The sequence below is a fragment of the Alnus glutinosa genome, chromosome 14, assembly GCF_958979055.1.
Source record: "Alnus glutinosa chromosome 14, dhAlnGlut1.1, whole genome shotgun sequence".
In the NCBI taxonomy this organism is placed as follows: Eukaryota; Viridiplantae; Streptophyta; class Magnoliopsida; order Fagales; family Betulaceae; genus Alnus; species Alnus glutinosa.
This window is the reverse complement of record NC_084899.1, coordinates 12501-73339: the sequence shown is the minus strand read 5'-3', so window position 1 is coordinate 73339 and position 60839 is coordinate 12501. Positions and strand designations below refer to the sequence as shown.

General features: G+C 38.2%; 4 protein-coding genes across 5 annotated transcripts; 2 read left to right on the top strand and 2 right to left on the bottom strand.

The window, feature by feature from the left end:
* Nucleotides 1–501: 501 nt before the first annotated feature.
* LOC133858052 (pectinesterase/pectinesterase inhibitor PPE8B-like) lies at nucleotides 502–3171 on the bottom strand. Its single transcript, XM_062293476.1, has 3 exons — nucleotides 2637–3171; nucleotides 1588–2121; nucleotides 502–1306 (listed from the first exon to the last, which is right to left on the bottom strand). Exons 1-3 carry the CDS (start codon nucleotides 2947–2949, stop codon nucleotides 609–611), a joined length of 1545 nt encoding a protein of 514 aa, XP_062149460.1. The 5' UTR covers nucleotides 2950–3171; the 3' UTR covers nucleotides 502–608.
* An 11557-nt stretch (nucleotides 3172–14728) lies between these two features.
* On the top strand, nucleotides 14729–47620 carry LOC133857423 (alpha-aminoadipic semialdehyde synthase). Its single transcript, XM_062292690.1, has 25 exons — nucleotides 14729–14913; nucleotides 15187–15453; nucleotides 15535–15621; nucleotides 15714–15843; nucleotides 16028–16201; nucleotides 16535–16617; nucleotides 18511–18627; nucleotides 19084–19159; nucleotides 19298–19469; nucleotides 21653–21749; nucleotides 21872–22038; nucleotides 27685–27742; nucleotides 27940–28080; nucleotides 39938–40285; nucleotides 40543–40623; nucleotides 41625–41690; nucleotides 42134–42251; nucleotides 42537–42666; nucleotides 43653–43732; nucleotides 44032–44190; nucleotides 44471–44708; nucleotides 44818–44926; nucleotides 45050–45211; nucleotides 45295–45364; nucleotides 47262–47620. The coding sequence occupies exons 2-25, from the start codon at nucleotides 15205–15207 to the stop codon at nucleotides 47312–47314; spliced, it is 3165 nt and encodes a 1054-aa protein (XP_062148674.1). The 5' UTR covers nucleotides 14729–14913; nucleotides 15187–15204; the 3' UTR covers nucleotides 47315–47620.
* A 320-nt stretch (nucleotides 47621–47940) lies between these two features.
* Nucleotides 47941–51810, bottom strand: LOC133857955 (uncharacterized). 2 transcript variants are annotated; one of them, XM_062293346.1, is made up of 6 exons: nucleotides 50841–51810; nucleotides 50580–50677; nucleotides 49770–49794; nucleotides 49087–49207; nucleotides 48856–48990; nucleotides 47941–48533 (listed from the first exon to the last, which is right to left on the bottom strand). In XM_062293346.1, the coding sequence occupies exons 1-6, from the start codon at nucleotides 51385–51387 to the stop codon at nucleotides 48326–48328; spliced, it is 1134 nt and encodes a 377-aa protein (XP_062149330.1). In that variant the 5' UTR covers nucleotides 51388–51810; the 3' UTR covers nucleotides 47941–48325. The 2 variants fall into 2 exon arrangements, with proteins under 2 accessions (XP_062149330.1, XP_062149331.1); XM_062293347.1 differs by having other exon boundaries at nucleotides 47941–48530; nucleotides 50841–51803.
* A 2186-nt stretch (nucleotides 51811–53996) lies between these two features.
* LOC133857720 (glucan endo-1,3-beta-glucosidase 5) lies at nucleotides 53997–56275 on the top strand. Its single transcript, XM_062293045.1, has 2 exons — nucleotides 53997–54379; nucleotides 55062–56275. Exons 1-2 carry the CDS (start codon nucleotides 54033–54035, stop codon nucleotides 56200–56202), a joined length of 1488 nt encoding a protein of 495 aa, XP_062149029.1. The 5' UTR covers nucleotides 53997–54032; the 3' UTR covers nucleotides 56203–56275.
* The last annotated feature ends 4564 nt before the right edge of the window (nucleotides 56276–60839 follow it).

Genomic DNA, 60839 nt, shown 5'->3' with positions numbered 1-60839 from the left:
TATTCAAACAATAAAATTAATTTTGTCTTAGGGAGCTAGGTTAGATCCTTCAAAGAAATCTATAGCTAATCACCTTTTCTTTTCTAGTCTCTCTATTTTGTTCCTTTTCAATTTCTAAAAATTCTAATGGCTTAGGGGCTTATTTATTATTCAAACATAAAATAAAAATTTTGTTTTAGGAGGTTAGATCCTTAAAAGAAATATAGATAATCACTCTAGGATCTTATCACGACCAAAATTAGTAAAATATAAACAAGGACGACATACGTCTAATTTGAATAAGATGGTTAATTAGGCCAGTTTAAGATCATGCCGTAGCTTCTTTTATGATAATATGGAATTCGACAGACTTTGTTAATTAATTACATACTTGTAGATAGACATCAATCCTTTGCAGTGATTCACAAATTAAATTTCCTCTAAATCAACCTAAATCTTCATGGCCAGAAAATAAAAATAAAAAACTCACAAATTTCAGCCAAAAAAAAAAAAATCAAGATCTGAACGCAAAACCTTCAATTCGATCTCACCGCTTGAAACTTTATATTTAAGTTTAATATAAGAAGAAGATAAACAGGTATATATATAGAATTAAGTTAACCGCTAGCTTAAACTTCCAATCCAGCCGTGAATCTGACACCCGTAGACGGCAACCACAAGTTCCCTTCAATGAATTGGGCCACCGTAAAGTTATTAGCCTGACTGGATGCGTTGAATATATGATAGCCTGGCCAGTTAACGCGGCGACCTACCGAGCCTGCGGGCCCATAATTCATGTATTCGCCGTAGAACAATGTATCCAAATGCAAAGTGCCGTTCCACTCGAGCCACCCTTCAGGCCTTACGGCATTGCTCATGTACGACTGCATGATAATGGTTCGTGAATATTGTTTCCAGGGTCTACCAAGGTACGTGGCTGAGGAGTTGACGGAGGCTACCAAATCTGAATCGGCAGAGATGTTACAGAATTGGAAAGAGAAGCCCGTGGGTTGGTTTGGGTCTTTGCGACCCTGAGCGGTTATAGTGTTCTTTTGATTCGGTAGACCCATTTTGGCTAGAATTTGACAGTTTTGGAACACAACTGTGCCATCACCGAATATGAAGTCAATGGTGCCACTGATGCGGCATTCTCGGTAAAATTGGCGCATGGTGTGTGTATATAGCGAGTCTTGGTATCCCTTAATGCCACAGCGGAAGAAGACCGATAGGTCAGAGTCGGATCTTAGTGCCACCGCCTGATGCTTCTGTGGCCCTGCAGTGTTCTCAAATGTGATGTCTCGCGCTATGAACCCTCTGCCACTAACAGCTGCAGTGGTTCCATGAATGACAATAATATGGTATTAGTACACCATGTTTAGATGCTTGTAAAAAGAAAACAGTAGTTGCTACATAGTGTGTTCCAATTTCCAAACATTAACTATGGTTGAATGATCTCAGATTTTGGCTCAAGTGCAGTAAAAAAAACTACAATTTAGCAACTAGTGTGTTCCAATTTCCAATGACATCCCAACTCCAGCATTTATCTACCTTTTAATAAATAAGTTGATAAAACAGGGAAAGCTAACAAACAAGAAATAAGATACTGACCAAAGGTTGCTGAGCGAAATGTGGTCCAACCGTCAATACAATTCCGATCACCGGATATGATAGTAGCGTCCATTCCATCTCCAATGAACATAAGGTTCCATTTCTTCTTCTTAATCTCCACATTCTCCTTATAGACACCCCTCTTAATGTATACGACATAACGGCTCATGCTATAATCAGGAGCTGCTAAGACCGCGTCCATCACCTTTGTGAAATTCCCACTCCCATCTGCAGCTACGATCGCATCAACCACAACCCCGTCTGCTTGAAGCAGTTTCCGGTCCTCGGACATCACCCATGAAGGAAATTGGTCCTTACTTATGAGCCTGCGCCCAGGGTTTTTGGAAACAGGGTGCACCATGCTTAGAAGTTGTTGGACCAAAGAAGTCACTTGGTTAAGGCCACCGGTCACCAAGTCTTTGACAATGCTATTGGTACCGTCAAATCCGTCAATGCATGTGTCCTGATTAACGAATGCAGCGCTTAACCATGTCCTCAAATCAGAACCCTCGTCTCCAGTACTGTTATCTTTACCTGTAAATAATAGAAGAGGAAAAAAAAATGAAAGGGTAAAGACAGATTAATCTGACAAATTGTAAATTTAGGCTTAGACGACAGTTGCACTAGTTAGCTAATGCTTCAAGTAATTGAAAGAGAACTAATCATGACTTGATACAGGAATAATAGGACACTGGATACTCAACACTGCTGAGTGCTGAGTGCTGAGTGCTGAGGGCCCCTGTATCCAAATACGAAAAGCACGAAGCAGGCAGAACAGGTACGTAGCTTCACGGGAGCACACTGTGCTCTAGAAGTACAATTTTAAACCTATCCAATTTCAAGACCCAACTAAGTACATATATATTCCCCTTAAGACAAAGTATTCAACGTAATTAAAGTTTGCTATCACCATTCACCACCATAGCATTTTTTTTTCCACCTTGGGAAAAGCAGAATTCTTTCATAATATATAGATGCATATAATTAAATATATATATACCCAAAAACAAAAAAAGAGTCAAGAGCAAATAAAAAATAGGTACTGGTACCTTTTGGATTCTGGGTAGCAGAGAGAGACCAAGTTAACTCGTCAGACGATAGGTCAAGCAAATCAAGGCAGTCGGAAATGGCGCTGGAAAGCCGAAGATCGCCAAAAACATTAACAAACGGAGAGATAATGGAGGCCACCTGTTTTACAGTGTCGATGGTGTCCTTCACAGAGTTGACGAATTCGGATGAGGGCACCTTTAAGCACTCCAACGGTAAGAAATCTGTGGGAGAGCTAATAGCAAATGAGGGGCACACGCATAGGATAAGCATCAACAAGAGCTTTAACAGCTTTGTGGTAAATGATGGAGCCATTTTGGAACAGTTAAATTGTTTTCTCGATCAGTAAAGAAACAAGGCGAAAGAAAGATATAAGACTCTTTTTACTTGTGCTGTTAGTAGCAGCTAGTGTTTGTGGGTTTATAGCAAATCAAGAACCAGGAGAAGGGTGTATATATTTAAGGCCGATAGGGATGACGAAGTTGGGGAATCGTCTGGTAGGTGAGAGAATTTAAGAGGGGTGGTCGTGCTGTGACATGAGTCATTGTGTTAAATGTGTCATATGGGCCGGGGGAGGCGGGTCTATTATCCAACGTGTCGGCGCGCACAAAAATTAGGTGCGGTTTGGCTTCTCTCTTACTCCATCTCCATATGCAAATGTGCCTTGGTTTTCCTTTCCAGCCTATGAGTTATGAGTTCTGACTAGTACGTACTACTTTTTCCATATGGATCGAAGCCCCTTTTTTGAACCTCCTTCACTGATGAACCTACTTAAGCCATGATTAAAATAAGGGTGATAGTAGCTTTTACTGTCCGAAAAATCATGTCATGTTCTGTGACCATAGACAGAAGAGTATGGGAGGCCCACGCAAATGTCTCCCGCTGGCCTCCTTCAATTCCCACTCCTTTTCCAAAGCCAATATCGTGGTAATTAACGCATTTGCATGAAAATAGACTCTCTTCTAGATTTCTCCTTCCTCGATTTCAGTACTTCTGTAAAATCATGTGTTATAGTACTATTTCAAGCTCTTTCCACTACTGTAGTAGTAATCCAAACACACATCAATTACCTTTTGCTAAGAGCATTCACGACCCTTCCCTATAGCCTTTTCATTTTCTTATATATAAGAAAAATGTCAAAAAAAACAAAAAAAAAACTGTTCACATCAAATATTATATCGATTTCTTAAGCATTGAGAATGCTATAGTTCTACTCAATGTGTAGGATACCAAATAAACTTTTCTATCTATTATTTTAATATAAATTTTTTTTTTTTCTCTCCTCTCTTATCTTTTTGCATTTTATTAAAAATTGTATTGAAATTTTATAAAAAACGTGAGGGTATGTACAAACATATATTTGTAAAGAAAAAATATTTAATTGATTTAAGAAAATATAAATAAAGCTATTGTAGAACATATTTAAATAGAGGTAAAAAATAATTTTGTTCTTTAAATTTTTTTTTAAAAAAAGATGCTTCAAATATTCTAATGTATATGAAATTTTTCTTTTTCTTTTTCTTTTTCTTTTTCTTTTATTTTTTTGTTGTTTTGGGCTTATTTGTTGTATCCCTCCCCCCCGGTTTACCTCTGTAATTGTGTTTGGGTCATTGTGACTCAATACACTTGTGATATCATCTTTACTGGTGACCCCGGCTTTGTGGCATCAGTGCCTCAAGCCAATGGGCCCGCATCTTCCGAAGCATTGTCCCCGCGTACTTTCATTCTTAGTTTTCAATTTGGGTTGCCCAAGCCCTCTTGTTTTTGTTGTTTTAAGTTTTAATTGTAATAGTTTATGATGTACTTAAATAAATAAATAAAAAAAAAAAAACCTTCCGCATTTGCTCATCCATTGTCGGTGAGTTTTTTTTTTTTTGGAGGGGGGGGGGGGGGGGGGCGGGGGGGTGGTGTGTGTGGGGGGCAAGTGAGACAACACAAGGGGAGAGAGAATATACATATAAATGGAACTGCTTCTAGCTAGTAATGGCGGTCCATTTATCTGAGTTGTGTGCAAATAAATTGGTACTCCAAATAATATTGATTATTGAAGTTAGAACTGCTTTTGCTCCTCCTACTGAAGGGTCTTCAAGAAGGGGTCTTTTGTGCCCAACCGTGTTTACAAACAACGACAATAATTGAGATCGAAGGAATCACCAACAACCATATCAAAATTGATCTTCGGAGAGTTCGGAGGTGGAGTCCATGTTTCTAGCTTAATGGGCATCTATGAATTACCCATATAGCGGTGAGTTCATATATATGAAGAAATTTCTCGACTTTTTATTTTTATTTTTAATTTTTCGTTTGTTAGATTTATTTCAGACATGAAAGCTAGAGCAATGAGTGGTTTACTTAAAGGTTCAACTCTCTCTTATTGAGAATCATAACTCCACTTCGATATAAATATATATATATATATATATACACTTTTTTTTTAAAATATATTTTTACATATGAAAACGACGCTGTTTTCATCCTAAAACTAAGGCCAAAAGATTACAAATGAACGACGCCGTTTTCAACCTAACCCTAAAGAATACAAAATGAACCTTCTGACTCATCTCATTCCATTTTCTCAATCTCCATTCTTCACGCCGCCACTCACCTTCAACCTCTCGACTCTCTCTGTCTCTCATCTCTGAAATTCTCCATGGATCACGTTTTATTCTTAATTCTTCAAGGTCTGCGATGCCGATTGGGACGACAGAAACCTGGAGTTCCGTTGCTACATAGATGATTCGAGGTCGCCATGAACCCAATCAACACTGTCGGACTTAAGTGAGATCTAAATTTTTTTTTTTTTTTTTTTTTTGATAAGTTTTTAGATCTGAATATTTTGTGCCATGATTTGTTATTCTAGACCTTGATTTGTTATTCTAAGTCTTAGATCTGAATGTTTGTGGTTGATGATGTGAAATCTGCTATTTTTTGTGTATGATCGGCGATCGGCCAACAGCAAAAAGGTCGGAAAAAAAATTAAAATAATAAAATAAAATAAAACCGGTTGGCAGAGGCGGTTTTCATATTTATGATAATCGCTAGGTGGTTACGGTTAACGATTTTAACCAATAACCAATAACCAATAACCGTAACCACTTTTCGCCCCTAGTAATGTCAAAAGAGATCGAGTTGGGTATCATTCAAAATCTTTTGCACTAATAACGCAAGACAAGCCACGAATGATGTTGCGATAGATAATAATACTCAAGGAATAAAACCAAGTGGGAAGTGTTCTTTTCCCAAAGTAATAAAGGCCAAAGCGATGGTATTTAAAGAGGACGCGAAAACGCGTTGCACAGCTTGCCGTGCCACTTGTCTGCTTTATCCTTTATTAGCCGTGTTTTTGGCCGGCTACATACATTACATTGATTGGACAATAGTTACATTACAATACAAGTATCTTCTATTAATATTATTCAATCGATGACTCTTCTTCCCATGTCATTGTAGATTACAATCTAAGCATAAATGCTTCCTTTGGGGTACGTACATCAACATCCGCGTCCAATTAATGTGCATAAATACATCATCTCATCTTGAATTTGAACGGCTCATGATCTCCTTCTTTTTCTTTTTCTTTTTTCTTTTTGGTCGCCTTCTTCTTCTTCTTCTTCTTCTTTTTTTTTTTTTTTTTTAATCAAATCTTTGCTTTATTTCTCTTTTACTATTGTCTATTGACTTTATGCAATTTGTATAGAGTCTTTTAGGTGGACGTTCATGCCTGACGTTTTTTTACAAATTGATTTGTAGATGATTTTTATAAATAAGTTTTAAAAAGTGACATATATTTTTTAAATTATTAAAAAGCATGTGAAGAATACATATTATTAAAAATATATATATATATATATATATATATATATATATATATATATATATATATATATATATATATATATATATATATATAATTTTCTACATTCGTAAGGAATTTCTTACAAACTATCCCCATCAAATGAGAACCCTTCAAATTTCTTACAAACACCTTTCTAAATGTCTATTATGGAGGCACCGCCTTCTTGTTTTTCTACTTGTGCGTATCTTTACAAATTCAATCATTACAATAGATATATCTAGATAGTAGAATGATGAGGTCTCGAACGTGGCCAAATCTGAACTGGGCCAAAGTAGCCGCCTTTAAACTGAGATTTCTCTGATGGACTTCGTAACTTTAATTTGTGCTTGGGTTTGTTAGGGCCAACCAAACCTTGCATAACAATAAATAACAAATTCTTGGGCTTTTGGGTTTGTTGGTCTTGGGGCATATGCCTCATATGCATTGTTTGACTTTCTTAATTTGTTAAAAATAAGGTACTTATTTTCTATCTTTATTACATTCCTTTTTATCTTATCATTTTCTTTAATTGCTTCTTATTTTCTACTTTTTTATTACATTATTTCCCATTAAATTAGTAATTCAAGCCGATCTCCTATTTGTGTGGCGACACAAAATAAAATAAAATAAAGAGCATGGGAGGATATTTTTGACTCGTGATTTTGTGATGTCCCAACCACTTAATGTAATGGTGATGTGCTATGTCCATTCCCATTATGACTATGGACCATCATTTTCTTTTCCTTTAAGTGTATATTGTAACATTACTTCAAAAAAAATAAAAGCAATTTTTGGCCTATGTGATTTAGAGTTTTGACAAAAAGCTCATTAAATTTTAAAAAGTGATTAATTACTCCTAGATGTAAGCAAAAAAGAACAAATTAGTCAATGTCATTATAAAAGTTTATAAAATTTGTTAATGTGTTAAATGGAGGGGTGGTTCGGCCACCCTCAAATGAAAAAAATAAAATGAAAAATAAAAAAATTGAGGGGTGGCCGAACCACTCCTTTTGGTCGGCCTTGGGGTGGTTTGGTCACCCCTTTTGGTTGGCCTAGTTCTTATTGATGTAGTATATTAATAGATTCTGCCAATTTTTCTAAGGATAGAGACTAATTTGTTCTTTTTTACTCACCGCATGAAGTAATTAATAACTTTTTAAAACTCATGAACATATTTGTCGAAACTCCAAAAAATTAATAACCAAAAATGTATTTATCCCTTTATAAAACAACCTGGCCCAATACTAATTGGTAAATATACATATTTAAAAAATATTTTGAGCTCATTTAAGACCCAAATGAGTTGCTCAGGCCCAAACCAATCTACTGAATCTGACCTAAACTGACCAACCAATAGATTGGGCTTATTGGTTTGTATGGTCCAGAACAATTCTGTTGAGACTTTATCCAACCTGAATAGATCGGTTCATTTTGGCGGAAAAAATAACTTGTATATTACGTGTACCACCTAATTCAATTTCAAATTAAAAGATTTGAAGTCATAATTCTACTCTCAAAACTCAAACGAAGAGAAAACTCTCTCCTTATAGTATATGATAACATTAACGACGAAAATTTTCAGAGCGGTGTTTGAAGTGTTGAAATTTGAGTATGGATATAAAGAGACCGAGAATAGCGGAAAAAAGATAGAGATTTTATGTGGTTCAGTCTATGACCTACGTCTACAGGGTAAAGCCCAAAGAGCTACATTGTGCTCTTATTAACTTTATTATAAAAAATACAAAAGTTTCTATTTATAGGGTTTAGAGTAAACACTAATATAGTAATCAAATCATGGTGATTTGATTACAATTCACTATAAATAGATAATATTACAATATCAACCAAATATGAAATATACGGAAAGTGACGGTTGGAGAACGGATACTAGCTATTAATCCCGTGAAAGGCCAAGCCGTAACTAACAATGATGGTCGGAAATAGAAATTAGCCGTTAATCCTGTGAAGGGCCAAACCATATTGTGCCAAGTTTTGCCAATGAATTGAGCCGCAAATCACAAAAAAAAAAAAAAAAAAAAATCCCAAAAGAGGAGTTTTGAGTTCGCCGAAAAAGTGGTCGGAGAGTGGCAGCAGCTAGTGGAGGACGACGGCCGGCAGCGGATGGTGGTGGTTGCTGGTGGCAGTGAATGCTTGGTCCTTGAATTGGGTTGAGAATGGAGCCTAATAGAATAGGCAATTGGGCTGGTTTAATTGGGCCACAAATAGACCGAAACCCATGGACCATTGAATATGGTCTGAATCAAAATTAAGTGAACCAGGTTTAACCTGCTGGATTGGGTTGACTAATTTGGTCTAGGTCGAAAGCGCTGACGTGGCTAGGGCTGATGTGACACAAAAAAAGTAGGCGCGTGTTAGACACGAGCGACAGGAGGGCGACACGTTGGCGCATGAAAGGTCCGATGGAGGAGATCAAGGCATATCTGGAATCTAAGGCGCTTAATCTACCAATTGGCAGGGCCACAGATGTAATTGGTTGAACACGGCGATGCGTGTGCTAGAAAACTTGAAGATGTGCTCGGCGGGTGGTGACGCATGAGGCATAGAACGATGGATTTTCTTTTACGGGAGGGAAGCCCCGTATCTTGCGAATTTGTTTCTGGACTTATTGTGACAGATTGGACTGCAAATTAAAAGGCTGAAAAGAACTTCAAATTGCGGCTACCGTCACAAGAAAGAGCGCCAGAAGAACGCCGAAAATTCGTCCGAAAGACATCGAAAAATAATCCTACAGGCCACAAGTCTGTGGCTTTGATACTATGTTGAGATTTGTGTATGAATCTAAAGAGACATAGAATAGTAGAAGGATGAGAGAGAAAAAAAAGATAAAGATTTTACGTGGTTTGGTCTATGACCTACGTCCACAGGGTAAAGTCCAAAGGACTACATTGTGCTCTTATTAACTTTATTGTCTAAAATACAAAGGTCTTTATTTATAGGGTTTAGAGTAAATACTAATATGGTAATCAAATTATGGTTATTTGATTACAATTCACTATAAATAGAGAATATTACAATATCAACTAAATATGGAATATACGAAAAATATATTATATTTTCTGTATATTCTAACATGAAGTACTATATTAATTATTTTACTAATTATGCATTATCACGTTATTTTGTAAATGATTTTACTGTACCTTAAACATTTTCTAAACTTCAAGTAGGGTTTCAAAATCGAAATAACGTCAAATGGAGTATAAGTTTTCTTTTTCTTCTTCTTCTTCTTCTTCTTTTTTTTTTTTTTTTTTTTTTTTTTTTTTTTTTTTCTAAAAAAAATAAATTGCGTAGACAAAAAATGTAGCTATGTATAGAGAGCAAAATGGATAGCACTTTTGAAAAACACGTGGCATGTATGTATTGAATTCAAAAGAGAATAACTTCTATTCGGTGGTGGCAAAAACCACCACCTTTTTGCCCACCAATAAGAAGTTGACATATCAGCATGAAACAAAAAAAAAAACACAAAAAATGTAAGTGTCGGCAAAAACACTGGATCATCTCCTTCCTTCACTCTTTTAGTCTTTAGAAAAAAAAAAAAAAAAAACCAAAAATCCTCCTCCCAGCCACTGCCCCACGCAGCCACGCCGGACCTCGAGATCGGCGGCAACTCCACGGCGTCAGAACTCGGAGGAGAAGACGAACGTGGTGGGTAGTCCCTGTACGGGAAGGAGAAGATGAATGTATCGGCAACTTCTTGGACCCAAAGTTGGCCGGGGGAGGCCGCGCGGCCATCCCCGGGGTCTGGGGGTGGCCTTCGGCCAACCCTAGATCCATCTAGGGCTGGCCCGATGGCCACCCCAAGCCCTGCGCGGCCACCCCCCACCACTGGGGGGTGGCCGTGCGGCTACCCCGGTCCATGGGGCGGCCGCGTAGCCACCCCCGAGGTCTGGGGTTGGCCCGAACTTCGGGATGGCCTTCGGGCCAATCATTCCGTTGGCCGAGTGGACATCGATCTGTAGGAGGAGTAGCGTTCGGTGGTGTGTTCCGACTCGGGAGTTGGCGGCGTGTTCCGGCTTGGGCGGTGCCGGCAGCATCCAGACCCACATCGGAGGAGCAATGTTTGGTGTCGTTGGTTTTGGCCTGGCTGGTGTTCTGACCCGGTCGGTGGCAGCGGGTCCATTACGGGCGTTGGCGGCGTGGTCTGGCCTGGGCGGTGCCGGCGGCGTCCGGCCTGGCTGTGGCGGAATGTCTGCTTGGGCAGGGGCAGAATGTCTTTGAGAGGGAAATGGGGCAAAAGATCCAGTGTTTCAACAACAATTGAAATTTTTGAGTGTTTTTTTTTTTTTTTTTTTTTTTTTTTTTTTTTTTTCTGAGATGACGTGTCAAAATGTAATTGGAGAGCAGAAAACCCTTGTTTTATGCTATGGCCTGACAGAAGGGGCTCTCAATTCAAAATTATAGTTTTTTCTTTTCTTCTTTCTTAGCAATACAAGAGAGAGAGAGAGAGAGTGAAGAATTCAAAATTATAGTTGACAAACACTATAATGCTTCGATAAAACCCATATTAATTTATTTTCATATGGACTCACGAGGGATGTTCATGTTAAGAATAATAACAAAGCAAACAAAAAAAAGAAAAAAACACTTCTCTTAGTTCTCTATTTGTTTTAGAGAAAGACGCTCCCTCATTTCTCTAGATTTATGTTCTTCTTGTGAGGCTCTCCACTGCCTCCGACGAGTGTTCTAAGGGAGGAATGATAGATCATTTTCTCTCTCTTCTCCCTTCCTCCATTCTCCGTTCTCAACCATCTGTCTTTGCTCTTTCACTGTTCCTTTACAATTTTTTTGGTTATTCTTCCTCCAAAAAACGCAGCGTCAACTCGATCTTCCTCTACCATAGATTCGCTCCCCCCACCACTTTTGGCCTCCACTTTGTTTCCTTTCGGTTATTTGCACTTGTGAGAGACTTGGAGTCCAAATCTAGGTTTTTTCAAGCTAGATTTGCCATTTTTTGTCAGTACCACCCACCAATACGCCTCACCACCGTCATCCTCGGTGTCTTCGTTCCCCAATGCCTCCCTCCGCACCTCTACGTGGCACTCACGCTCCTTTGCATGGATCTCACACACCCTCGTGTGGTTCCCATGTGCCACCCTACTACTGCTTACCTCGTTGATGCTTTTTTTTTTTTTGGTGTTAAGTTGTTTGCTTTGTTTTTCTGTTTTTGTTGCGGTGTTTTGTGGGTTATGATCTTCCTGTTCCTATGTGGTTTAATTTAGTTGTGCAGACTTTAGCAACCCGAGTTCGTTACTCTTATTTGGCAGCTTCTGACATGACAGTTCTTATTCTTCATCAACTTACTTACTGTGATTGTTGCATATTTCAAGCAGATTAGCTTCTTGGCCTGATTTAAAAACCGCATCATGCGGCCTAATTTTTGGTCTTTAGACCTTGATATGGAGGATCGAACCATTTTATTTTATTTTTAATTTATTGTTTGTATATTCTGCATTGTAATTCTGTTTGAATTTGTTGTTAGGCATTCCACCCCTTCCTAATTATTTTTTATTTCCTTGTAACGCTTTTCCCATTTGTTTAGAATAAAAAAAAAAAAAGAAAAAAAAAAGGGGGTATAAAGGCAACCTGTTAAATGTGTATTCTGCTAATCTGTTGTGCCCTCCTATACATGCATATATACACGTATCCTTTTGTCAAACATTCATGTAAGCTCGATAAGATTTTACAATCCTACACAGTTACACGCACATGTTATGTAACGACCCACCCCCAATAACACAATATTGTCTATTTTTTGCTCTCTCTAACCAGACTTTCCAGGAGGTCACCCATTCTGAGATTGCTCTCGCAGAAGCATACTTAACTGCGAAGTTCTGATAGGTTCATGGCCATCACGGCTTTATAATGCGTTGTGTCATAAATAGTGCATTTATACATATAAACACATCTCCATTCCCAGACGATGTGTGACATCACATGTTATCTCCATTGATGTATTGAACCACCTTCTTAGATGTGCCCGTATATATATAATTATGACGTTCTTCAACTTCTATGGTTAGTAATACTTAGGGTTTCTGTGAGATTGTAATTTCGTAGATCAAAAGTACGATTTCAAATTAAATTGCAGAAAATGAACTGTTTGGAAATTGCATTTTTAAAAAATTATGATTTAAAAACGCAGAAAACTGATTTTTCAAATTGTAGACAAGAGGATATTTTTTTAAAAATGCATAATTTTAATTACTAACATGCGATTTTAGAGGCCAAATTGCAATTTTGCCAAACGCTTAACTACATTTTTAAAAATCACTTTTTCAAATCGCACATTTTAAAATCGTTATTTTTAAATCGCACTTTTTGAAATTGTATAATATAAATCGTTTAGGAATTGCATTTTTAAAAATTGCGATATGAAAAGCAGAAAATCTGCTTTTTCAAATCACAGATAAAATGATATTTTTTTGAAAACACAAAATTTCAAAGGCTAATTTGTGATTTTTAAAGGTTAAACTGCGATTTAAAAATCACTTTTTTCAAATCGTACATTTTAAAATCATTATTTAAAATTGTACTTTTTGAAATTGTAAACCCAAACGGGCCCTAAGTATAATCCTATTTTTTTTTATTTTTTTATTTTTTTTTTTATTTTTTTCGAGAATGAGAAGTATAATTGTCTATCTTAATTAAGATGGTATATATGTATATCCTATGCATGCACGCACCGTGAATCCGTGATAATATTACAACGGGATTTGATTCTTACACTACACCATGTGCAGTTATTGTATTGGTGTTGTAAATCTAACATTTTCCTATTACAACTTAGACGGCCATGTTAATCCGGTCCATTCCTCTCGAGGAGCGACTTCAACGTTAAAAATCTTTAATTTTTCTTATTTATGGATGAAGGTGTTGAGTAAGGAATAGTGCTGCAAATTTTTAAAGTGATATGCCAATTTAATACAAACTCAGCATAAAATTTGCGAGTTAAAATTTTGTAAAATAAAATTCGAGATAACCCGCTAAACCCATGAGTATATATATATATATATATATATTTCATCATTGAAAAATTAAAACCTAAGTCTTATTCCTAGTTGTAGCGTAACTCATTTTGATGTTCAATAATTATAATTTTTGTGCTAATATCTTTATATAAATGGCATTTTTATGCTCACTATTTGAGAATTTTGTTAATTAAACGGGTTGGCCAATCCAACATAATTTATTTATTAAATTGGTTTTATGGATCTGGTCGTGATACTCGCCTATTTGATCGGATAATATCAGAATTAAAAGGCCTGATATATTTAATTAATTAAGTAAAGTTTGGGGACTGACCCGGATATGGGCAATATGGCACGTGGTTTTCCAGTAGTAAATGTTGGGAGGGTCCATACGGAACTCCGGACAAGAGAGATGGGAACTGCCTAACTGGACATATAAAGTATGGTTTGGATCTGGCTCTTATACACGTGGTTACGTCCAGTTTGACGGTCTCCGCAAATTGTTTTGTCCATTACGAAAGATTAATATGATTTACATAACCCTCTTCACTCCTTCATTTCCAAAGTTTATGTAGGGTGATTTTTTTTTATTAGAATTAATTTTTATGCACCAAAGGCTACGTGAATCAAGCCGAATATTCTCTCTAGAATCAGGCATTTTGTGGATAGTATTAGAATAGAGATTAAATTTTTTAGATGTGCTTATGTAATTCATGTTTTTCAGTTGTATAATAGTGCTGCTCATACACCAACTAAAGAGGCTCCTTGCAATGTTTTAAATAAGGTATAGCTAAAAAATATTTTTAGGTGTATTGATGAGATTGAACTTTGAGAACAATGTACTTCAAGATTTTATTTGGGATCAGTTTTTTTCAATTCAATTGCAGAATTTGTTAAAAGAAAGAAGCCCAATAATGCTATAGATTTTTTCCCATTATCCTATCTCTCCAAAACCTATGTGCCTATCTGGTTTGGTTATTTATTTATTTTTTAAATACCAGAAAACTACGCTGCACAGACTTTTGAGTGATGAATGATGTATGGCACTCGATCACCTCAAATAGGTTTTGGGTGATGGAGGTGACGTGTGACATTACTTTTACCAAATATCCATCTCACTGAAGTGGACTACGTCAGATGCTTACAACGTGGATTGTGATAAGTGGATTGTTGGTTTATGAATCTATGACATGATAAGCACCCCCGCGTACTTGTCTCTATCTGCGGTACCCACAAGATCACGAGGCTGATGCGTCTGACATATCGTAGGAACTTTGTGCCTCACTTCCTTCATCCCCTCCCTCTCTGTTTCTCTGTTTTCTCGCTCGGTCAGGCGATAAAAACAAAGCGAACGGTTTTTGTCTTTTTAATTTGTTTACATTTGCAGAGGCGGAAAGGGCATTTTTAGGAGATAGTAACCTACATTCTCTTTGATCAGCTGAGAGAGTCCAAGTAATTCCTCTAGATAGACTCTTCCCATTATCATTCATTTTGTGTGTCTGCCTTTTCTTTTAACTGCACTCTGCATTTCAATTCTTAGTTTTGCCTTTTGGTCCTCTATGATTTTAGTTTAGTTTTTTTTTTTTTTTTTCATCAAAATAAAAGTGACATGTTAAGCTTTTTCTATTTTCTAATTTCATTTTAAGCTTTTGATACATTTGAGGCTGAAAATTTGACTGGGTTGCCATTTCTATGGAACGTATTGCTCGTGCAACTGATAAACAGGCACATTTACAGTACGCCATGCTTGGGAATGGTGTAATCGGGATCCTCTCCGAGTCTTGCAATAAGTGGGAAAGAAGGGTACCTCTGACCCCATCACACTGTGCTCGACTTCTACACAGCGGAAGGGATAGAAGTGGAGTGGCTCGCATTATCGTGCAGCCATCCACAAAACGCATTTATCACGATTCACAATACGAGGATGTGGGCTGTGAAATATCAGATGACTTGTCAGAATGTGGCCTCATCCTGGGTGTTAAACAACCGAAGGTGCTGGCATTCTCTGTACTTTGCTTCCAAATGTATGCCCTTGAACTTAGCAAATTGTTGACATAATTATTTTGGCCGCAGCTGGAGATGATTCTTCCCCACAGAGCTTACGCCTTCTTCTCCCATACGCACAAGGCCCAGAAAGAAAACATGCCTTTGCTAGATAAGGTATCTCCATGTTTACACATCTTAATAGAAGAAATTCAATTTGTGATGACATTTTTGCTTCTCCTGACTCTCTCTGTCTCTATGATATGTAGATACTCACTGAGAGGGTGTCATTATTTGATTATGAGCTTATCGTTGGGGACCATGGGGAAAGATTGCTTGCGTTCGGAAAATATGCTGGTAGAGCTGGATTAATTGACTTCCTACGTGGGTTAGGACACAGTATGTTTCCCTGCCTACAATACCTTTTACAAATTCCTCTGTTTTCATTAAAGAAAAGAGGTTTTGGACTACAATTACCCTTCAGATATCCAAACTTAGAGCTTGAATAAGTGCAGGCTCTGACTTTTATTCAGATGATCTCATTTAGTTATGTTGAATCCTGACCATACTTTCCTCTCATTAGGGTATCTAAGTCTTGGATATTCAACACCTTTCCTCTCACTGGGTGCATCTTACATGTATCCTTCCTTGGCTTCTGCCAAGGCTGCTGTAATCTCAGTGGGTGAAGAAATAGCAACTCTTGGACTGCCATCTGGAATTTGTCCGCTGATCTTCGTCTTCACTGGTTCAGGAAATGGTAATTTTTCCATTGCAAATGACTCTCCCTTCGACCATCCATATTTGTATCTATTGAAAATTAAAAGTTACCCTATTGTTGAAGTGGATTGCAACGTCTTGATATCTACACTTAGTTTACTTTATGATATCATCCATGCGAGGTTCTTCTAAATGCTTCTGATTACAACTCTCAAAACACTAATAGCAACAGTTTTGGTTCTTGTATAGTTTTCTTTCCTTTTTGCGTTAGGAACATTACAAGTGATTTTTGTCATAAATTTCTATAGCATTTAATATGTACATAACTTTTTTATTTAATTTTTAATTCTCTCTTTACTCATTTCTTCTGTAGCTTCTCTTGGTGCACAAGAAATATTCAAACTTCTTCCTCATACTTTTGTGGATCCAAGTAGGCTTCCAGAGCTATTTGAGGTGGTAAGTTAAGAGTATCATATCTGTTCCTGTGGTGGTTCATCTAATCATAGGGCATAGGTAGGATTGCTTTAGCTCACGGTTCATTTGTTGAAACTATAGTAGGTAATCCCTTCTGTTTCCAGCTCACATTTTTTTGTTGTTGACCATAAACTGGAGTAAATAAATGTATCCAACCTCATTTCCTTGAGGTATAAGGTCAGTGAGAGGTCTGGACTTAATGTAGACCTGTATAAAGACAAGTTTGCCTTGTGTTGTATAGCATCTTTAATCTGAACCCACAAAGAGGCCTGGTCCAAAACTCTGTCCACAATGAAGACGAAGCAGTTTCTCGAAAGATTAAGTGTGGGATTGTTTACGATTCTATCATCCAAAAAAGAATTGATATTGTATGTTATTAGAATATTAATTATTAACTAAATGATTAAATCAATAATTTTCTATCAGTTTAAGTTTTTGGAATAAGTGATAATTTAACATGGTACAAGAGTAAAGATCGTGAGTTCAAACCCTGACTCCCACAGTTTATCCCACATTTCAATTAAAATATTCACCGTGTTGGGTCTTACTTATTAAGGGGGGGTTTGATCCCACATTTGAGGGGGAGTGTTAAAATATTAATTAAATGATTAAATCAATCATTAACTTAAGCTTTTGGAATAAGTGGTCATTTAACACCTGTACATTTTCTTCTGCATTTGTTCTTCTGAATTTTCTGAAATATTATCTTTCATATCCCTGTGGATAAGCTTTTCCTTTTGTTTATCTATTTCAAAAGTCTGCAGATAAAGCGTCTGCATTTCAAAATCATATTGTCTACCTATCTAAACATATAAACAGATATATTTTCATTAAATAAGTCCAGCAAGTTATACCATGTAATATCATATTACGTTTAAATGTTGGACTTCATCTAATTCTTAATTTACAAGAATAAAACTTAATGAAGGGAATAATTATACAAAGTAGGAAACTTTCATCTTTCTAGGTAGTTGAATAAATTCAACCAAAAGAAAAAAAAGAAGATAGTTTTGAATATGTAAAAAAATTTCAACATCAAATAAAAGCATCTTCAAATTTCTAGTTAGTTTCATCACTTGCTTTGCACAACTTGGGAGGGCTCTGGCATGATGCCCTAAATGGTCGAGCTCTTTCCTTCATCTTTAAGAGATAGGGGCGGAGTTTCAACTACCAGGTCGTGTTACAGAGGGCCTTCTTTCAAAAAATATGCCATCTTAGGGCTATATTGTGACTAACTAGTAAAAAGCCTAAAGGCGGAAGCGATCTTAGAAACCAATCATGTTCTAGTAAGAAAGCTCAATATTGTATTCGTTTAGACATTCCATACCGGGACAGATTGGAATAGGGTTAAGTTATATACATTCTAATTATGAGAAGGGGTTAATTCAAGTGTATCTAAATAGATACTCTGTTTGCATATAGATTCCCATAAGTTGCAGTCACCATTAAAGGTCAACTGCAAAATATTTTTTTGTTCTATTTCTTTCTTGTTGCAATTGGAGAAAACAGTCCAGCTGAAGATAGAGTAATTAAAGGTGAAAAATTTAATGAAACCTTCTGTATTGTATGAAGAGAAAAGTTTGGAAATTGATTATTAATATCAAGGAACTTTTTTCTGGAATCAAGCAAAACAGTCATAGAAATTAAGAACAAAGATGTGCAAAAATATATTTCCAACCAGTTCGTATTGATCGGAAAGGCACAAAGTCTTGAGTCCGGACACCATCCTCACAAAAATGTCTGGTGTGCTGGTGGCTATTTCATTGAAATACGTTTTTTTTCCCCAATCCTTGATCGTCTGTCTTTTTCATTTGATGAGTTAATTACAACACTTTTTTTAGCATGGAAAATATTGAAATTTTTCTTTTTGATCAGGCCAGGGATCTCTCTCAACCTGCACGTGCATCAAAGAGAGTCTTCCAAGTATATGGTTGTGTTGTGACTTGTCAAGATATGGTTATACATAAAGACCCCACTAAAGTATTTGACAAAGTAAGTTACGGCTTTGTTTCCTCTCTCTCCCTCTCTCTCCCTCCCTCTTTTTTAAGTTTTTTTATTGGGTGGGGTAGATCTCTTTTCTATCTTTCTTCCTATCCCATATATGAAACTACAATGATTTGCTTGTTGTCTTGAAACCCATGTTTAATTTTTCTCGAGTTTGATGCCTTCTCTCTTATTCATGATTACATCATGTGGACCAAATAACATTGAAAACAGGTTCTTTGACCTTTAATTGCTTAAGTTCAAAGTCCAAGCTTATAGCCAAGCCCAAAGGTATTGATCAGAGATTTGACTTAGGTTTGACGGGCTCATCTTTGATTCTTTTAGGCTTTGAATGTCAAGTATCATTAGTTGGAAGTGAAAGCATTGATGTCCTTGGGCATAATTGAGTTTGTGACTATCTTCAAACATAATGTACTTATTCTAATAAACATTTTATCTTGTTAGGCTGACTACTATGCACATCCAGAACACTACAATCCAATTTTCCATGAAAAAATAGCTCCATACGCATCTGTAATTGGTATGTAGTCCTCTTTTCTACTAACATATTCTGAGTCAAATTATATGCTTTAGCTTTTGCCATTATTAGTCAAAACTCAATTGTGGATTTTTTGCTGCTATTATTTTGCTAATTAACTTCAAATGTACTCTTTAATAGTGAATTGCATGTATTGGGAGAAAAGATTTCCTCGGTTGCTTAGTACCAAGCAACTTCAAGATCTCATCGGGGCAGGATGTCCACTTGTTGGAATCTCTGATATAACTTGTGATATAGGGGGCTCCATGGAGTTTGTTAACCAAACCACATCAATTGACTCACCTTTCTTCAGGTATATATATATATATATATATATATATATATATATATATATATATTTTTTTTTTTGTAGGTTCATTTCCTTTTCATACATTTTTATCTTGTTCTCTATCTTGTGGACATTGTACGTCATTTGGTGAACATGTGAGTTTCTGCTTCTTAGATTGACTCCAGACACATGCCAAGCTAAAACATTGAACACAGCCCAAAAAATTATAAAGTTCAGTAGTTTAGAGGCCCCGGAAGAATGAAATTAGACTTGATGTTTCTATGTGCTTTCAACCCTTCTCTTATACTTAGGGAAACAGTTTGTATAGTTGAAGAAGAAAATGGGTAAAACAAGTGTAGAATGTCGCACTTGAGTGGAAAAGAATGATGGTTCATTTAGACACCTTCATGAATTGTTCTAATCCGGAAGCTAACACATTTCCAGCTACCATTTTGCCAACATGAATCGTGATATATATATATATATATGTGTGTGTGTGTGTGTGTGTGTGTGTGTTTATAGTTGTGATATTAGTATGGTTTTCTAGGGTAGGAGGAGGAGGAGGAGGCAGCAGACAAGGAGATGTTTTTGGTGAGAGAATGAAAGATCAATACATTAGCAATAAAATATCACATATAATTAAAAAAGGTAAGGAATTTTGAGAAGAATATGGAATGCAATAAGATGTGGGTTATGTGATACGGCAGTAAGACCTTTGATCTAGTGTAGATTTGATTTGATCTAGCGAAAAAGATGCCACCTTTCAATCTGATTGGCACAAACAAAGAGTTTACGAAGAAATTCCTGCAAAAGCAGAAGATCAACAAAAGATAACATTAAGATTGAAGATGGAATAACATCTAGGCTCAAAGAATCCCATAAAATATTCAGACGTGAAATTTTATGTAATGGATAAGGAAAGGCTGTTTAAAATGACCTGAAAGAGGCTATTTATGATAGCCTTTAATAACCCTAAAATCTCAGTGAAGTTTGATAATTATAGATGTCATTGGGGAAGGGAGAGTGTTGGTTGAGGAGGAAAAGGTGAGGAAGGAGGATTTTGCTAGGGAGTTGGAGAGGTTGCTTCTTTGTGAAGAAGTGAGATGGAGACAGAAATCTCGGACTCTTTGGTTGGGAGAGGGAGATAAGAACACAGAGTTTTTTCACAGGGTGGCGAACTCAAATAGAAGAAATAATACCGTCGAATCTTTACTTGTTAATGGGTCCTCATCGTCATATTCTACATAGATAAGGGATTATATAGTACAGTTTTATATGCAACGGTATTCAGAAAAGTTTAGTTGGATGCCAAAGATGAATGGACTCTCTTTTCAAGCCATTGGCGAAGATGAGGGTTCAGTTGGAAAGAGACTTTCAGGAGAGCGATGTTTTTGAGGTGGTTAAAAATCTGAATGGAGATACAGCCCTGGAGCCTTATGGGTTTTCTTTGGGTTTTTTTCATACATGCTGGGAGATTTTGAAAGAGGATATAATGGCAGTTTTTAGAGAATTTCATGGTAAAGGGCGGTTTGAGAAAAATATTATTGCTACTTTCATATCTCTCATACCAAAGAAAGTTGGTATGGTGGATATTAAGGATTTTTGTCCTATCAGCCTAGTGGGTGCTATATACAAAATAATTTCTAAGGTGCTAGTGAACAGATTGAAACAGGTGTTGGAGAAGATCATATCAAATTCACAAAATGCATTTGTTAAGGGGGAGACAAATTCTGGATTCAGTTCTGGTTGCAAATGAGTGTATTGATAGTCGATTTAAATGGAGTACCGGGTTTATTATGCAAGTTGGATCTCAAAAATGCATATGATCATATGAATTGGCTGTTCCTTAAATGGACCCCCAGAAATGGAGAGCATGGATAGCATTTGATTGTGATCTTATTAATAGCCCTACTATCCGCACACATCCTCCATGAACCATCCTTTTTAGATGTAAGCAGGTGGCGCGGGGGGGGGGGGCAGCACATGGGATTTTGCTCTCACGTTTAGAAGTTATTTGTAGGCAATGAACTGTTAAAATTCTTAACATATCATGTTTCTGATTGATGTTGGACATCCTGTTCATGTCTAATTTGCTTCACGTGCTTGACTATCATTTTGGGATCTTCAATTGTGTTTCTGAATAATCAAATATGTGACGCTAAAAGATTTTTATCTCTATTGATGATATGTTCAATCATGTTTTCCAGATATGAGCCCTCAAATGATTCATATCATCAAGACATGGAGGGTAATGGCGTGATATGTTCAGCTGTTGACATTCTTCCAACAGAGTTTGCAAAAGAGGTGAAGTACTCTCATCCAGGCATTTCTTTTCTATTATTTATAACTTTTCCCCCTATGGAATATCACTAGGAGAACGCTTAACTGTCCTGGTGTCTATTAACATGCCCCTTAATTGTGGAAAGGCTTCCCAACATTTTGGGGACATACTATCCCAATTTGTTGGCAGTTTGGCTTCTGCAACAGATATTACGAAGTTACCTGCACACTTAAGAAGGGCTTGCATAACTCATGGAGGAGCCCTTAACTCTTGGTATGAATATATTCAACGTATGCGGAACTCTAATTCAGAGTAAGCTTCTTTTCCATAGAAGATTCCTTTGCCTTTTCATTGGTACTACATTTATATATGGTAATAATTGGGATTCCACAGGATTTAATTGTTATTGAGCTCAAGAACCTGGAGTAGGAAGTGTCCTCCGTGATTGCTCTCTTTTCAATAAAATAGTGAACTCAGTTTTATACTAGGTCAAAGTGAAAGCTTATTAGAAATAAAAAAGAAGCTTCAAATTAGACTTAGACCAATATGCCTTCACTATATGTACCTTGAGTTTTTCTTTATTTCTCACCTATATACCTATCTACTCATTTTTGCAAAAACAGAATCTTAAACTATTGACTGCAGCTCTGAAGGTTCCTCTATCTCAATAATTTTTGTAAATCTTGTCTACTTTTTTCTCCAAAAAATTGGAATCCAAGAGGAGAATTTTATCTACAGGAAATTTGTGGATAAATATAAGATAATAAGAAAAATTTAGAGAACTATAGTCGCTCCAAAGAAAATGAATATTTCCTAGAAATAGTAAGAATAAACTTAAAGTAGGTTTTCGAAGATGAAAGGATGGATTTTGGGCTTGAGAATGACACAAAGACGTGTGCATTGAAGAAAGCTTTTCGGATTGGGGTCTTATGCACGATTATGATACTCTTAGCAAAAGTTATGACCAATGTAGTTTCGCATGCTCAAAACCACGCCACCTCGTGCTCCCACATGTTAGCTCCTATGCCACCTCGTGCTTCTACTTGTCAACAGACATGCCACCATGTGTCACCTACTATGCCACCTTGTGCTTCCATGTCTCAACACCTTGTGCTGCCACGTGTCAGCCGCTATGCCATCTCGTGCTTCCACACCACCTCATGCCTCCACGCCACCTCATGCTGCCATGTGTCAAAATTCCTTAAGGGCTAAGTAATGGTTCATGAGCTTGTAGAACTTCTATAAATAGCAATCCTCTGAACGTGAAATTTCATAAGTTTCTCATTCTTTCATCCTCTAACATCTAAAAAGTTATTTTTGAGAGAAAAGAGAGACTTTGAGAAATTCTGAGAAGAAGGGAGCATGCAGTAAAGCTCAGTACGGTCTCGAACCAAGGAGGATTAAGTTCAAGAGTTAAGCAAAAGTTTTTTTTTGATAAGTAATAAACTGGTCTTATTAAAAGCGTAAGGCACTTCTAAGTACACCGGAAGTATACAAGAGGAAGCACCTAACTAGAAAATGAAAAACAAAACATTCCACAAAAAGAAATAAACCCAACAAACCCTCAACAACCAAAAGCCCTCAAACCTGAACCCTCAACTCGAAACCCACAAAGAGCACTCAAAGCTACAAGAACGAAACCCAAACAAACCCACAACAACCAAAGCCCTTAAACCCAAAACCCACAAGGAACACTCAACGCTCCAGCACTTGAGCCTTTCATTTCCTTCACCTAGAAGACAAGCTTGCATCGCTGTAGTCAATGGAGCTTTTCAGATTCAACACCTCTCTTTTTCCTTTGATCTTCAGATGCGCACCCTTTTTAACTAGAAGGACCTTGTCTTCAATGGCATCTCCAACCCCATCCGACACCCAATCAAAGGACATGTCGGGATGACAGACACCCAAGGGGTAAAAAAAATCTCCCTAGACGGGCCAAAAACCAATTGGCCACTTCTAAGATTGAGTCAAGCCATTCGACCCGAAATCCGACCCCTTCTCAGCAATAGGAGCAGCGCAACTACTCCAAGGGGAAGGAGCAAAACCATCAGAATACCCCTTAGATTCCAAATCCGAGCACCCAGAGGCAGATGAAGGGGACCAGGACCAGAGATTGCCGGAGCAGAAGGCATCAGAAGAGAGGCAGAGGAAGGAGACCTAGGGGCAGAGAAAGGGGACCCAGAAAGCACCAAACCAGGACCAGAAATCGCTGGAAAGGCATCAGAAGAAAGTGCACATCTTCTACCGCCCGTTTTGCAGGTCCCTCGGAGACAGAGATCAGTGGCCAACGACGTGGAGCCGGCGCCTTCAAGAAGTTTAGCACCTTTAGACCTCTCAGGACTGGTTGGAGCAAATAACCCGCCACTGATGTCAACCGTTGTCGTCACCTCCGGCCGTTGAAGATTGACTGTAGACCCAAAACCCAAAGAGCACTTAAAACTTGCTTCAGGGTCCAACGGGAGCCCTAGACCCATAACCTCAACCCGCTTCTTGGATTTGGGCTTTGTCAAAACCCGGCCCAGACGTAACCCTTTAAAACTAAAATTAGGTTTAAGACCCAGCCTAAAAGCATACGAATGACGCATCAACGACCCAAATACCCGACTCAACAACTTCACTAGAAAGTTCCATGTCCGCAAATTCAAACGAGGCACAGTCTTCCTCGCAACACTTGGTTTACCTTGGGTAGAGAGGAGACATGCTGAACGTCCCTTGCCTTGCAGATTCAACGGCAGGTCTTTACCCTGCAGTTCCTTCTCCAACATAGAGCAGTCCAGCGGAATCATTGTCACCTCCTTTAGGGCTGTTGGTCTCACTGCCGAGAGAAAATTAGCCCTCCTCTCAACCAGTGGAAACTGAAACTTGACAAGGCCCTTTGACCTTACCAGCTCCGTGAACGATGGTAGAGCGCCACCCACAATGGCCCATGCTCCATCTGAGCTTGGGGAGGAAACCTTCAAACCCAAAACCTCCTTTCCATCCTTCTTCACCACAAGAGACGACACACCAATAGGAGAAGACCCAAACAAAGGCCCCTCATCCTTTCCACCCTCCTTCTTCGCCGAAAGCGAAGACCCACTCCCACACCCCACCGAAGCAATAAGGAAGTCTTTTGCCTTACTAAGCTCACTGGCAAATTTGTGCTAGCCCCACCCTCCACGACCCTCAGGGATCAATAGAATCCCTCTCCGTCAGCCCATCCCATAAGTTGCCGCCTCTAAAAACTGGCCATCTTTGTTCCCACCTCTACGCACGATCAGAACCTTTGTCCCTTCCCTGAAAGATTTGAAAAACTCTTTATCTCCAAGGAAACCCAAGAGCGTCTCCATCGTCGCCGCTAGCCAGATGGTGCACTGGTTGCTCAAGAGGACCTCACCGAAAAAGCCTTTCCTCTTTTCTTCAATCCATAGTACCGACGCCCCATCCAAGGCCGAGAGCACAAAAGATTTTGACTCCACTAAGAACCTCCTTTCCATCTCAAGGCTCACCCAAACTCAGGCGGCCAACCCAAAAGAAACTTGTACCATTGTCGGAGAAGAAGAGACCCACTAGCCAAAGCCCCTCCACGAACCACCTAGAGCGAACCAAAAACACACCTCTGTTGCTCAAGCTCTAACCCCGCACAACAACCGATCTAGACGAAATGTAGCAGACCCCTAGCTTGACGCGCTTTCACGCGCCACCGCTAGGGCGGCGAGAGAAAGAGGAAAATGAGAGTTGAGAGGAGAGAGAATGGAGTGTTGAGAGGAGAGCCCTTTCAATGGACCTCACATTAAAACCAGACTGCTAAGCAAAAGTTGTAAGTATAAACTTACTGACCCTGCATTATTTTACAAAAAATGCATGATATGTATGTTTTATTGAGCCCTATTATTTTAATGCAAGGATGATTGTATTTTACAATGGTTTACATGCGTGTTAAATGGAAACTGAGTTTTTCAAAGAAAATGATTTATGAAAAGGTTGAGATTTGGAAGGAAAACATAATTTGTGAAAAGTATGATGAATGTTGTGACAATGATGTATGTGAACTCTGATCATTAAGTGGGAGGATAGCTTAACAAACTCCGGTCGTTAAGTGGGAGGATACGCTTAACAAAATCTAGGCAATAAGTGGGAGGATACGCTTAACAAACTCCAATAGTTAAGTGGGAGGATATACTTAACAATATATGTATATGATATATGCATGACTTATATCGTATGTACCTATTGGTGTTTAAACTAATGTTTTACATTACATGATATAAACTGTTTTACTGCTTCATATTATGGGATATGAAGTTTCAGACGTAGTAAAGAAAATGCAAGGAAAATAAGATTTGACTTTATTATATATGTATACAAACTTCTTTATTCAAGTGGATATTTTAATAGTAATGACATTGTGGTGGCAAACTCTATTTTGGAAACTCTGTGTATTAATAGCTGTTATTATAAACATTGGTTAGAGGTATTTTTGAAGAAGGGGCTCATATTATAAAATAGTCAGTATGTCTAAACTTGCTAAGCAGTGCATTCACACATCCACCTGTAAAATTGTGGTAATATTACAGATGCTACATGAGAGGAAGAGGATAAAGACCCGTACGTGTATCTTAATTTTTGTGCTTGAGGCTAACTGGAAGCCTCATAAGGGCTGACTTACAATAGTCAGTGGTAGCATTTGATGTGCCGCTTGTGGCACTTTTGTTAGACAATGTTTAGACGTATATGTTAAGTTTGTAATAATAATGTTCATATTTTTATAAGTGTTAGAAGCTTTGGTATATTTCTTTGAGATGATTTGTGATGCAGAATGCGGTAGCAAGATTTTTAATTTTTATTTAGATTTTAATTTGGTGTATTAGTTTATACTTATCAAAAAATTTGGTGTATTAGTTTATGTTTTATTTAATTTTTATGAGTTGGTTCATAATGTAATTCAATAAAAGGAAATTGTCGGTGTCTTAGGTTATGTTAGGTAAGTGAATAAAATGATGTTAGGCATGTCAGTGTCTTAGGTTATGTTGGGTAAGTGAATAAAATTATGTTAGGCAAGTTATTAAATGGGCATTGCCCTAGGGTTAGGGTTTAGTCTAGTGAATTTAAGCGTAAGTTTCTATTGTAATCGACAGCTTTTGATGAATAATTTTGTGGACATGGATTTGTCTACTTCTGCCCCCTGATTTTCTGTCTCTCTTTCCCCTCTCTTCCCAAGCTTTCTTCTCTCTTTGGCTTCTTTCTCCTCTCTTTCTTGGCTTCTTCTCTCTCTCTCTCTCTCTCTCTCTCTCTCTCTCTCTCTCTCAATTTCCTGGTTTGTCCCGCATCAGTTTGTGGTGTCAAGAGAAAAAGAAAGAAAAATTTTGTACATATTTTCCGATGTGAGAGCTCTAATGTTATGTTATGTAGTAGCGTCACGTGAAAAATCTAGATATTTTTCACTTATGACTTATTTACAAAGTCGGGGCGTTACAATTGGTTTGATTTGCACGTATGGAGAATAGGAAACTGAAATTATCATTAGCTACACCTAAATAACATCTGGACTGACATGGTAGAAACTAGCTTTTTTTTTTTTTTTGAAGAAATAAACATGATAAGATGATTTATTATGTTTATACCATTGTTCTTAAATTGGGAACTTCAAACATGTTGAAATGTAAACAAGTAATAGGAACTTGCAGCATTCTTAGTTTGAAATAACTTTTAACAAGGATATAAAAATACATGTTCTTTTTCATTTTATTGTAATTCCAGCTTCACATTGCATCATTCTCCTATGTGCATCCACTTCAATGGGAAACAGGATTTTCAAATATATCCTAAATAAGAATGTATTAGAGTCCAACAATAGTCCACCCCAACTTCATAATGTATGCTCATGCATTGGATTTCCAGCAAACTTTTGCAAAGTTTCTTTCATGACTGATTTGTCCCACACTGATGTCAAGATCTGCTCTCTTTCCTGGTTTGCAGAGAAATATCAGAGAATGTAGAAAGTTGCCCCTCTAACAAAAAGAAATACTATATATTGGTAGGTTTTTCAATTTATCTTACATTTTTGGCTGTTCGTTCTCTTTTTAATGTGGAAGATTGGAATGGGATCAGCAAACTAGTGTTGGGTCGCAATATTATGTTTATGTGAACTGTGTTAGATATTGGTTAGTTCATTCTAATATTTGTAGTTGTTATAGTATCTCCTGATCCAATATTGCTGAATATTACTGGCAGGTATCTCTTAGTGGTCACTTATTTGATCAATTTCTGATAAATGAGGCCTTGGATATTATTGAAGCTGCTGGTGGCTCCTTCCACTTGGTTAAATGTAAAGTGGGTCAGAGTGCTAACGTCATGTCATACTCAGAACTTGAAGTAAGTAGGCCTCTACTCCAGTCTAATTTTGGAAGAGAAAATTGTTGCCTTGTTAATGAAGAGTTGTCCTAATGTTTTTAAATTCCTTTCTCACTTTCTTTTACATCTTAGAGCTTGAGTAATCTTTAAATTGCATTCCAATGTTGTATAAGCAACATGTGTAAGTTGGTTGAACTATGTTATGAATGGCTATATCTCAACAGTGTACCCAAAGATCATAGGCTACAGGTGAGCAACAACTGATATCTGCCATTGTTGTTGTAATTTCTTATCGATGCATAGAAGATTAAAGCATAGTTCTTGCTGTTACCCTCTGTCTCTGAATAGTAGTTGCACCTTGTTAGTCAAATAATATTTGATACCGTATATATTTAGCTTTAATTATATTAGTAGATACTTTGTAATTATAGTTGCCTTATTTGGTTTCTTATTTGCTGTAATTGATGATATTTAGCATTGTAATTAAGGTTTTCTTTTCTATATAATAGAAGAACCCTCACAAAGAGAGGTATCAATTAAATTAACATGGTATCAGAGCTAAATTAGGGTTCTAAGTTTTTGGTCTTTTCTGTCGGTGGGCTCTAGGGTTTTCTGGGTAAATTATTTTGGTGGTCGGCAACTTCAGGGCAAGGGTCAATACTTCTGGTGGGCTTTTTGTGGTGATCGGTGTTGCTGGTTGGCTGGTTTTGTGTGGTGAAATCTTGGTGGGTGTCGGTGCTTTGGGTATCAGCGTGGACAGTGAAGTTCTGTGCGACGTGTGTTCTGGGTATCGGTGTTGGTGAGTGTTGTGGGTGCGGCGTTGGTATAGTGGGTGCTGTGATTTGCTGAGGCTTTGCGTGGTGCGGTGAAGTCGTGTGGTGAAGTGGAATTTTCTCTTGAGCCTCGTGCAGTGAGAGTGGTCTGGTGCGTGGAACCTGGGGGTTTGGGTTTCTATTTGCGTTTGGCCGAGTCTTCTGCAAATTCTTTTTGGCGGTTCGGGTGAATTAGGTTTTATCTTTTTTGATTAAATTTTATTTGGTTTAATCATGTCTTCTAGTGATTCTTTTGGGGTGCGTTTTACTGGAAAAAAATTATTCTGCCTGGGAATTCCAGTTTCACTTATTTGTTACGGGGAAAGAATTGTGGGGCCAGATTGATGGAAGTGATCCCGAACCTACAGAGCCCAAGGAGTTGGCCAAGTAGAAGGTCAAGGATGCCCGTGTAATGTCCTGGATATTAGAGTATGTTGATCCCCTTATTGTGCTCAATTTACGGGCATATAAGACTGCAAAGACTATGTGGGAGTACTTGTTGAAGGTTTATCACCAGGATAATACCGCACGTCGATTTCAGTTGGAATATGAGATTGCTAGTTTTACTCAAGGCAATCTTTCCATTCAGGAGTATTTTTCTGGTTTTCAAAATTTATGGGGAGAATTTTTTGATGTGGTTTATGCAAAGGTGCCTGCTGCATCTATTCCTGCTGTTCAGGCTATTCACAAGCAGAGCTAGAGAGATCAATTTATGATGAAATTGCCCCCTGAATTTGAGGTTACTCGCTCAAATTTAATGAACCAGGATCCTTCACCATCTTTGGACGTATGCTTTGGAGAATTACTTCGGGAGGAGCAGCGTCTTCACACACAAGCTGCGTTCCAGCAGGGTGTCAACCTGAATCCAGTTGCCTATACAGCCTATGGGAGAGGGAAGGGTAAGGATATGCACCAGGTCTAGTGTTTTGGTTGCAAGGAGCATGGTCATATTGCCGCCAACTGTGCAAATAAAGTTTGCAACTACTGTAAGAAACAAGGCCACTTTATCAAAGAATGTCTCACTTGGCCTCCACATCGTCATGCTACTGCTTATCAGGCTGCAGTGCACACTTCTTCTGCTCCAGGGATGTCCTCAGCTTCTTTTGCAGCTGGATCTTCTAGTCTTATCCCTGAGATGGTCCAGCAGATAACTATGTCAGCATTTTTCGCATTAGGGCTTCAAGGTAATACTTTGCATAAGTCTTGGCTTATTGATTCTTCTGCATCCAATCATATGACCAAATCATCTGATGCGTTGTGCAATGTTCGTCCATATCATGGTTCATCCCAAATTTAGGTAGCTAATGGGAGTCATTTAGCTATTAATGAAATATGGGACACCAATCCTTCATTCCAAGATGTTTATGTATCTCTTGGATTGTTTAATAATCTTATTTCAGTTGGACAGTTAGTTGAGAAAAACTGTGATGTCCATTTTTCTCGTGATGGTGGTCTTGTGCAAGATTAGGTGTCGGGGAAGATACTTGCGAAGGGGCCTAAAGTTGGCAGTCTCTTTCCACTGCAATTTTCTATTCCTAGTCGTTTATCTTTGGCTTGTATGACCGTTAATAATCCGAGTGAAGTATGGCACAAACGTTTGAGCCATCCTAACTCTGTTATTTTGTCTCGTATGTTCAATTCTGGTTTGATTAGCAATAAAGAACATGTTTCTAAACACTTGTCTTTTGATTGTTTTGTATGCAAACTTGGTAAGAGTAAGATTCTTTCGTTTCCTTCTCATGGTAGTCGTGCTGCTAATGCTTTGATATTGTGCATAGTGATGTGTGGGGCATTTCTCCTGTAATTTCTCATGCTCGATATAAATATTTTGTGACATTCATAGATGATTTCAGTCGGTATACTTGGGTGTATTTTCTTCGGGCCAAATTTGAGGTCCAATTTGTTTTTCAAAACTTTGTCGCATGTATTGAGAACCATTTTTCTACATGTATTAAGATATTGAAGTCTGATTCTAGTGGAGAATATATGTCCCACGAGTTTCATGATTTCTTACATTACAAAGGAATTGTCTCTCAGCGTTCTTGTCCTTATACTCCTCAACAAAATGGGGTGGTAGAACGAAAGAACCAACACCTCTTGGATGTTGTTCGCACTTTATTGCTTGAATCATCTGTCCCTTCTAAATTTTGGGTTGAGGCATTATCCACTGCAGTTTACTTAATTAATAGACTGCATTCTCAGGTCTTGAATTTTGATTCTCCATATTACCGTTTGTACCATCAGCATTCTAGCTATCTTAATCTGCATACTTTTGGATGTGTTTGCTTTGTTCATTTACCTCTTCATGAACGTAACAAACTCTCTGCTTAGTTTGTTAAATGTGCCTTTATGGGTTATAGTATTTCCCACAAAGGTTATGTTTGCTATGATTCTTGTGCTAACAAATTTTGTATATTTCGCAATGTTGTTTTCTTTGAGAATCAATATTTCTTTCCTACACATGTTGAGTCATTTCCTGAGATTAGTATTCTACCTTGTTTTGATGATTTGCCACCACTTCTTGACCAGTTCAAACCCGGACTTGTGTATACTCGACGTCGACCAACTTTACCCCTTCTCGAGACTGATCCTTCATCTGAAACTGCTCTGACGACTTCTCCTGAGATTGAAATGACATCCGAGACAGATCCGATCAATTCTTCCATGCCTCCTAAGCTTGATCCTTGACGATCTACTCGGGTAGTACGTCCTCCTAAGTGGTACGGTGATTACGACACTTCTTTTAATACTACTTTGCTGTCTATTTCCATTCCTACATGCTTTTCAGAGGATGTTAAACATGAGTGTTGGCAAAAGGCAATGGATGAGAAACTCCAGGCTCTCCAGGACAATCATACATGGGATGTAGTTCCTTGCCCCTCTACTGTTAAAGCCATTGGTTGTAAATGGGTTTTCTCGGTTAAGCTCTGCTTTGATGGAACTTTGGACAAGTATAAGGCACGCTTAGTTGCCCTTGGGAACAGGCAAGAATATGGGGTGGACTATGAGGAGACATTTGCTCCGGTGGCAAAGATGACTACAGTGCGTACGATTCTTTCTATTGCCGCCTCCCAAGGCTGGCCACTTCACTAGATGGACGTAAAAAAATGCTTTTCTTCATGGTGATCTCAAAGAGGATATTTACATGAGTCCTCCTCCGGGTTTATTTTCTTCCCCATCTTCCGCTGTGTGTAAGTTAAAGCGGTCTCTCTATGGCTTAAAACAGGCTCCCCGGGTATGGTTTGAAAAATTCAGGTCTACTTTGCTTCGCTTCTCCTTTGTTCAAAGCCCTTGAGGAGGCGCTTGAAACTTTCGGTGTTCCCAAGGCTTCTTCCTTGCTGTCATTTGGGGTTGCTACAAAGCCCTTGTTAGAAGCAACAAAGGACGGGACAGTGTCTATGCCTGCTCAAGACAAGGGTTGTCGGCCTATTCTTCGGCGTGACTTTCTTCTCCCAAGGGGCACAACCCCTTCTCCTTCAGAAGTGGGCGAGTCTCCCGGGGTAACCTTTGTTGATGATTCTTCGCGGGGAGGTGGTCTTGAATAGCTTTTTAGACTTCATGGCTCTAATTGATGCGGAGCATCGTCTAGAGGCTCCAGTCTCTACTCCTAAGTTTAAAGAGTGTCATGAAGTGAAGAACCTAGAGTGCACAATTAATTATGATGCCAGGGGTTTTGGTTCTAGCCGGAGCAAGCAAGAGGGCCTCTGATGTGATGTTTTAGTCTCTGGGTTTTGTGGGCTGGTTTTGTTAGGGGTCTCTGGGTTTTCTCTTGTTTTTGGGTTTTTCGGGTGTTTTTACTCCCTCCCATCTCTCTCCTATTTTGGTTTTCTTTTTGTATACTTCCTGTATGCTTAGGAACGCCTTTTACGCTTTTTATAAAATTCTCTACTTATCAAAAAAAAAAATGACTCCTCTTTGTTTCTGTGCAAGACTTCGACTAGTCTCGTTCTCTTACTTGTATATGTGGATGATATTGTCATTACTGGCACTGACTCCACCTTGATTGGCCGCCTCAAGCAGAATCTTCAGGCTTCTTTTCATATGAAAGATCTCGGTCCTCTTTAAGTATTTTTTGGGTTTGGAAGTACACACGGATTCTTCAGGTATATTCTTGAATCAGGACAAATATACCTAGGATTTGATTGGGCTAGCGGGTCTTCAGGATTCTCCTTCGGTGGATACATCTATGGAGGTCAATGTAAAATATCGAAGTGAGGAGGGTGATCTTCTTGCTGATCCCACTATGTTCCGATAGTTGGTAGGAAGCTTGAACTATTAGACTATTACTCGGCCTGATATTTCCTTAGTTATTCAGCAGGTTAGCCAGTTTATGCAAACTCCACGCCATCTTCATTTAGCTGCTATTCGCCGTATTATCCGATCCGATATCTTCGAGGGACACTTGGTCGTGGGTTGTTCTTTCCGATTGGCTCTTTGCTTCACCTTATCGCTTATAGTGATGCTGGTTGGGTCGGATGTGCTGATACTAGGCGGTCCATCACAGGTTGGTGCATGTTTCTTGGTGATTCTTTGATCTCTTGGAATAGTAAGAAACAAGCTCGCGTTTCTAAATCCTCTATTGAATCCGAATGACAGGCAATGTCTGCCATTTGTTATGAGATTATCTGGCTTCGTGGGCTTCTGGCTGAGTTTGGTTTTTCTCAATCTGATTCTACTCCTGTTCATGCTGATAATACTAGTGCCATTCAAATTGTTGCTAATCCTGTTTACCATGAGCATACTAAGCATATTGAAGTAGACTGTCATTCTATTCGGGAAGCTGTGGGCACTCATGTTATATCTCTTCCTCATTTTTCTACTAGTCTCCAGATTGCTGACGTCTTCACAAAGGCCATGACATGACAGCACCATCAGTTTCTTGTGGGCAAATTGATGCTTCTTGATCGACCAGCATCAATTTGAGGGGGGATGTTAGTCAAATAATATTTGATACCGTATATATATAGCTTTAATAATATTAGTAGATACTCTGTAATTATAGTTGCCTTATTTGGTTTCTTATTTGCTGTAATTGATGATATTCAGTATTGTAATTGCTGTTTTCTTTTCTATATAATAGAAGAACCCTCACAAAGAGAGGTATTCAATCCAATTGACACACCTAACGGAAAAATTGAAGGGAAAGTAATAAAAAAGCTCTCACTTGCTTCAATATTTTAACTTTCCAACATTACCCTTTTCTTTTACGTTGAAAAGTGAAATCAAATCATATCTTTTGTGATAAGTACAATATAACTAAGACTTTTGTGGGAAGTGTAAAAAAAATATTCTTACCCTTTTTTTTTTTTTTTTTCCATAGACAAACATATTGGGACAACCACAAAAGAAAATGCAGAGTATTATTTAGGAAAAAAGGTAGTATATAATTATTATCTAACCTATAGAATTAAATGAGTTGATAGGTATTTTTTAAAAATAAAATATTTTCAATGGGCACAGTGGATGATGAATTTGTAGAATTTATCGCTGCAATTCTGGCATCCACATTAAGCTCAAGTTTCTGCTTATGTGGTGATAGTTGTACCCTGTTAGATCTTTTTCTTTCCTTGGTGGAGGAGAGATAATACTGTATAGTTCAAGGAGGAAATATGTCATTTTTGTGTGAAAAGAAAAAAAATTATTTTGTAAACTAATCACTTACTAATAACATTGGACAGTCAGAAACTTTGAATCTGTATGTGAAATGATTCATGCACCAATATATTGAACATAGTCTTAAATGAGTGAAGTAAAGCCTATTTGGTTGGTTTTTAATCTTATCCTATTCTAAACTAAAAGGGGGAGCATCAAAGGAGTACACTAAATTTTCTACATAATTGCAAGGGTTGCTTTCTGGCTACAACATTACTTAATTATTCAAGTTAATTTTTTATTTGTATGATTAATTCCATCATATTATTCACTCAATTTGGAGACAAACCTCTCTTCTGAGGAGGTGCCTTCCACTAGCTTGAGCCCTTTGCTAGCAAATTCTGAGTGGGCATTGGTTGCTAAAGGGGTTAAGCAGGTTCCTTTGCCGGACTTTGTTCTCTCCTCTTCACCTTATGTGTTGCAGGGAGGCAGTGCTAGGGTAGAGAAGGGAAAAGGTTATGATTTTGCTGAGTTGACTGGGTGCAAAGGGGGAGGTGTGGCCAGAAGCGGTTCTCTAGTTAACCAGCCTTGCATGGATGTAGACTTGTTCTCTTAGGAGGAGCCCACTCCATTGAGTTCCTATCTGGCAGTAGCTAAACAGAACTGTACAAGGTCCATGCCTTCTGATTGAATCTTGCATATAGTGAAGGAAATTCACCATTATGTGGGGCTTTTGTACGAGGGTTTTGAAGAGGAACTTTTGGCCTTGTTTACGGCCATTGAAGTGAGCTGCTCTAATCAAGTGTCGACCTCTTGCTCGAAAATGGGAAAAAATATTGTAGAGAATTAAGAAGGTTATCTTGCTTCATTAATTATGATGCAAACAATGGTAGTGCTAGCCGTGGTAGAGTCAAGGGGAGGGCTATAGGTGGCTATTTATGAAGCCCAAGTTGCTATCATGGAATGTAAGAATGTTGAACGGGGGTGAAAAATGCTTGAGAGTCAGAAATTTGTTTAGACAGTGGAAGACTGGTATTATTTGTTTGCAGGAATCTAAATTGGAGCTTATTTCCAGTAGTGTTGTGTGTAGTTTGTGGAGGTGTTAACATGTGGATTGATGCTACTCAGCCTCTAAAAGGGCCTCAGTGGTATCTTGGTCATGTGGGATAGGAGGATTGTGGAGAAGATCGAAGAGTGTGTGGAGGATTTTTCTGTTGCCTGCTCGTTTAGAAACGTCGAAGATGGGGTTCTCTTGGGGGGTGTATGGGTCTAACTTAGATGGTGACAAAAGACTTTTATGGGAGGAATTGGTCGGCTTGTTTAGTTGGTAGAATCTGTCGTGGTGCATTGGGGGAGACTTTAACATCACCCATTTTCCTAGTGAAAGATTGGGTGAAGCTCGTTTTAGTCCCGCTATGATGGAAATCTCTGATTTTATTTTTGAATAGGGTCTCATGGACCTCCTCTTTGTAGGATGGACTTTTACGTGGTCTAATAATTGGGAGTCCCCTTCTTGGTCGAAAATTGATATGTTTCTTGTTTCTTCGGAATGGGAAGCCAAGTTTTATGATTTATCTTAAAAAAGGTTGCATAGATTATGCTCAGACCACTTCCCCATTCTTCTTGATTATGGTGGTATTCAAGGGGGCAAAAGATCCTTTAAGTTTAAGAATATGTGGCTAAAGGCCAATTGTTTTGTGGACAGGGTGAGGTAGTGGTGGTATTTTTATTGGTTTCAAGGCACTGGTAGCTTTATTTTTGCTCGTAAACTTAAGGCCTTGCTGATTTAAGAGTTTGGAATGAGCAGGTGTTTGGTAATGTGGATCCCAAAAAAAAAACTCTTTTGGAGGAGTTGCCTGTTCTTGATGTTTTAGAGGAAGAGAGAGTCTTAGGTGATGAAGAGAAACCTAGGAAGACCATTGTCATTGAGGAATTGGAGAAAGCTACTTTATTGGAGGAGATAAGTTAGAGGCAAAAGTCAAGTGCTCTTGGGTTAAAAGAGGGTGATAAATGCACAAAGTTTTTCCATCAGGTGGCCGGCTCGAATAGGAGAAACAACTCCATCGAGTCGTCGCCAGTCAATGGCTCAGTATCTTCTGATCAACCGGCAATCATAGATCACATTGTACAATTCTATGCTAGTTTTTTTTAATAGTTTAGTTGGCGTCCCAAGTTGGATGGCCTTGATTTTGATTCCATTAATGTGGATGAGGCTTCCTGGTTAGAGAGACCGTTGAGGAGACTAAGGTCCTTGAGGTGGTGAAAGGTATAAACAGTGAGAAGGTGCCAGGCCCTGATGGTTTTTCTATGGTGTTCTTCCAAGTACGTTGGGAGGTGATCAATACAGATATTATGGGGGTGTTCCATGATTTTTATGCTAGTATTAAGTTTGAAAAAAGTCTCAATTCCACTTTCATTCCCCTCATTCTGAAGAAATCTAGGGCTATTGATCTTAAGGACTTTTGCCCTATTAGTCTTGTGAGTGGAGTTTATAAGATTATTACTAAAGTCCCAGCCAACAAGTTGAGAAGGGTAGTGGAGAAGATTATTTCGAAGCCCCATAACGCTTTTGTCAGAGGTAGGCAAATCCTTGATTCTGTACTCATTGCTAATGAATATCTGGATAGCACGATCAAATCTTGTAAGCTAGGAGTGCTTTGCAAACTGGATATTGAGAAGGCTTATGATCATGTCAATTGGAATTTCTTACTTTACTTGTTGAGGAGGCGTGTTTTTGGGGAGAAATGATGTTTTTGGATAGCGCATTGTATTTCTTCGGAGCACTTTTCTGTTTTGGTGAATGGCAATTCGTCTGGTTTCTTTAATAACTCCCTTGATTTGAGACAGGGAGATCCTTTGTCGTCTTTTCTCTTTGTTATTGTTATGGAGGCCTTAAGTAGAATGCTTTCTGCAATTGTTAATGGGGGTATTCTCTCAAGCTTTTTTGTGGGGTCTAGGCACTCTGGTGTGGTTAATATGTCACACATGTTGTTTGTGGATGACACTTTGTTTTTCTATGGGCCCAAGCCTGACCACCTTCGCTATCTGCATGCTTTATTTTTATGCTTCAAAGCTGTCTCCAGCTTGAAGATTAATCTACCTAAGTTGAAATTGGTTCTTGTGGGTAATGTTGATAATTTGGATGGTTGGCTGGTCGTGGGGTTTCTTCTTTGCTTTTGAAGTATTTTGGTCTTCCGTTGGGAGTCTCCTATAAGGCCAAGTCTATTTGAGACGGTGTTATTGAAAAGATATAGCGCCGATTGCTTAGTTGTAAAATGATGTACTTGTCTAAGGGTGGTAGGGTTACCCATGTTAAGAGCACACTTTTTAATTTTCGTACGTATTTCATGTCCCTCTTCCCTCTCCATGTGAGTGTTGCAAACCGCATGGAGAAGCTTCATTGAAATTTCTTATGAGGTGGGCCAAGTGAAGAGTTCAAATTTCATTTGGTAAGCTAGTCCAAAGTTTGTTCTCCGATCTCTGAGGGAGGGTTGGGGGTTCGGAACTTGCTGATGTTCAATCCTCTTCTCTTAGGAAAATGGCTATGGTGGTATGTGCATAGGAGAGAGGCTTGGTGGAGAGCTATGGTGGACTCTAAATTTGGCATTTTGTGGGGTGGGTGGTGTTTTAATGAACCTATTGGGCCGTATGGGGTTGGGTTATGGAAGAATATCAGGAGGGTTGGGGCAAGTTTCCAAATCATACCAAATTTGAGGTGGGACATGGCTCCAAGGTTATATTTTGGCATAATTTGTGGTGTGTTGACAATGCCTTAAGGGCACATTTCTAGATTTATATGGCATTGCTTGCATGAAGGATAATTTTGTAGCGGTTCTCTTGGAGCTTTTTGGTGGCTCCAATCAGTGGAACCGTGGAACGTAAGCTTTGCTAGAGTGGCTCATAATTGGGAGGTGGATGTCTTTGCCTCATTCTTCAATTTGTTGTATTTAGTTAGAGTGAGACGGGAAGGTAAAGACAAACTTTAGTGGGCCCCCTCCAAAAGAAGGTTGTTTGATGTTAGATCATTCTACAATGTCCTTGTTTGTAATGATGACATTCTTTTCCCTTGGAAGAGTATTTGGTGGACTAAGGTTCCTTTTAGGGTGGCTTTTTTTTCTTGGTCGGCGGACCTTGGAAAGATCCTTGCCATTGACAATCTTAGGAAGCAGTATGTCATTGTGGTCAATAGGTGCTGTATGTGTAAGAGGAATGTGGAGTCTGTGAACCATCTTCTTCTCCATTGTGAGGTTGCTTGTGCCTTATGGAATGTTTTTTTCAGTAGCTTTATGTTGTCCTGGGTTATGCCTAGATGAGTAGTTGACTTGTTTGCTTGTCGGTAGACTGTTGGTAGCATTCGAAGTGTTACTGTGTGTAAGAGGGTGCCTTCTTGCCTTTTGTGGTGTCTTTTGAGTGAAATAAATGATAGAAGTTTTGAGGATTGTAAGAGAACATTGGTGGAGTTTAAGTCTTTTTTCTTCAATACTCTTTATCTTTGGACATCTGCATTTGTTTCTCCTTTGGTGCTTAGTTTTCAAGATATCTTTGTTCTTTTTTCTCCTTTTAACTAGGTGTTTTTCTTGTATACTTTCGTGCGCTTTATACTTTTAATGATATTTTCGATTATTTATATATAAAATAGGACTAGTCAATTTGAAGCTCCATAGAATCACTTATAAAACCCATAAATGCCTTTATAATCTATCCACTCTATGTGGGTTATTCATCTTCCGAATGTGAAACTGGGGTGTTACAATCTCCTCCCTTAAATCTCTAACGTCCTCTATAGGACCATGTCATGTAGTGCTACATGGCGTTACTAGGTTTATCTGATACCATTTTTGTAACGATCCAGGGAAAGCGTTAGCCACATCTGCGCTACCACTCCAAAAAGATTAGTTAAGCTGCAATTGGATCTCCTTATAATTGCTTATAAAGCCCACTCTCACATAATTAGTAAGTAATGTGGAACTTAGCACCCTTGAGCTCTTTTTATACTCTTCACACTTCATGTGGGCAATTAATCTTCCCAATGTGGGAGTTATAAGCGATTATATGGAGTTCTAATTGTAACTTGACTAGTCTCTTTTAAAGTGATAGCGAATATGTGGCTAACGCTTTCTTTGAGTCATTACAAAACCCTTGGAAAGAGATGAGTGTTCTTTTGACTCACATGCCACTTCTCTAGATAGCTGCCTGTTTCTAATTTCTTCTACCATAAATTTGCAATTTTATTGGGCAATGACAGAGAAAAGTATCTGTGCTTCACTACTTGATTATCTTTAAAATATCAAGCTATTCTATATGGTAGCTCTCTTCTGGATGCCCCCAGCATAGCTTAGGTCTCCATACTCAAAGGCCTATGTTTTCTCTATCTTGCTCAACTATATACATCCTGTTTAGCTATGATTTGTGTCAAGAAAGTATGATTCATAAGTTGTATATCTCCTTATAGATGTGTGTATTGTTTTGGACAGGTTGGTGCAGATGATAGGGTGGTGCTGGATCAAATTATTGATTCCTTGACTTCTATAGCTAATCCGAATGAAAAATCTGGATTTCTAAATCAAGAAACAAATAAGATTTCACTGAAGGTTGGTAAAGTCCAGGAGAGTGGCAGTAAGAAGGTACATGAAATGAAAAGGAAGACTGCGGTTCTTATTCTTGGTGCGGGACGGGTCTGCCAACCAGCTGCTGAGCTGTTAGCATCAACTGGAAACTTTTCATCCCACCAACGATATAAAGCATGCCTGGAAGATGATTTCATAGAGCAGAATGATGTTCAAGTTATTGTTGGATCTCTCTACCTAAAGGATGCAAAAGAGGTATCACTGACAAAAAAACCTTTTGTCTGTGCAAAATTTAGCTTCATCAAATTCTTTTGAGAGTATCAATTTTGGTTTCATTCATTTAGGGGGAAAACGTCTTTTAGTCTAATGTACTTGAATGTAATATCTACATTTATGCATACTGTTCTATTACAACAGAGCTCATGTACATGCATATTTATGATTATTTGCATTTGGGTGCCATTATTTCATATATAAAGAATTTGATATTTATAGTAAAGGATTGGATGCAGATCGTTAAAGGCATTCCTAATGCAACAGCTGTTCAGCTTGATGTGATGGACCGGGGAAGTCTTGATAAGTATATTTCACAGGTAGATTCTTTTTTGTGGTACATTTATCAGCAATTACCTGAACTAATGCTTTGAAAAACAACCCACGGAACAACTAAGACCTTTCCCCAGCCAGCATCGCTTTTTTTTTTGGGGGGGGTGGGTGTTTTGGAAAGCTTAGTAACATTTTCAAGGGACCTGAAGGCCATGAAACCCGCATTGAACAACTTTTAGGATTGGAAACAAGCTAAAAGTGAACTAATGCAGGAAGGACTAATTCCTTAAAATAGAACGACAGAACCCAACACTGAGCAAAAGGACCCATGAGAATATGGGATGTGAGAATGGAACTGGATTCCTCCTCTACTCTAGCCTACTAAAGCGGGAGTGAGGAAACAGAATCATCCAATAGTTCCAGGGAAAATATAAATGCTATAGACCAATAATGTATTTTTTTTTTTGATGACGAGGAACCCCTCAAAGGCAGAGCCACTTCATGTATCCACCCTTGTCAGGTAAACTTCGGACCCATGTAAAGCGGCCCCTCCACACGGATCGGGTAATATTCAGGCTTCGCCGGCGGGCTGGCCCAAATAATTGTTTGCACTCAAGGAGATTCGAACTTTAGACCTCATGGGACTACCACAAAGACCAAGACCCTTACCACTTGAGCCAACCCCTTGGGGTGACCAATAATGTCTAAATACTGATGAAAGATAAGAAGGAATAATTCTTATTATTTCTCAGTACTCAAATGATACATCTATGGTTGTTTATATAGAGAAACAATACACGCTAATATGGGATTACAATAAATGAGAACATATATGAAAAGGAAATAAAATCATATCAGCTGCATATCTTCAACAAATACTTGTCATGCATGCATGGCGACCGTCACTGGCATATACCCTTGTATTTTCCTACTTATATCTACTGTTTGCTGACCAGAATAAGTTGCTTCTTTTACTGTATGATGTTTGATTTCATGTGGCCTTGATCATGGACTTACATTGTCAATGTTTCTTCTTGCCCCTGTGCAGGTAGAAGTCGTCATAAGTTTACTGCCCCCTAGTTGTCACATTATTGTGGCAAATGCATGCATCAAGGTATGTTATGTTAGATGACGAACCGTGTAAAAATTCCGCAAGAAACTTTTGATTTATAAAATCTGAACATCAATATGTTTTTCATAACTAATTGAAAAATGTTTTTTACTGCAAAAGCTGTGCAATGAATGATTTGTGGAAGACATTTGAGGTAGTGTACCAAATAGTTAAAAACAAAATTTAGGGATCGGGTTTTGAGATTTGATCTTAGACTTAGCTGTAAGAGATGATTTGTCATTCTAAGAAGAAACAATGTGATCAAGAGCTGGAAAGAATTAAAAAGAATCTGGATTGTTACAATAGACAACTTGAATAGAATTATGTTGATTGCTTTATAGAATATTGAAGCACCAAGAGTAAAAAAGCAGAATAGGATTTGTCATATCCTGGATGCTGTCCATTCTTCCTTCTATCTAAGGACACGATAATGTCTCTTAATGCAGCTTAAAAAGCATCTCGTTACTGCTAGCTATGTTGATGAGTCCATGTCCATGTTAGATCAAAAGGCAAAGAGTGCTGGTATTACAATTCTGGGTGAGATGGGTCTGGACCCTGGAATAGGTAATTCAAACCCTTGTATACAATGATCTGTTTTTATAAAGAATCTTCCACAGCCTGACATAGATTGTATAAACAAATATGAGCTGATTGACTGCTTCTCATATCCATGATAGTTTTAATACATGGAATATAATTGTCCAATATCCTTTGCCACAACCTTTAGTTTAGTATAAATTTTTCTTATGCACATGTTTTCCATTTAATATTCCAACATAATAATTGATTCCAACTTTAGGAGAAAAAAATTATTTACTTATACTACAACTTTTGTTATTGATGCAATAGATCATATGATGGCAATGAAGATGATTAACCTAGCTCATGTTCGAAAGGGGAGAATAAGGTCTTTCACTTCTTATTGTGGGGGACTCCCATCCCCAGAAGCTGCTAACAACCCATTAGCATATAAATTCAGGTACTTATTGGAACTACCTGGATTTAAAACATTCATCTTTTATGGCTTTCTTGAAACTTTCCAAACAGAAAAGCACTTATTTATTTATTTATTTATTATTTTGCTTCTTTTTCTTTGTGGGGAGAAACAGGGGGAGGGGGATAAAACAACTGTTCGGAATACTCGGGAAATATTTGAAAATTATTCTGGAAAATTATGTTACACAAATAATATCATGCAGCTGTCAACTCTATGTCAATAACAGAGACTGATCAAATTACAGATGTGCTTTGATGAATGGATGCTTATAAGACAATTAAACAAAAAGTTTTACGTACTTTTACATGTGGGTGCATGTCTGACACTTTGCTTAACATATTCTTAAGTTTCACAATTCATAAAAACTTTTCTGAGACTCTTAGACACATAGTGGACACATTGCCGTGTGTTATCTCTTACATTTCAATGATGCAAGAATGCAATGCATAAAATTCGAAACCATAATAGTCTTCTATATAGAGACCATTACATACTTGGGTTATTTCCAAAGTAGAATGGGTATGTATAAGTGAGATATCAATTTCACCATGGTTTTGGCAGTATTGTTTAACGTTGGACATAAGTGATGCAATGTTCTATTAATGATTATATCCTCTAGTGTTTTCAAGAAAACTGAACAGATGTTTTTCTAACAACTACTACCATTCAGATTTCTTTCCTAGAGTACTTCCTTTCACTTCGCAGGACATTCCATATAGATTATGCCTGCCTTCTCTCCTATGTGTTAGGATTCTTGCGGTTTTCATTGTTCGTCCATCATCGCTTTCTATTTTACTTGCAAAAAGAAGGGAAAGTTGTGGGAGTTTCCTGACACACTCGAGCAGCAGTGATTTCTTTCTGTTCTCTCAAATACACGGATATCTAATTGCTCTCCCTACTGAGTATTATAGTTGTAACTTTTAGTTCAGTCTTACAGCTGTTGTTCACTGTCTTATCTACCTTTTCAGTTGGAATCCTGCAGGAGCTATTCAAGCTGGGCGAAAGCCTGCCACTTATAGATCTCATGGTGAAACTTTATATGTTGATGGTAGGTTGTCAATGATAATTAAAAGTGATGACTCTGAGTAAGCAGCCAGATGTTTTTAATACTCGAAAGTCTGACATGTACTCATCTATTGTTTATTTGACATATGCCTTGATCTTTCTAACGCTTAAAATGTAGATGTTTGTTCACTCTTCAAAAGTTCAATATTTGGCATGATATCATTCTGATATTTTTTTTTTTTAGTCTTTTAACATTTTAGAAGATTATAAAGATCCTAAAGAATATCAAGAACTACCATTTGCTCTATCTCTGAATGATTTTCTTTATTATTCACTGGGCAGGGGACAGTCTTTATGAATCAGCTGTGAGACTTCGGATACCTGATCTTCCAGCTTTTGCATTGGAGTGTCTTCCTAATCGTAATTCCTTAGTTTATGGGGAATTGTATGGAATCGGACATGAAGCATCAACCATCTTCCGTGGAACCCTTCGTTATGAAGGCATGATGTGTTTGACTTTTGGGTTATATTATACTTGAGGCCACTAACGAAAACTTGATTGACTAAAATTAGGTTGCTTTACAAGGGTCCAAGTTTCGTAAACCTTAAAGTTTATTAAAAATTAATTTAGTATAGTAAAACCTGAAATATTCTTCGAGTATAATGCAATAATTTTGCCCATAATTGAAATTGAAAGATTTAGTGTAGGAAAGTCTCAATAAAGGGATGCATCACTCCAGGTTAAATGTCTATGGATCCAATCCAATGCTATTCTGTACAGGGTTCGGTGAGATAATGGGGACTTTTGCAAGAATTGGTTTATTCAGTACTGAAGCTCATCCAATTCTTAAGGGTGAAAAGAGACCGACTTTCAGAACAATTTTGCATGAACTTCTCAAAATTAAAAGTGAAGATATGGATGGACCTCTGATAGCAGAGAAGGCCATCACTGAAAGGATTGTCTCACTTCGACATTGCAAAGAGCAGAGAACTGCAGTAAAGGCAGCCAAAACTATCATGTAGGCTCCCAGTAATATCCTTTTTCTTTCAGTAGTTTTCAATCTTATGCTCAAGTTCTTTACGAATGTAACGAATTAAGTAGCTATTATTGCTTGTCATATGGATTAGATTTTTGGGCTTTCACGAGGATACAGAAATTCCTGTTTCCTGCCAAAGTGCATTTGATGTTACTTGTCTTCGTATGGAAGAAAGGTTAGCCTACTCCAGCACAGAGCAGGTATTTGTAAATTAAACTTACAGCCTTTAGGTTCCAAAGTGAACTTGGTGTAAATTGACTATAGATTTGATAATTTGTATGCCAAAGTAATAAACTATTGCAAGTTATGTTATTAATGGTCAGGATATGGTGCTTTTGCATCATGAAGTGGAGGTAGATTTTCCAGATGGCCAACTAACTGAGATTCATAGGGCCACTTTATTGGAATTTGGGAGGACAAAGAACGGGGAAACCACCACTGCCATGGCTCTCACTGTTGGTATTCCAGCAGGCATTGGTGCTCTGGTACTTGTCTCACATATCCATCCTTCCACACCATTATCCGAGCTAATGCTTTAACTAAATCTATGTCATGCCTGTTGTTTCAGCTCTTACTAGAAAACAAGATCAAGACAAGAGGCGTCTTAAGGCCTCTTGAACCTGAAGTATATGTACCAGGTACTTGCAATATACTTGTTTGGTTCTGGTTTTAGTATTGTACAACAGACGAAGATTTTTGATATTGAATTCAATCGCGGAGAGAGAGGGGGGGGGGGGGGGGGGGGGGGGGGTGGGGGAGCCAAAAATCTTGGGAAAAAAATAATAAGAAGAAGACTTGAGAAAAAAAATTAGTAGGCCATGTCCTCCCAAACTAATACAAATGGCCCCCTCAAAAATATTGAAAAAGAAAATAGGACTTTCAAAAAACCATGACATCCCAAACTAATTGAATGTTGTTAAATTGTGTTGTTCTCATTTGTTTCAATCAGTTTTGTAATAATTGTGTTGTCCTTATTAACTAATAAATGGAATTCAGTCAATCTTTTTAGTCTTATGTTATAGAAAGAAAACTCTTCTTAATTCTTAAAAATAATAATTCAAGGAAGATTAACTAGGATTTAAAGGGATTGCCTTTAGAATGACTTGTGCCTAGGAAACAAGAAAGTGAAGATATTAGATGGAGTATCACTATTCCCCTTTCATGTGTTGAAGATATGGTTTGTGGGGGTTGAAACAATTTTTAAAAATATAACCCCCCCCCCCTATACAAAGAAAGAGAAGGAGAGAGAGAGAGAGAGAGAGAGAGAGAGAGAGAGAGAGAGAGAGAGAGAGAGAGAGAGAGAGAGAGAGAGAGAGAGAGAGAGAGACGTCCCACATCGCCTGGGTATGGGAATGAGGATGTGCTTATATGTATATTCGCACCCTTCTTTACAGACAACGCGTTTTAAAGTTGTGGTTGCCATGAATCTATTAGAACTTCGCACTTAAACTTGCTTCTGCGAGAGTAGTACCAAGATGGGTAGCCTCCTGGGAAGTCTGGTTTGGAGGAGCCAAAAGTAGACAATATTGTGTCGTTGGAGTGGGTCGTTACAAATGGTATTAGAGCCATTGCCCAGCCTGAGATGGGGGGAGCGTGTACAAGTTCATGAGAGTTGCTAGCGGGCACTCGTTGAGACACCAAGAATGGGGTGATCCCATGAGGGTTGCCAGCAGAGACTCTGGGTCCTAAAAGGGGATGATTGTGACGCCCCACATCGACCGAGTATGGGAATGAGAATGTGCTTATATGTATATTCGCACCATTCTTGACACAATGCGTTTTAAAGTCGTGATGGTCACGAACCTATCAGAACTCTGAAGTTAAGCATGCTTCTGTGAGAGTAGTACCAGGATGGGTGACTTTTTAGGAAGTCTTCGGGGGAGTCAAAAGCGGACAATATTGTGTCATTGGGAGTGAGTCGTTACACAAAGAGAGAGAGAATTTTTAAAAATATAACCCCCATACGAAGAAAGAAAAGGAGGGTCGGAGGGAGGGAGAGAGTTGAGTGAGGATTGGAGAAATTTTTGTATCTTTGTGTTTTTATTTTGGTATAGGGAAAATTGTGGTTTTCTTTTTCTCTCTTTTACCAGTTCTTCGGTTTGATGTACATAACAAAGTTTTAAAGCAACTAAGGTATGAAACCTAGATCCATGACTGATTGAATTCCCTGGCTATCACCTGGTTAACTCCATAGATGATTATCAATGTTTGAAATATACATTAAAAAGGAAAAGGGAAAAAAATGTTTTCAATGGCACACATGGCTATCAAGTGACCCATCAAAAAACTATTGGTGCATGTATAATCTTGACTATGAAGCCTGCAAAGATCAGTTATTGAATGTCTTGTTTTATAAGGCTAGGTGAAACTTCTAGCCTTCTAGGATTACTTGTATCATTTGCCCTATTTTTCATTTGCAAGTTTTATAATCATATCAGTTTGTATGTGGTGGCGGCATGTCACCAGGGAACCTTGGGCATTTTGTGTCATTGACTTAAACAACTGACTGACTATAGATGTTTTGTTGTACTGCAGCACTGGATTCCTTAGAGGCCTATGGATTCAAGTTGATGGAGAAGATAGATTGACACAGATTATTACCCTGCTTATTTCCTGTAGTGATACAGGTTTCACACTCGTGAAAATCCAAAAACAGAGTCAAAAGATGATATGCTCAAAATGTTATTGCGACTGCATGATTCACTGTAATAAAAGTCAATGTAGGTGAAACTGCTGGAATCACAAAACAACTGTAGATCCAGATGTCAGGCATGATTGTACAGTATCATTATGGTTCTGAAAGAACTTCCATGAGTGTCATCAACTAATTAATAATTAAGTCGATATACGATTAATTTTATTCAAGTTTGGACACCGAAAAAAGTTTTATCAAATCTCTAACGGAATCCATGAGTATTTCCAATTTACTAAATGAGGATGGAAGCTGCACGCCTGATATCAGCGGTGGAGCTGGAATTTTAAGATTGCGAAGTGTGGGAATGAGGATTTGAATTGAAAATTAAAGGACCATAAATAAATCTATATGAGCAACCTACGTCTGTTCTCTAAAATTTGTTTAGTGCATAGTTCAAAAAGAATGCCGCCCACTGCGTGCATCTAACATACATAAAATACATCCATCTCATTCGTTTGAATTAGCATATTTAGGTCAACAAGAGAGGATAAAACCATATGGCATCGTGGAATATGCATCTTGTAGGGCTAGACACCAATATTGTAGGGCTAGAGAATTTTAACTGCACAATTACATCAATGTTCTCATCATATCTAACTATCTTAACCCAAAATTTTACATGAAAAATATTTTTGTCTGCATGGCTCAAGACGGGGGAAAGGATAACATTGTGTCACTTCCACCTTTTTCTAGCCAAAAAAATAGTGCCACTTCACCTTCACAAATTTCTTACTAGCTCAGACCCCACAAACCCGTCTGGCTGGTCTCCTTTCAGTCGCTCCACCAAGGACCAGGTTGTGTCAAACTTATTTTAGCATCCATCAGATGTTCTAGGCATAAGAATCAGTAATATGTCTTGATGAAGTGATGATGTCTAGTAAATTTTTGTGACAGGATTATGTAACTAAGAGACAATCAAAGAGATTAGTTGTTGCTCCACTTCTTTCCAATTATGGACCTTCGTCACAAGAGGATGTTGATTGACAGACTCCGTCTTGCACCAAGGATACGAGTTCTCATAATCAAAAAGTAGAACCCTGATTCCAACTTCAGCACACTCAATAGCATATCTTGGATTGTCATCAATCAAAACCTTAGCTCCTAAGGACCTGCTAAATGCAGTTCAAGGAAAAAAATGTTTCAGCAGATGTCTCTATAATGTTAAAAATCCATCAAGAAAAATGTTTCAGCAGATGTCTCTATAATGTTAAAAATCCATCAAGAGGAGTTCATTGATGGGACTGACAACAAGATAATGGTCCATGAAAACCTGGTATAATAGCATCGTTGCAAGACATTACAGTGTACTTGAACAGCCTATACATTGATGGAATTGTAGGTTTAAAGCAAAGAGTTCAAAAAGATTTGAGGAATACGTAACATGGTTGAGAATCAAGAGCATGGAGATACAATGGATGTGGTTTGCGGGCATACCTGCAAAGTTCTGACTTAGGCCTAGAAGCTCCATCCAAAGCAAAGTGGTTGCCAAAGTGAATCTCCTGAAACAGTCCCGGATAATGCTTCTCAATCCAATCAATTGTGTGGTCCTTGATTGCGTTCTGTCGTGACCTGGTAATACATATGTATATTCAAAAGATCAAATTAGTTAATTCTCAGTATAAATAATTATGCATGTTGAAAGAAGTTTTAACTGAAATTACATACGTCACAACTGAGAGGTTGCAAAATCTCGATAACTTATTAAGCGCCCTCCGAGCACCTGGGATAGGGTGGATCCCAGTCTTGAAGTATGATGTTTTAAAGAACTCATGGACACGGATATTAGCTGTCACAATAAATATACTTTTTTAACCAATTCAATGATATGCTGCTGAAAAGAATTGTCTAATGCAGAAATATCTCATAATTTTAACAAGATGAAGTCAAATAAGCTGCTTCAAAGGCCATCAATGAGATAATTGTTTCAAACCATTTCTGAGACTCTTTTTTTGTCAATTAAGCACTCTCCTAAGCATACTGTGGATGTAAAAAAAAATCATCCTCCTTTTTCCAAATTCAAAAACATCTTATCTGAGAAGTCCATTAACTCCTATTTAGCTTTGCTCAGTACATCCAAGGGTCTTAAAAAACTAATGAACAACATGTAAGCGAACCCTTCATGCAGGATAAACACCATCCAAAACACATGATAAGCTTCATTCAATGAACTTGATAAGAGTCAAAAGGGCAAGACAGCTATAAACAAATACTAATTTCATCACACAAGTTTTTCAGAGAACTTTATACTCAGTTGGATATTTCAAAGACTAGGAACTAGTAAAATGAAAGTTGAAAATAGTCATATGACGCAAAACAGTCAATCCAATAGTTATATATAGCAGTAGTACCTTCATCACGGGAACAGTTCCATATCTGTAACAGAAATGAAGGATGCATCAGAATACAATAAGAAAATGCACGCATTTTCCCAACCATAGATCTGAATGAAGAGGGGGGAAATGACTTATAAGTGTATAATGTTGCCCAGTAACTATTGTGGCACAATAGCCCCCATCCTCTGTATTGCTTAAAAAAAAAAAAAAAAAAAAAACTATCGTGGCACAAGCAGACTTAAGATTCAGCATCCAGAAGTTGTAATGCAAACATGATTACCACAAAATCCATGACAAGCATTTCTCGTACAACAGAAGGGCAGAACTTAAATTAGCACGGCTAATGCTGGCACATCCAGAGGAGTTCAACTCTGACAACTACTCCAGCGAAAATAGGCCAGTTTATACTGCCTTTATGATTGTAACACACTATGCTATTGAATCACAAAGGTTACAAGCATAGTTTCCCGAACTAAATGCACTGATAGAGGTACTCATGGCACAAAAGAAAGCAAGCTACAACAACTAATGTATGCATGCACCAGTCCAAGCCCTACACAAAAGTTTCTGGCTTCCTCTAGGACCCTTTCAGTAAATTGTATTGATGAGAAATTTTTAAAGGCAACTTACCCTAAGGAATCAGCCAGCCAAATTTTAGGAAGTGGGCAAAATACTAAAGGAAATATATTGTGCCGGTAACTACTAATTTCAATGATTAACCAAGCAGGAAAAAAAACCAATAAAGCACCGATATGGCACTAAAATAGTAATACTACTGATTTCTGACAGTGTAAAAATTCCTTAAGAAAAACTATCAAACAATACCTTGAAGAACTCATAGACATGATACTCCGAAAGTGAATGATTTGAAAAGTAACGATCCGCAATAAATCTGTTCAGAGCGGACACAAAGCTACCCAAAACTGCTTATCAACAGAGCAGAAGGAAAAATATTTAAGTAGGCAAATAAAGAGAGGATTTATAAAACTCTTAAATACGGTTAAAGGGTCCTCAGAAGTCAGCAGAGGATATGGAAGTAGCGAGTAAATTGTGGAAAGCTAATAGTAAATCCGAAAAAGAAATTACCCTCATCGACATCAACGGCGACAACAATCTTATCGGGCAAAGGACGGTCAGGGAATCCAAGAGGGCTTCCATGGTGGGATGCCCCTTGTTGAGTTTGGTTTGCAGTGGCAGTGGCGTTTTCAGCACTAGCAGTGGTGTCCTGGAGACCAATGTCGAAATCACGGAGACGGAGCAAGTGGGGGTGGGGCGTAGCGAATGCACGAGGTGGGTTTCCCTTTCCCTTTCCCTTGTGAAAAGCAATGGCCTCAATATCATCGTCCCTCAAGCAACATTTGAGAGTGAGGCCGTTGAGGCCAATGCCAATTGCAATCCCTCCTCGTCCACGTCCATTAACAAAAGTGGTACAAGAGTGAGGAGACAGGGAGTGCAATTGCAATCCCTTACTCAAGAACAAGCCAACGGGATCATTACGAGTTATACAACGACTAGAACCCATTATATGTTGAGGACCAAACAACATACAGCCACTACTGGGAGGGTTAGTACCACTACCAATACCTTGCCAATGCCTACCGAGTCTTCTTAACATCAACTTTAACACAACCATCGATAATAATACTCTTCCTCTTTACATTTACAACCAGACAAATCCACCCAAAAAATAACCTATGATCAATCAATCCCCCTTTGGATATTTATTTATTTATTACGGCAATTGGACACCGAAAGAGATCGGAGATGAGTATTTTATGAGTCTCGAAATTTACAAAAATCAAAATATATGGATTGGTGAGAAGTGAATGACGGAGTATCTGATCGATCTCAAAGGAAACAAGAAGGAAAAAGAGCAAATCACGACCAAAAAGGAAAACAGGAATATGCAAATTCCCAAGCAGCCCCAGCCCAGCCCCAGCCCCGCAATGAAACAAATAGTAGATTTCGATTACGAGCCCCAAGCCCCAAGGTCGGCGCTCCCTCTCCCTCTCTCTCTCTCTCTCTCGACGCAACAAAAGATCCCCTCCTCCTCCTCTCTCTCTCTCTCTCTCTCTCTCTCTCTCTCTCTTCTTCTTTATTTATTTATTTATTTATTTTATTTTATTTTCTCGCTTTTCTCGCAATGCTTTTACTTTGGACTACATTTAAGCAAATTTTCTCTCTAAAAGTTAGTTAAATGATTAATCAGTATCTCACGACACAATGACAAATTTTTTAAAATAATAAATTACAAATGATGTTGACACATTTTTTAAATTATACAACAGATAGTGTAATCCAACGTATTTATACAAGGTAACCAAGTCGCAATCAATTAACTCTACAGAACCCTTCAACAAAAAAAAAAAAAAAAATTAACTCTACAGAATCGCTAAGCCTACGGGCCCGCATTCAATTAATTCAAACTGTCTGATTTGTCTCGGATTGAGATATAGCAATACCTATGTCTTGTAGTAGGTACAATACTTTTTGTCTAGACTCTTTGAAAGCGCCAAACCAACTCTTTTGGTCACGGGCGCCGGGCAGTGCCAAAATGTGCATGAAACAGGTAAGATAGTCCACTATCTTAGACGGTTGCCACCGGAATTTTAAAAGATCTTATTAGGCTTCATTTAGTTCGTAGAATAAACTTTTAGAATGGAATACTTATTCATATGAAATAGTCATTCATTTATTTGGTATGAGTCATTTCCTTTAAATAGTTATTTCAATTAATAACTATTCTCTTACGAAAGGAATACTAATTCCTCTTAAAAATTAAAAGAATAGATATTCATAAAGGAATAGACTACATTTTACAAAAAAAAAAAAAAAAAAAAATTCATATATATTAATTTTGTATTTTATTTTAAAAAAATTAAGAACAAACCAACGTCCAACGTGTAGCTGGCCGACCACCATAATGGGCATGGGGGTTGCACTACCCTTGGAGCATTTGGGGTGATCGTGAACACTCTCAGAGTCCTTCGAGCTAGGGTTGCTGCGGCCACCCCCAAGTGTCAGAAGGTGGTCACATCACCCTCGAAACGCCTCGGGAGTTTACCACGAAGCCTTCCGAGGGTGGTGCGACCACCTCTGGCTCCATCTGTGGCTGGCTGACCACCCATGGAGTGGTTGGCCAGCCACACGTAGGTTTGTTTTTAATTTCAACCATCTATTAAATTTTTAGTTAAATCCCATCAAATTTTTTAAAATATCCATGTTTTTCTTAAATAACAAATATATATATATTTTTTTAAAGATTCAAGCATTGGTATTTTTACAATTTCGTTAAATCATGACCAATGCCTAAATCTCTTTGCAATTTTTAATTTTCTTTTTTCTTAAAAAAAATGAGGGGTATTAGAATTGTGACACTCCTCCGTTAAGATTTAACGGGAAATCCTAATGGAGGGGTGAAATTGAAAAAAATTGAAAGATGAATACACTAAATTAAAAGTTTTTGAAGTTTAAAAGTTAATTACAAATGTAATGAACGTTCCAGATAGTTAATTGAAAGTTTTTCCTATTTGTTACTTCTACTTGATTTGGTCATGTTTTGATGGAATGGGGGAAAGGAACCATATATCTGACTTCTTAATGGAGGCTCTGGTGGTGGAGTCTTTGTAATTTATTGCTGATCTTTAATAATTTGCTTACAATATAAAATTATACTTTATCGCTGATCTTTAACTAATTAATCCATTACCGAGAAAAGTAGAAATTAAAATAACTAAATCTGAGCTAAAGCTATTAAGATAATTTGGCAAATTGGAAGTAGTAGTGTAAAAGGATTTTATTGAAGTGTTTTGCGAGCAAGAGGCAATCCCTTAGCCAAGGAATTGAACGACATGAATAGGATTTGGCAAAAGCTAACAAAGTAGATGAAGAATGAGAAATGCACTTTTCATGCAGCTTTTTCAAGTGGACAAAGATAATAGTTGTAAATTGTGCATATATATTCCTTTTCTACGAGTTTTTGAGTAGTACTCCAAGGAATACAAGCACAGAATGAGCAACAAGTTAACTCAATTCCTTTCTTTGATAGATTGTTCTCTCTCTTAATTTCTCTCGTTGAGTCCATAAAAAAATAAGGTGATTGGCGATCCAAATGGGTTTCCTCTTGGAATCGAGAATGTAATTCCTTACTTTTCTTTTCAAAAAAGGAAATATATGTACCTTTTGGTTTGGTTCCAACTGCTAGTTCATATACACTTGAGATGGGACAGGCTGACAGGAAAACCCAAAAAAGTGTGAGAGATTCAGGCTGGACAAGACATGGGTTTCCGCTATTTGGTGTGGTTCTTGTTGCTGTGCATTCTCGTGGAAGGTTTTGCAAAGGGGGTCGTAGCTGCAGGCCTGGCTTGCAACTGGGGAACACGTTCAACGCATCCACTCCCACCTAACATAGTGGTCAAGCTCCTAAAAGACAACGGATTCAGTAAAGTGAAGCTCTTTGAAGCGGATCCTGGGGCACTAAAAGCTCTTGGGAAATCTGGTATCCAGGTTATGCTTGGGATACCCAACGAGTTCTTAGCACCGCTTGCAAGCAGCGTCGGAGTTGCCGAGACCTGGGTGACCCAAAATGTCTCGTCCTACATATCAAAATATGGGGCCGATATAAGGTAAGTGTTCAAATTCCATATTTTTCATTGAAGACGTACAGGCGACCATTTCTAGGTATGATCCCAAAAGACTAGCACTAATTAAGCAAGATTTCCCGAACCCTATACAAGAAGGGGAAAATAAAATTTATTCTTCAAAAAAATGCTACCGTAAAACTTTGACGTCAAGCAAACTTTGTGAAGCCCTATGGCTATGAGCCCCATGAAATACTTGTCTTTGTGTTCATATATTGATTTGCATTTGTTATAACATGCACTTGACTGTACCCGAATCCTGTTTTTGCTGTTATGCGCGGTTTGAGAAAGCATTTTGACAAAGCATGCAAATAAAAATTTCAAATTCTTATTTTAGGATTCACGACTCTAATGTCAAAGTTGGTCAGGCATCTCTCTTTGAAAACACCTACTTTGCCAAGATGGCCTTGCATGTCACATGTTATTACATCGCCTATATATATATATATATATATCATGTATGATGTATGTATACGACCTTTTTTTATTTATTTTTTTAAATTTTTTAATCTCGAAATAATGGGTCGGAATAATGTAATTAATATATGATTGCTTAGCATGCATGCATGTATCAAATATATATATATATATATATATATATATCAATTTATTGCATTATTGAACCGTACGTTTAACATATATATCTGTACATGGAATTAATACACAGATATGTAGCCGTGGGTAATGAACCTTTTCTCAAGACTTACAAAGACAGTTTCACGCAAACCGCATTGCCGGCGCTCAAAAATATTCAAGCAGCTCTTATAAAAGCTGGCTTAGGCCGACAAGTGAAAGTAACCATCCCACTAAACGCGGATGTGTACCAGACCGACAACAGTCTTCCCTCTGGAGGTAACTTCCGGTCCGATATCCATGATCTCATGATCTCCATCATCAAGTTCCTCAGTGACAATGGTGGTCCGCTCACCATCAACATCTATCCATTCCTCAGCCTCTACGCGGACCCCCATTTCCCCTTAGACTATGCCTTCTTCAATGGCAGTGCTGCCCCAATTGTGGATGGCTCCATCTCTTACACCAATGTCTTGGACGCAAACTTTGACACCCTCATTTCAGCTCTTGAAAAGAATGGTTTCTCCTCAGTCCCCGTCATCATTGGGGAGGTTGGATGGCCAACGGACGGGGACACCAGTGCTAACATAGAGTATGCACGAAGATTCAATCAAGGCCTACTTAATCGTATAATGCAAGGCCAAGGCACCCCTAAGCGGCCTACGTCTCCACCCGACATTTACCTCTTTGCTCTAACAGATGAGGATGCCAAGAGCATCGCACCTGGGAATTTCGAACGGCATTGGGGCATATTCTCTTATGATGGAACCATCAAATACTCATTGGATATGGGGAACGGACGAAGTCTAGTCGCGGCAAAAGGAGTCAAGTATTTCGCGAGGGAGTGGTGTGTCATGTCACCTCAAGCAAGTATTTCAGACCCCAATATTTTGGCAGAGAGCATAAACTACGCATGTACTTACGCGGATTGCACCAGTCTTGGATATGGATCCAGTTGCGGTAGGTTGGATGCGGGGAGCAATGCTTCTTATGCTTTTAATATGTACTACCAGACCATGGATCAGCGAAAAGATGCGTGCCAATTTTCCAATTTATCAGTTACTACAACTTTAGATCCTTCTCGGGATACATGCCGATTTGAGATCATGATCGACCTGAGGAAGCACGAGCTGCAGGCTCCTACCCATTCACTGGCTGTTGGAAGAAACCAAAATTCACTACCTGTAGTACTCATGTGGGTTCTTGGGCTCACATTAATCATTTGTGGGTCCTGATCAAGATCAAAATCATGTACATACTTAACATGATGTCCAAAATTAAAGGATGATATATGCACTTAGGATCCCATCGGTCATAATCTTCAATCCCAGATCACATCTAATTCCTCAAACGCATATATCTTTTTTCAGCTAGCTAGTAATTAAGTTTTACACATTATGGTAATTAATATATAGGGTTAAATACGTACTTGCCCAATGTGGTTTGCAAATTTTATTTTTTGTTTCTTCAGTTTTACATTTTATCATAGGTGATACCTGTGTTATGAGAAAAGATGCAAATGATACCTTCGTCTATTTTTCCATCCAAAACTAACAGAAATTCACGTCAGCGCCACGTTGCCCCATTCAAAATGCGACACGTGGCCACAATATATTTTATTATTATTATTATTATTATTTTTAAATAATAATTTAGCCACCCCTTTTGGGCCACATGGGGGTGGTTGGCCACTCCCAGGCCAAATGGGAGTGGCTGGCCACCCCCAAGGCAAAACCCTCAAATTTTTTTACTTCCCGTTTTGCCCTTGAGGTGGCCGAACCACACTCATGACCTATAGGGATGGCCGAGCCACCCCCAAAGGCCACGGGGGTGGTTTGGCCACCACCAGATCGGCCGATCTAGGGGTGGTCGAACCACCCTCATGGCTTACGGGGTTGGTTCGGCCATCCCCAAGGCAAAACCCTCAATTTTTTTTACTTTCTGTTTTGCCCTTAAGGGTGGCTAAACCACCCCCATGGCCCATGGGGGTGGTTCGGCCACCCCCAGATCGACCGGTCTGGGGGTGGCCCAAAAGCCACCCCAAAAATTATCCCCCATGTGGCCCAGAAGGTGTGGCTGACCAAAAATTATTATTATTACTTTTTAAAAAAAAACCTTAAAATTAAAAAAAAATAAAATATTGTGACCATGTGTCGCATTTTGAATGGTGCCACATGACGCTGACGTGGATTTATATTAATTTTGGATGAAAAAATAGACGGAGGTACCATTTGCATCTTTTTCCATAGCACATGGACCACCTATGATAAAGAGTAAAACTAAAGGGACAAAAAATAAAATTTGCAAACCACGTGAGGTAAGTATTTATTTAACCCTATTATATATTCTAAAAGCATCGATCATTCCTTGTTTCTTGTTGAACAAATACTAATATATACGATATATTATGAAATAATTGATCAAACTTGAAAAGAATATGGTAATTAATTGATCTTAAAATGTTTTAAGCATGTCGCCAAATGTAACGCCATGCATGTCTTCTTGGTACAAGCAGAATGTGCTCTCAAAGTCTCACCCAATACAAAAGTTAATTAGCAGGTTCTAACCCAATGGAGAGTTGAAATGGTAAGTCGACCTTCGATAAACACCTAGCAGAGTATTGGTCAAAAGTTTAAAAATCCTGTTTAGACAATAATCTTCTTGGACCGCCCCAAGGTTCAACATGACCTGATAAATGGTTGTGGATGGGTGAACTATAGACATACAAGGCTCCACGACCCAATTCTCCAAAGCCCAATCAAATCCCTACTCCTCCGCCCCATAATTAATTCTATCCGTTTAGCATTCGACCAGCCTTTGTCTATCGAGAAATGATCCCTACATTCATTTCTCACAACAACTGCACAACAAGCTGACGTGGCTTGCAATATTTTATTATTTTTGTTTCTTTCTTCATGCGGCTAGAAAACCGGTTGGAGGGAAAAATCAAATTTCATTTGATCCTCCAACGCTGGCCCCCCCCCCTCTCTCTCTCTCATAAATTTCTCTGCCGTACAGATCTCCTCTCCGGTCAGTGACGTCGCTGGCTTCTCTCTCGGCGGGCGCCCTTCTTCGTCGTCCGGCGTCCCTCTCCGGCAGATTCTCTCTCTCTCTCTCGGCCAGATTCGGTTGTCACTTCCGGTTGTCTCTTCGCCGGCTTCTCTCTCGGCGGTCGGCCTCCTCTGTCGTCCGGTGTCCTTCTCCGGCAGATTTGGGAGCCGGCGACGCTAAAAAAAATAGGTTTCTCTCTCTCTCTCTCTGGCCAAGTCTGTTGCTACAATATAAAAGGGGTGATTTTTTTTTTTTTTTTTTTTTTTTTTTTTTTTTTTTCTGGCTACTTCACAAACAGTGGAATTTTTTTCCTCTCTCTCTCTCTCAGGCAAATCTCCTCTCCGGCAGATTTCGTCTCAGTTCGGCTCTGCGTCGTCCGTAGCTCACTCACCGGAAGTCCCCGTCCCTCTCGGCGGTCGGCCTACTCCGTCGTCCGGCGTCCACTCTTCGGCTAAAAAAAAAGGTTCTCTCTCTCTCTCTCTCTCTCTCTCTCTCTCTCTGTGTGGCCGGATCTGTTGCTACAAAAAAAAGGGGGGCAATTTTGGCAGCTTCACACAGTGGACGCAGCCAATGCCTGATTTTTTTGTTTTTTGTTTTTGTTTGTTTTTTTATTTTAAATTTTGAATTTTCAAGGAAGAAATTGTTAGTGAATCGGATTTTTGGTGACCAATTTATTTACGCCCAAACAAAAACTCACGTTCAATTGCGTTTTGTGTGGTTCGTTAGTAAATCGGATTTTCGGGGAACTAAAACCAGTTTTATTTCGAGATTTCCGTTTTACAATATTCCAAATTCTTAGGACGTTGTGATTTTATTTCGTTTGATGAAAAAAACTGTTATATTACCCAATTTATTTACGCCCAAACAAAAACTCACGTTCATTTGCGTTTTGTGTGGTTCGTTAGTGAATCGGATTTTCGGTGACCGAAAAGCAGTTTTATTCCGAGATTTTCGTCTTCCAATATTCTAAATTCTTAGGACGTTGTGATTTTATTTCGTTTGATGAAAAAAACTACTATATCAGCCAATTTTTTTTCGCCCAAACAAAAACTCGCGTTCATTTGCGTTTTGTGTGGTTCGTTAGTGAATCGGATTTTCGGGGACCAAAAAGCAGTTTTATTCGGATCTTTCCGTCTTCCAATATTTCATATTTTTAGAAAGTTATGATTTTATTTCGCTTGATGAAAAAAACTGCTATATCAGCCAATTTATTTACGCCCAAACAAAAACTCACGTTCATTTGCGTTTTATGTGGTTCGTCAGTGAAACGGATTTTCAGGGACCAAAAAGCAGTTTTATTCGGATCTTTCCATCTTCGAATATTCCAAATTCTTAGGACGTTGTGATTTTATTTCGTTTGATGAAAAAAACGGCTATATCAGCCAATTTATTTACGCCCAAACAAAAACTAACGTTCATTTGCGTTTTGTTTGGTTCGTTAGAGAATCGGATTTTCGGAGACCAAAAAGCAGTTTTATTCCGAGATTTCCGTCTTCCAATATTCCAAATTCTTAGGACGTTGTGATTTTATTTTGTTTGAAAAAAAAAAACTACTATATCACCCAATTTATTTTCGCCCAAAGAAAAACTCATGTTCATTTGCGTTTTGTGTGGTTCGTTAGTGAATCGGACTTTCGGGGACCAAAAAGCAGTTTTATTCCGAGATTTCCGTCTTCCAATATTCCAAATTCTTAGGACGTTGTGATTTTATTTCGTTTGATAAAAAAAACTGTTATATCACCCAATTTATTTACGCCCAAACAAAAACTAACGTTCATTTGCGTTTTGTGTGGTTCGTCAGTGAATTAGATTTTCGGGTACCAAAAAGCAGTTTTATTCGGATCTTTCCGTCTTCCAAAATTCCAAATTCTTAGGAAGTTGTGATTTTATTTCGTTTGATAAAAAAATGGCTATATCAGCCAATTTATTTACCCCCAAACAAAAACTCTCGTTCGATTGCGTTTTGTGTGGTTCGTTAGAGAATCGGACTTTCGGGGACCAAAAAGTAGTTTTATTTCGAGATTTCCGTCTTCCAATATTCCAAATTCTTAGGACGTTGTGATTTTATTTTGTTTGAAGAAAAAAACTGCTATATCACCCAATTTATTTACGCCCAAACAAAAACTCACGTTCATTTGCGTTTTGTGTGGTTCGTTAGTGAATCGAATTTTGAGGGACCAAAAAGCAGTTTTATTCGGATCTTTCCGTCTTGCAATATTCCAAATTCTTAGGATGTTGGGATTTTATTTCGTTTAATGAAAAAAACTGCTATATCAGCCAATTTATTTTCGCCCAAACAAAAACTCGCATTCATTTGCGTTTTGTGTGGTTCGTTAGTGAATTTGATTTTCGGGAACCAAAAGACAGTTTTATTCCGAGATTTCCGTCTTCCAATATTCCAAATTCTTAGGATGTAGTGATTTTATTTCGTTTGATGAAAAAAACTGCTATATCAGCCAATTTTTTTTCGCCCAAACAAAAACTCGCGTTCGTTTGCGTTTTGTGTGGTTCGTTAGTGAATCGGATTTTCAGGGACCAAAAAGCAGTTTTATTCGGATCTTTCCGTCTTCCAATATTTCAAATTCTTAGGACGTTGTGATTTTATTTCGTTTGATAAAAAAAACTGATATATCAGCCAATTTATTTATCCCCAAACAAAAACTCTAGTTCGATTGCGTTTTATGCGGTTCGTTAGAGAATCGGACTTTCGGGGACCAAAAAGAAGTTTTATTCCAAGATTTCCGTCTTCCAATATTCCAAATTCTTAGGGCGTTGCGATTTTATTTCGTTTGATGAAAAAACTGCTATATCACCCAATTTA

What these genes read in the sequence shown, in the direction of transcription:
- LOC133858052 (XM_062293476.1), bottom strand. Translation starts at nt 2,949, where the DNA reads ATGGCTCCATCATTTACCACAAAGCTGTTAAAGCTCTTGTTGATGCTT. An exon ending in TGCTACCCAGAATCCAAAAG is followed by an intron (nt 2,122 to 2,636) that starts GTACCAGTACCT and finishes TATTATTTACAG; the next exon opens with GTAAAGATAACAGTACTGGA. An exon ending in ATTTCGCTCAGCAACCTTTG is followed by an intron (nt 1,307 to 1,587) that starts GTCAGTATCTTA and finishes GAACCACTGCAG; the next exon opens with CTGTTAGTGGCAGAGGGTTC.
- LOC133857423 (XM_062292690.1), top strand. Translation starts at nt 15,205, where the DNA reads ATGCTTGGGAATGGTGTAATCGGGATCCTCTCCGAGTCTTGCAATAAG. An exon ending in TGGGTGTTAAACAACCGAAG is followed by an intron (nt 15,454 to 15,534) that starts GTGCTGGCATTC and finishes TTTTGGCCGCAG; the next exon opens with CTGGAGATGATTCTTCCCCA. An exon ending in TTCCAGAGCTATTTGAGGTG is followed by an intron (nt 16,618 to 18,510) that starts GTAAGTTAAGAG and finishes CTTTTTGATCAG; the next exon opens with GCCAGGGATCTCTCTCAACC.
- LOC133857955 (XM_062293346.1), bottom strand. Translation starts at nt 51,387, where the DNA reads ATGGTTGTGTTAAAGTTGATGTTAAGAAGACTCGGTAGGCATTGGCAA. An exon ending in GAACTGTTCCCGTGATGAAG is followed by an intron (nt 49,208 to 49,769) that starts GTACTACTGCTA and finishes TTATTGTGACAG; the next exon opens with CTAATATCCGTGTCCATGAG. An exon ending in CCTAAGTCAGAACTTTGCAG is followed by an intron (nt 48,534 to 48,855) that starts GTATGCCCGCAA and finishes AACTGCATTTAG; the next exon opens with CAGGTCCTTAGGAGCTAAGG.
- LOC133857720 (XM_062293045.1), top strand. Translation starts at nt 54,033, where the DNA reads ATGGGTTTCCGCTATTTGGTGTGGTTCTTGTTGCTGTGCATTCTCGTG. An exon ending in AAATATGGGGCCGATATAAG is followed by an intron (nt 54,380 to 55,061) that starts GTAAGTGTTCAA and finishes ATTAATACACAG; the next exon opens with ATATGTAGCCGTGGGTAATG.